The sequence below is a fragment of the Arachis stenosperma genome, chromosome 4, assembly GCF_014773155.1.
Source record: "Arachis stenosperma cultivar V10309 chromosome 4, arast.V10309.gnm1.PFL2, whole genome shotgun sequence".
Lineage (NCBI taxonomy): Eukaryota > Viridiplantae > Streptophyta > Magnoliopsida > Fabales > Fabaceae > Arachis > Arachis stenosperma.
The window spans coordinates 71,755,775-71,827,863 of record NC_080380.1 but is presented as its reverse complement, the minus strand read 5'-3'; the positions used below and the strand labels follow the sequence as shown (position 1 = coordinate 71,827,863).

Genomic DNA, 72,089 nt, shown 5'->3' with positions numbered 1-72,089 from the left:
CAAGCAATACAGAAGAGAATCCAAAAGGAGAGTGCAAGGCCATTGACATAGTCAATATGGCCGAATGCACTAGGGAGGAGGAGGACGAAAATCCTAGTGAGCAAGACCTCCTGGGACATTCCTCAAGCAAGAAGGAGTTTCCTATTAAGGATCCTGAGGAATCTGAGGCTCATCTAGAGACCATAGAGATTCCATTTAATCTCCTTCTGCCATTCATGAGCTCTGAAGAATATTCATCCTCTGAAGAGAATGAAGATGTGACTGGAGAGCAAGTTGCTCAATACTTAGGAGCTATCATGAAGCTGAATGCCAAGCTGTTTGGTAATGAGACTCGGGAAAGTGAACCTCCCTTGCTCATTAGTGAACTAGATACTTGGATTCAGAGAACTCTACCTCAAAAGAAACAAGATCCTGGCAAGTTCTTAATACCTTGCACCATAGGCACCATGAGCTTTGAAAAAGCTCTATGTGATCTGGGGTCAGGGATAAATCTTATGCCACTCTCTGTAATGGAGAAGCTGGGGATCATTGAGGTACAACCTGCCTTGTTCTCATTACAACTGGCAGATAAGTCCATAAGACAAGCTTATGGAATAGTGGAGGACGTGCTAGTAAGGGTTGAAAGCCTTTACATCCCCACTGATTTCATAATCCTAGACACTAGGAAGGAAGATGATGAATGCATCATCCTAGGAAGACCTTTCCTAGCCACAGCAGGAGCTGTGATAGATGTCAACAGAGGTGAGTTAGTCCTTCAATTGAATGGGGACTACCTTGTGTTTCAGGCACATGGCCATCCCTCTGTGACAAAAGAGAGTAAGCATGAAGAGCTTCTCTCAGTTCAGAGTCAAGAAGAGCCCACACAGTCAAACTCTAAGTTTGGTGTTGTGAGGCCACAACCAAAATCTAAGTTTGGTGTTCAAACCCCATATCCAAACTCTAAGTTTGGTGTTGGGACTTCACACTAAATTGACCTGATCACCATGTGGCTCCATGAGAGCCACTGTCAAGCTACTGACATTAAAGAAGCGCTTGTTGGGAGGCAACCCAATTTTATTTATCTAATTTTATTTTATTTTGTTTCTTGTTTATTTTTGTGTTTAATTAGGTACATGATCATGAGGAGTCACGAAAAAAATCAAATAAAAATTAAAAACAGAGTCAAAAACAGAAGAAAAAAATTTTCACCCTGGAGGCAGCGCAGACTGGCGTTCAACGCCAGTAAGGTGCATCTGGCCGGCGTTCAACGCCAGAACAGAGCACCATTCTGGCGCTGAACGCCCAAAACAAGCAACAACCTGGCGTTAAACGCCAGGATGGTGCACAGAGAGGACAAACTGGCGCTGAACGCCAAGAACAAGCATGAAACTGGCGTTCAACGCCAGATACATGCATTACATGGGCGTTGAACGCCCAGAACATGCATCAATGGGCGTTTGAACGCCAGAATGATGCATGAAGGCATTTTACATGCCTATATGGTGAAGGAATGGTATTTGTTTTCACCTCAGGATCTGTGGACCCCACAGGATCCTCACCTCAGGATCTGTGGACCCCACAGGATCCCCACCTACCATATTCCCACCTTACCTCCTAATCCTAATTTTTGTGATGTGAATACCCCATGTCACAATTCCCAATATTCTTCATCAATCACCTTAATTCCTCTTCCCAATTACCCCATTCACCATTCACATCAACCCACTCTTCCCCATAAACCCCACCTACCTTCATAAAATTCAAATTCAATTTCCCACCCATTCCCACCCAAATTGGCCGAACCTATACCCTCCCCTCTCCCTATAAATACCCTTCAATTCTTCTTCATTTTCACACAACACAAACCCCTTCTTCCCCACATAGCCGAACCTACTTCTCCCCCTCTACCATATTTTCTTCTTCTTCTTCTACTCTTCTTTTCTTTTATTGCTCGAGGGCGAGCAAATTTTAAAGTTTGGTGTGGTAAAAGCATAAGCTTTTTTCTGTTTTTCCATTACCAATGGCACCTAAGGCCAGAGTTTCCTCAAGAAAAGGGAAAGGGAAAGCAAAAGCTTCCTCCTCCGAGTCATGGGAGATGGAAAGATTCATTTCCAAGAGCCATCAAGACCACTTCTATGATGTTGTGGCAAAGAAGAAGGTGATCCCCGAGGTCCCTTTCAAGCTCAAAAAGAATGAGTATCCGGAAATCCGACATGAAATCCAAAGAAGAGGTTGGGAAGTCTTAGCCAACCCCATGCAACAAGTCGGAATTTTAATGGTTCAAGAGTTCTATGCCAATGCATGGATCACTAGGAACCATGATCAAAGTATGAACCCGAGTCCAAAGAATTATCTCACAATGGTTCGGGGGAAATACTTAGATTTCAGTCCGGAAAATGTGAGGTTGGCGTTTCACTTACCCATGATGCAAGGTGATGAACGCCCCTACACAAGAAGGGTCAATTTTAATCAAAGGTTGGACCAAGTCCTAATGGACATTTGTGTGGAAGGCGCCCAATGGAGAATAGACTCCAAAGGCAAGCCAGTCCAACTAAGAAGACTGGACCTCAAGCCTGTAGCTAGAGGATGGTTGGAGTTCATCCAAAGATCCATCATCTCTACAAGCAACCGATCTGAAGTTACTGTGGATCGGGCCATCATGATTCATAGCATCATGATTGGAGAGGAAGTAGAAGTTCATGAAGTCATATCCAATGAACTCTACAAAATAGCCGACAAGCCTTCACACATGGCACGGCTAGCCTTCCCCCACCTTATATGCCATCTATGTTACTCAGCTGGAATCATCATAGATGGAGATGTCTCCATTGAAGAAGACAAGCCCATCACCAAGAAAAGGATGGAGCAAACAAGAGAAGTTCCTCACGGCCCTCAAGAAGAACATGAGGAAGTTCATCATCAACAAATGCCTCAAGGAATGCACTTTCCTCCCAACAACTATTGGGAGCAACTCAACACCTCCTTAGAAGATTTGAGCCATAATGTTGAACAACTAAGGGTGGAACATCATGAACACTCCATCATTCTCCAAGAAATAAGAGAAGATCAAAGAGCAATGAGGGAGGAGCAACAAAGACAAGGAAGGGACATAGAAGAGCTTAAGAACATCATTGGTCCTTCAAGAAGAAGACGCCACTAAAGGTGGATTCATTCCTTGTTCTTTATTTCTTTCTGTTTTCGGTTTTTAATTATTGTGTTTATCTATGTTTTGTGTCTTTATTTCATGATCATTAGTATGTAACCATGCCTTAAAGCTATGAATAAATTCCATTAATCCTTCACCTCTCTTAAAAGAAAAATGTTTTAATTTAAAAGAACAAGAAGTACATGAATTTCGAATTTATCCTTGAATTTAATTTAATTATATTGATGTGGTGACAATACTTTTTGTTTTCTGAATGAATGCTTGAACAGTGCATATGTCTTTTGATCTTGTTGTTTATGAATGTTAAAATTGTTGGCTCTTGAAAGAATGATGAACAAAGAGAAATGTTATTGAGGATCTGAAAAATCATGAAATTGATTCTTGAAGCAAGAAAAAGCAGTGAAAAAAAAAAGGAAAAAAATGGCGAAAAAAAATAGAAAAAAAAAGAAGGAGCAGTAGAAAAAGCCAATAGCCCTTAAAACCAAAAGGCAAGGGTAAAAAGGATCCAAGGCTTTGAGCATCAATGGATAGGAGGGCCTAAGGAAATTAAATCCAGGCCTAAGCGGCTAAATCAAGCTGTCCCTAACCATGTGCTTGTGTCATGAAGGTCCAAGTGAAAAGCTTGAGACTAAGTGGTTAAAGTCGTGATCCAAGGCAAAAGAGTGTGCTTAAGAGCTCTGGACACCACTAATTGGGGACTTTAGCAAAGCTAAGTCACAATCTGAAAAGGTTCACCCAGTTATGTGTCTGTGGCATTTATGTATCCGGTGGTAATACTGGAAAACAAAGTGCTTAGGGCCACGGCCAAGACTCATAAGTAGCTGTGTTCAAGAATCAACATGCTTAACTAGGAAAGTCAATAACACTATTCGAAATTCTAAGTTCCTAGAGAAGCCAATCATTCTAAACTTCAAAGGAAAAAGTGAGATGCCAAAACTATTCAGAGCAAAAAGCTACAAGTCCCGCTCATCTAATTATAATTAATATTCATTGATATTTTGGAATTTATAGTATATTCTCTTCTTTTTATCCTATTTGATTTTCAGTTGCTTGGGGACAAGCAACAATTTAAGTTTGGTGTTGTGATGAGCGGATAATTTATACGCTTTTTGGCATTGTTTTTAGGTAGTTTTTAGTAAGTTCAAGCTACTTTTAGGGATGTTTTCCTTAGTTTTTATGTTAAATTCACATTTCTGGACTTTACTATGATTTTGTGTGTTTTTCTGTGATTTCAGGTAAATTCTGACTGAAATTGAGGGATTTGAGCAAAACTCTGAAAAAGGCTGACAAAAGGACTGCTGATGCTGTTGGAATCTGACCTCCCTGCATTCGAAATGGATTTTCTGGAGCTAGAGAACTCCAATTGGCGCGCTCTCAATGGCGTTGGAAAGTAGACATCCAGGGCTTTCCAGCAATATATAATAGTATATACTTTATTCGAAGAATGACGACGTAACTTGGCGTTGAACGCCAAGTACATGCTGCTTTCTGGAGTTAAACGCCAGAAAAACGTCATGATTCGGAGTTGAACGCCCAAAACACGTCATAACTCAAAGTTCAACTCCAAGAGAAGCCTCAGCTCGTGGATAGATCAAGCTCAGCCCAAGCACACACCAAGTGGGCCCCGGAAGTGGATTTATGCATCAATTACTTACTCATGTAAACCCTAGGAGCTAGTTTATTATAAATAGGATGATTTACTAATGTATTAGACATCTTTGGTCTCAGTTTTGTTTTTTTCTTCATCCTAAGAGACTATTGATCATGTTTTAGGGGGCTGGCCATTCGGCCATGCCTGGACCTCTTTCACTTATGTATTTTCAACGGTGGAGTTTCTGCACACCATAGATTAAGGGTGTGGAGCTCTGCTGTACCTCAAGTATTAATGAAGTTCTATTTTCTTTTATTCAAATCTCTCTTATCCTTATTCCAAGATATTCATTCGCACCCAAGAACATGATGAATGTGATGAGTTAGATAACCCTCATTATCATTCTCACTTATGAACGCGCGTGATTGACAACCACTTCCGTTCTACATGCAACAGAGCTTGAATGTGTATCTCTTAGATTCCCCAACAGAATCTTCGTGGTATAAGCTAGATAGATGGCGGCATTTATGAGGATCCGGAAAGTCCAACCTTGTCTGTGGTGTTCCGAGTAGGATCCTGGGAATCCGGAAAGTCTCACCTTGTCTGTGGTATTCCGAGTAGGATTCCGGTAATGAATGATTGTGACGTGCTTCAAACTTGCAAGTGCTGGGCGTTAGTGACAGACGCAAAAGAATTAAGGGATTCTATTCCAGTAGGCGCGGGAACCAACCAGTGATTAGCCGTACTGTGACAGAGTGCGTGAGCATTAGTTTTCACTGCGAGGATGGGATGTAGTCATCAACCATGGGTGATGCCTCCAGATGATTAGCTGTGCGAGTGACAGCCGCATAGGATATTTTCCCGAGAGGATTGAAAGTAGCCACCGCTGATGGTGAACCCCTATACAAAGCTTGCCATGGAAAGGAGTAAGAAGGATTGAGTAGAAGCAATAGGAAAGCAGGCGTCCTTAAGCCATGCAGCATCTTCATATACTTAACTGAAATTCCTACCAATGAATCTACATTAGTATTCTATCCCTTTTCTTATTTCTAATCTTTATTTCTATCTTCGAACCCATAAATAATGTTTAATCCGCCTGACTGAGATCTACAAGGTGACCATAGCTTGCTTCATACCAACAATCTCTGTGGATTCGACCCTTACTCACGTAAGGTTTATTACTTGGACGACCCAGTACACTTGCTGGTTAGTTGAATGGAGTTGTGAAAATAAACAGTGCCATAAGAGTATACAAAAGAACATGTGATCACAATTTCATCCACCAGAAATCAAATGCAAATTACTAACTACTTCTAGATAATTCTTGTGGGTTTGATTGGTTGACAATTGTAGGCTTGCTTGCACGAGTTGGAGTGGACTTTTAAGTGAAATACTTGAACCAATTTGAGGGCTCCAGGTGCAGGGCATTATTTGAAAGGTAAGGCTTCTTATTCTGGCATTACTAACGCCACTTTCTTGAGCGAATTGGTGCTCCCAAGGTCAAGGGTGTTACTAAAGGTAACTCTTTGTTATAAAGTGTTACTAACGCCTTGACAATTGTACAAAATATAGTTCAGGAGGAGTCGCTAGCGTTAGCGGCATTAACGTTTCACTTCCTAACGTTACCAATGCTTCATATAATTGGGGTTGAGAATTTGTTGTCGTGCGTATGCATGCCTCGTGTGTGCGAACGAATTCCCTTTTTGCTCAGTTGTTCTTACGCATGGGCAAGCGTATGCAAAATATCCCTTGTGGCCAGCGTTATTTTGGAGGGCACTTTGCATTTTTTGATGTTGATAACACCCATGCATGCTTTATGTTTCCAACGCCAGCATGCTTCATGAGGTAGGCATTCGTAACACCTTTGTATGCATGCATGCTACTTTATTGTTGGCATTAGTAATGCCTTTGTACATGCATGCTTCATTTGTTTCACGCCAGCGTGCTTTATGAGGTAGGCGTTAGTAATGCCTTTGTATGCATGCATGCTTTTTCATTGTTGGCGTTAGTAACGTCTTTGTACATGCATGCTTATTCATTGTTGGCTTTAGTAATTCCTTTGTACATGCATGCTTCATTTGTTTCATGCCAACACCAACTTGGAAGACACTTTGGTTTGTTGCGTTAATAATGCCCTTGGCATGCTTGCTTCGGGGCCACGTTACTCCAAAGTGTATCCTAAGCTTCAAAGTGTGTCCAAAGCTTTCTCTTTGCTTCTTTTGAGATTGTTTTTGTGCTTCTTGCTTCTTTTTCTATTATTTTCTACAAAATTCATTAACTCAAGCAATCAAAGCAATATTCAATTTAAGCACCAAAGCACTTCCATAATTAAGCATTATAAATTGATTCTTATATGAAAAAGCATAGAAAAATACATCATGATGCGTATGCATCACAACACCAAACTTAAACTTTGCTTGTCCTCAAGAAAATAAAGAATCATGCAATACAATTTGACAATTCAAGGTGAGAAGAATATCAATTTTTAATGTTCATAGTTGGCTAGTTTATTATACATGCAACAATCACAAAAGAATCTCAAATGATTGATGTTTTTATCTTGATCACTTTATGAACTCTTTTCTTATATTCCTTCCTTGAAGTAAGCTTTTTGTCTTTCTCTTTTCTTAGATTAGATTCTTGGGTGCTTTGCACCAATTATTTTTAGCTTCAACTCTAAATGCTTTGTTTTCAAGTATTACCACTTGATACATAAGCACCACAAGCATGTAATTAGAGGATTCTTTAAGCTTTTCATTTGTTTCTTTTCTTTACTCTCTAATCATTGATGCTCAAAGCCTTGAGCTTTGAGGGAGTGCTTTGCACTTGAGCCTAGCTTTGACTCTAAGTGTTTTGTTTTCAAATGTTTTGCTTGATATATAAACACCACAAGTACTCAACTAATGAGTTGTCGTTGGTACTTAGAGCCTTCAGCTTTCTCATTCTTTCCCTTTTTCTTACTTGATCATTAATTGGTTTGCTTTTTCAAAATTTTCAAAGTTTCAAAGATTTCATAAAATGTTTTAGATAAAAATCACAATCAATTAGATTCAGATGTGTTGAGCTAGAATAGTCATGCTAGCCTTCTAATACTCATATGCTCATACTAGCTTCTTCTTACTTTGTTTGTTTATGACCATGATGCTTAATTACTTTGACTAACAAATTTCAAGATGGTAATTATGATGTCACAGCAACATGTTACAATTCAAAATTATATTATGCTTATCTAAAAGGAAGAATAGACATGCATATAAAAAAATAGAAGACAATCATGCATGCAATTGAATGTACAGGAAACAAATAAGAGGAAAAAGAACTTAACCACCTTGTAGATCTTCATCATCATTATTGTTGTCATTTTCCTCATATTCTTGTCCTCAAACACCAAACTTAGAATGATTGCTTGTCCACAAACAAAAAGTAAGAACAGTGGTGATGGAATCGTGAATTAATCATAAATGTCTTCAAAAGTAATGTACTTAATCCATGTATTTTAACAAGCAAAATTAAAGACAACAGTAAAGGCCATTAAAGAAATAGAGATAATATGGTTGCATCAATAAGTGGGTTGTGCATGGTGCCTTGCATGAAAGGTGAGTGGCAACATTAGTGTGACACTTTTATTTTGAGATGGTCCAAGTACCCAGTGAAGATTGAAAATCAATTTGTTGCATGACAACACCAAACTTATCCTATGCAATCACACGCCAAATTAGTTGAAAGTAAAATTAAGTAAAGAGAAATGACTTCAAAGGAAAGTAAGAGAAAATTGATGCTCTCTGATTTGATCTCCTCCTAACAAGCTTTCCTTCATCATTATTAACTTGATTCAACTTTCTTGTTGGGGTAGGGGTTGGATTGCTTTTTGTTGACCTTCTCTTCTTCATGGATATTATCTTTTGTTTCTTGGTCACAATCCCTCTTTCAGTGCTTTCTTTGATTGCCTTCACTTCTTCTTTATTGGACTTAGGTGTTGTGTGATGATTGGAGTGTATCCTTTATCAAGAACATTTTAAATTTATAGTTCAATTATGTCAACCATCATGTAATTCTCTTATTCATTGGAGTATGGACTCCCTTGATTATTTTCCTCTCTTTTTGCATGAATTTGTATTGCTTTTTTTGGGAGTGAATTTGCATGTTCCTTTAACACCTCTTATAGCCGCTCAGGATATATGATCCTAGGCTTGTATACCTTCACAACCTCCTTTCTGATTGAAGTTTCACTTAGTACAGGAGCCTCTTTGTCTTGCTCTTCTAATTCCTCTCTTTGGCTTGTATTCTTTCCTTGGCCTAGGGGAGACATTGGTATGTTTCTCAGTAGGATGTTGGGCCGTTTGTCTCATTTTTTCTTCAAAGTTCCTTCTTGAGATTTCTTGTTATTCTCTAAATGTTTTGGACCATTGAATGAATTGTTCTATTGTTAGCTCGAGAGATGAAGGTTGGTGTATAGTGGAATGGGTGGTGAAATGAATTATGTGCTGAGGCATATTCAAGTGGTAGAGAATTTTGATTTGAATAATTAGGAGGTGTGGTTGGACAATTTTGCATAAATACATCCAGTGATGATGTCTCTTGATGAGAGGGATATGAAACATTGAATTCTCTTTGATTGTGACCTTCCCAACCATAATTTGGGTAGTTGTCAGATTCATTAGAATGTAAATCATTTTGTGGCCTTGGGAAGTATCCCGTTTGGTTTGATTGCTCAAACTCCATCATTCCTTGTTCTTGATATTCCCAACCATAATCAGGATAGTAACAAGAATCATTTTGTGATGGTGGAAAATATCTCATGAAATTTTCTTGATCAAAGGGTGATGTAAACTCTATTCTTCATTGATTACTCTGTAATAAACATAATCACCAAGAGAAATTGAAATTCCTTATGTCACATGTAAGGAATTTCCGGTGAGGCAATAACATAAATAATTAAGTGACAAATGAAAAAAAATAATTAAAAGAAAATAAATGACTAAAATAAAGAAAGAAATATAGTCTAATCTATGTAATCAATCAACCAGTAGATGTTAATCATAATTAATCTCCGAAAATGATGTAAAAAAACTGATATGGATTTTTTTCAAAACTACCAGCAAGTGCACTGGGTCATATCAAGTAATGAACTCATGATGAGAGAGTGTCGATCCCACAAAGATTAATAGATTAAGCAAACAATAATTGATTGACTATTCTAGTTACACGGTCATGTTTGGATGATGAGCAAAATATAAACAGGAATTTTAATGACTTGAAATAAATGAAATCAATAAAATGACTAAAAAAATAAAGAACATAAAAGTAAATTACTGGAAACTTAAATTGCAGGAATGTAAATTATAGGAAAGTAAAAAGAATTAAGAATAAGAAGAACATTAGGATCAAGAGATGTTGCATTCTCAAAATCAATAATTCTCATATCCGTTTCAATCATGCAATCATTAATCTCTTGACAAATAATAAGTGATTAAATTCTAATGTCTTGGTAATTTAATCTTTCTTAACTTGATCAATTGCCAATTACTTGATCTAATTGCTCATCAGAAGAGATGAAGATTGGTCTCTGATTTATAGCCACACAATTTCATGAATCCAAATATGGGTAGATTATATCCGACTAAAAGGTAAAACAATAATTAAAAGCTAAATCTAACTAAAGATGCTCCATTAGTGAAGATGTATCCGTATTGCCTGGCGCTAAATGGCAGCTTTGGTGTTTAGCGTTCAAAGGGGATAGAACGCTTCCTTCCGATGCTGAGTTGCTGGCACTAAATGTCAACTTGGCGTTTAACGCCCTAGTAGGAAGCTTCAATTCTTCTATTTTCTTCCACAAAACTTAGCCAAACTAATCCGAACTTCACCTGAAATAACTAAAACACCAGAACTACTCAATGTAGCATCCAAGGAGGATTTTAACACTAAAATATACTTAAGCTCAATAAATTCTAACTTAAAATAAACAAAAAATAAGGTAATGATGCTCACGCACACCACCCCAACTTCTTTGTGGAACTATATGGTTTTATTGTAATGAAAAGGTAGAAAAACACATTCAATGAAGGTCGGACATCCAGTTCCTTACATAGGAGCTGGTACATTTTCATGAAAACCCAAGAATTCAGATGCAATTGACTAGGGGCAAGGTTACAAGACCGAAGAACATCCATTTCAAAGGCAGTAAAAGGAAGTCGGATACCTAACCTAGTGAAGAAGCAATCATAAGCATAGAAGAAAGGTTACTCAGAATTCTCTAGGGGAGGAAAACATAGTCTCTCTTCCGGACCAGGGGCCTCTAACACATTGTTCCTCTCATCTTCTTTTCTCTCACATATATTATAATGCCTATGAAATTCCTCACAATACTCTCTATCAGTTACAGGGACACAAGAAAGAATGGTGGTGTCTACCTAAACTCGAAAACTAGGGGGGACTTTGGTTAACATATTCGTAAGAATAGGGCAAGACATAAAGGCTACACCAACAAATGCAAAAGTAAAGAAGACGTTATTAAAAGAAGTCGGACCTCATCCAAAACAGGTCGGGTAAATCAACAAAGCCAAAAAAGAAAGCTACTCTTTTAAAAAATTCTCCTACAGAGCAACCAAATGGTGCCTCTCTTATGCAATGTCGTCATTAAAAGCAAAACTATTAGGGGCAACACAATACACAAGGGTAATGGCTACGGTAATACAGAAGAAGATTCTTTCAGAGAAAAGAGAGTTTTTCAGAATCTTTTGATAAGAAACGTTTTTAACATTCCAAGCGTTCCACGTCAAACTCGCAAGAAAATCAAAATAAGCTATTTTCAAACAAAAAGTGAAAAGACATTAGAAGCAAACTCGATAACAACAATAAAGCAATCCTAGGAAAACAGAAATGAGAGTACAAGAAAAGGAGGAAACAAGACCAACCTCAATGAAGACTGGAAAAGAGGGAGGGCACGTCTAAATAGCAAAAACGCGGACGTTCCTCTTCATGCTGGCAAAAGAAAAACTCTCTAAAGTCCAAGATAAATAAATCTTGGAAGGAACAGAAGTGATCAAATTGCACAAGAGAAGTTCTTTGTGAAGAAGAAATGAAGCAATTTTTTCAGAAACAAGGAAAAGGGAGAAGAAGAGCTGAAAAGCCTTTTTATAAGAGACAAAGGGTGAACGGCTCTTTTATTCCTCTTTAAATGTGCATGGATTTAATAAAAAACTATCATGCAATGTTCGCCGATTTTAAAGAAGCAATGTTCGAAAATTTTCAAAATACGTCGAGTACCCGACCTCCAAAAAGGCAGGACACCCGATATTAAAGTAAAAGCCATGAATTGCTTGAGCCCGGCCTATAGAAAGCTCAGGACTCAAGCAGATGCATTGTTCATACCATGGCCCAATAAATAAAAGCTAGGCCTAAAAAAACAAAATGGCCCACCAAGAAGGATGGCCTTCATGACAAGCCCAACTTCTTTAAAGAGGTCGGACATTGACATAAGGTGGCTAAGTTCAACCTGCCTAAGGTAGGTAACTACCTCCGGAAATATTTCCTACTATCTCTATCTTCGTTAAAAGATAGATCTCAACAAACTCCCAAGATAAAAGGAATGATTATCCATTAGAAAAGATGGAACTACTGGAGCAAAGGTGGTTGTTAATTCTACTATAAATACACTGGCATCCCCAGGTATAATTGATGGAAAGACTATCATTGATCTAGAATTTCATCAAAAATAGTTACGTTGCAAGTATAGCTCTAAACCAACAATGGATCCTCAAATTAAATTTTAATATGGCTGTCACAAAGTTAACCCCAATATAAAGTAACCGATGGTCTCGGGTCGTCCTTAAGAGAATGGGTGATGAGCGGATATTTTATACGCTTTTTGGGGGTAATTTCATGTAGATTTTAGCATGTTTTAATTAGTTTTTAGTAGAATATTATTAGTTTTAGGCAAAAATCATATCTCTGGACTTTACTATGAGTTTGTGTGTTTTTCTGTGATTTCAGGTATTTTCTGACTGAAATTGAGGGAGCCGAGCAAAAATCTGAGTTAGGCCGAAAAAGGACTGCTGATGTTGTTGGATTCTGACCTCCATGCACTCGAAATGGATTTTCTGGAGCTACAGGAGTCCAATTAGCGCGCTCTCAACGGCGTTGGAAAGTACACATCCAGGGCTTTCCAGCAATATATAATAGTTCATACTTTGCGCGAAGATAAACGACGTAACTTGGCGTTGAACGCCAAGTACATGCTGCTGTCTGGAGTTAAACGCCAGAAACACGTCATGATCCGGAGTTGAACGCCCAAAACACGTTATAACTTGGAGTTCAACTCCAAGAAAAGCCTCAGCTCGTGGATAACTTTAGTCTCAGCCCCATCACACACCAAGTGGGCCCCAGAAGTGGATTTATGCACCAATTATCTTAGTTTACTTATTTTCTGTAAACCTAGGTTACTAGTTTACTATTTAAACAACTTTTAGAGACTTATTTGGTACCTCATGACATTTTTAGATCTAAACTTTATACACTTTGACGGCATGAGTCTCTAAACTCCATTGTTGGGGGTGAGGAGCTCTACAGCGTCTCGATGAATTAATGCAATTGTTTCTATTTCACTCAAACATGTGTATAGTCCGATCTAAGATGTTTATTCGCGCTTAATTATGAAGGAGGTGATGATCCGTGACACTCATCACCTCCCTCAATCCATGAACGTGTGCCTGACAAACACCTCCGTTCTACATCAGACTGAATGAGCTTCTCTTAGATTCCTTAATCAGAATCTCCGCGGTATAAGCTAGAATTGATGGCGGCCACTCTTGAGAATCCGGAAGGTCTAAACCTTGTCTGTGGTATTCTGAGAAGGATTTAAGGATTGAATGGCTGTGACGCACTTCAAACTCGCGATTGCTGGGCGTGATGACAAACGCAAAAGGATCAATGGATCCTATTCCAACATGATCGAGAACTAACAGCTGATTAGCCGTGCTGTGACAGAGCACCTGGACCATTTTCACTGAGAGGATGGGAGGTAGCCACTAACAATGGTGACACCCTACATACAGCTTGCCATAGACGTGCTTTACAAACAATTGAGTTGAATATTACATTGCAGAAATTCAGAGGACAAAGGATCTCCAAAATCCCAACATATTTCCCATTACTGCACAACAAGTAACGATTTTATTCTCTTTTATTTTCCCAATCTAATAATTCCAACTGATAATTTTAATTAATATCCTGACTAAGAATAATAAAATAAACATAGCTTGCTTCAAACCAATAATCTCCGTGGGATCGACCCTTACTCACGTAAGGTATTACTTGGACGACCCAGTGCACTTGCTGGTTAGTTGTGCGAAGCTGTGTTAAATAGTCCATTAATATTGGCCACACAATTTCGTGCACCAAGTTTTTGGCGCCGTTGCCGGGGATTATTCGAGTTTGAACAACTAAAGGTTTATTTTATTTCTTAGATTAGGAATAATTTATTTTTATTGTTATAGAGTCATTAAAATCTGATAGGATAGTTTCTTTTCAAAAATTTATTTTCAAAAATATTATTTTTCTTAATTAATTGTTAATTTTTCGTGAGTCTAGTGTCTTGTTCTAAGTTTGGTGTCAATTGCATGCTTTTCCTTGTCTCTTAATTTTTTTCGAATTGCATGTTCTTGTTTGTCCTTGATCTTCAAATTGTTCTTGTCAATTTTTCTTGTTTGATCTTTAATTTTTCTTGTTCTGTATCTTTTCTTGTTTTTCTTGTGCTTTTTCAAAACATTAGTTTTCAAAAATTTATTTTATCCATAAAAATAATACATCTTTAAAATACGTTACATTTTTAACTTAGTTGGTTATAGCGTTGGCTTATATTCTTGGCAATTGGGCACCTTTTTTTTAAAATCCTTTTTCAAAACTAATTTTTCTTGAATTAATCTTGTACCAAACTTTAAGTTTGGTGTTTTCTTGTTGATCCTTCTTTAATTTTTTGAAAATTTATCTTGGTTTTCTAAAAATTTTAAGTTTGGTGTTCTTTCTTTTGTTCTTGGTGTTCTTGTGAATCTTCAAGGTGTTCTTGAGTCTTTCTTGTGTTTTGATCTTAAAATTTTTATGTTTGGTGTTCCTTGGTGTTTTCCCTCCAAAATTTTCGAAAATAAGGAGCATTAGATCTAAAAATTTTAAGTCTTGTGCCTTTTATGTGTTTTTCTCTTTCATCATAAAATTCAAAATTCAAAAAAAAAATATCTTTTCTAACTAATTTTAAAACTACATTTTCGAAATTTTTATATAAAATTCAGATTTCAATTTCAAAATTTTTCGAAAAAATTTTCACAAAATATTTTCAAATTTTTATATATTCCGTTTTTATTTATTCCACTTCTATAAAATAAATAATATCAACATACATATCATCTCCCTTGTTCCATCATGCAATTAAGTGGAAATGAACAGTCCAAGAGGACTTTGGGGTCATATGCTAACCCCACTACTGCTTCATATGGGAGTAGTATCTGTATACCCTCCATTGGAGTTAGTAGCTTTGAGTTGAATCCTCAGCTCATTATCATGGTGCAGCAAAACTGCCAGTATTCCGGTCTTCCACATGAAGAACCTACAGAGTTTCTGGCACAATTTTTACAAATTGCTGACACAGTACATGATAAGGAAGTAGATCAGGATGTCTACAGATTATTACTGTTTCCATTTGTTGTAAAAGATCAAGCTAAGAGGTGGTTAAATAACCAACCTAAGAACAGCATAAAAACATGGAAACAGCTGTTAGAAAAATTCCTAAATCACTATTTCCCTCCAAAACGGATGACACAGCTAAGGCTAAGCATCCAAGGCTTCAAACAAGGAGATAATGAATCCCTTTATGATGCTTGGGAGAGATACAGAGAGATGCTAAGAAAATGCCCCTCTGAAATGTTTTCAGAGTGGGTGCAATTAGACATCTTCTACTATGGGCTTACAGAAAAAGCTCAGATTTCTCTAGACCACTCAGCTGGTGGATCTATACATATGAGAAAAACAATTGAAGAAGCTCAAGAGCTTATTGATACAGTTGCCAGAAATTAGCATCTGTACCTAAGCAGTGAATCTTCCATGAAAGAAGAAGCTAAAACAGTAACTGCAGAACTCAGTCCTGTAGATCAGGCTAATGAATTCAATCAGCAGCTGGACTTTCTAACCCAGCAACTAGCCGAATTCAAGGAAATACTACAGGAAACAAGAATGGCTAACAGGAATATGGAAGTACAGTTAAAGCAAACAGAAAAGCAACTGTCAAAACAAATAGCAGAAGAATGCCAAGCAGTTCAATTAAGAAGTGGAAAAACATTAAACACTTCACTTCAAAACAGCAGGAAGCCAAGAAATGAACAAATGGCTACTCAAAATCCCTCTGAGGATAATCAGAGCCCAGAGAGGAATAATGCTGGCGCTGAACACCCAGCCCATGCTCATTCCTGGCGTTCAACGCCAGAAACAAGCATGAATCCGGCGTTGAACGCCCAAAGGGAGCATGGTTCTGGCGTTCAGACGCCAGTAACAAATAAGGAGGTGGCGTCTAACGCCACTCCAGCTTCCACCCCTGGCATTCAAATGCCAGTGGGGGATCAGTCACATACAAGTGCTGATAACAACCCTTCTAAAAAGGCTTCCCAACCCACTTCTGTAGGTAATAAACCTGCAGCAACTAAGGTTGAGGAATACAAAGCCAAAATGCCTTATCCTCAAAAACTCCGTCAAGCGGAACAGGATAAGCAATTTGCCTGCTTTGCAGACTATCTCAGGACTCTTGAAATAAAGATTCCGTTTGCAGAAGCACTTGAGCAAATACCCTCTTATGCCAAGTTCATGAAAGAGATCTTAAGTCATAAGAAGGATTGGAGGGAAACTGAAAAAGTTTACCTTACTGAAGAATGCAGTGCAGTCATTCTGAAAAGCTTACCTGAGAAGCTTAAAGATCCTGGGAGCTTTATGATACCATGCACATTAGAGGGTACTTGTACCAAGCAAGCTTTATGTGATATTGGGGCAAGTATCAACCTAATACCTGCATCTACTATCAAAAAGCTTGGTTTAACTGAAGAAATCAAACCAACCAGGATATGTCTTCAACTTGCTGATGGCTCCATTAAATACCCATCAGGCGTAATTGAAGACATGATTGTCAAGGTTGGGCCATTCGCCTTTCCTACTGACTTTGTGGTGCTGGAAATGGAGAAGCACAAGAGTGCAACTCTCATTCTAGGAAGACCTTTCCTAGCAACTGGCCGAACCCTCATTGACGTCCAAAAAGGGGAAGTAACCCTGAGAGTCAATAAGGAGGAGTTCAAGTTGAATGTTGTTAAAGCCATGCAACATCCAGACACCCCAAATGACTGCATGAGTGTTGACATTATTGACTCCCTAGTAAGAGAGGTCAATATGGCTGAGAGTCTCGAATCAGAGCTAGAGGACATCTTTAAAGATGTTCAGCCTGATCTGGAGGAATCAGAGAGAATAGTAGAACCTCTGAAAATCCCTCAGGAAGAGGAGAAACCTCCTAAACCCGAGCTCAAACCATTATCACCATCCCTGAAATATGCATTTCTGGGAGAAGGTGATACCTTTCCTGTAATCATAAGCTCTACCTTAGAGCCACAGGAAGAGGAAGCACTAATTCAAGTGCTAAGGACACACAAGACAGCTCTTGGGTGGTCCATCAGTGATCTCAAAGGCATTAGCCCAGCCAGATGCATGCACAAGATCTTACTGGAGGGTGACGCCAAGCCAGTGGTTCAACCACAAAGGCGGCTGAATCCAGCCATGAAGGAGGTGGTGTAGAAAGAGGTCACTAAGTTACTAGAGGCTGGGATTATTTATCCTATTTCTGATAGCCCCTGGGTAAGCCCTGTCCAAGTCGTCCCTAAGAAAGGTGGCATGACAGTGGTTCATAATGAAAAAAATGAACTGGTTCCTACGAGAACAGTTACAGGGTGGCGTATGTGTATTGATTACAGAAGGCTCAATACAGCCACCAGAAAGAATCACTTTCCTTTACCATTCATAGACCAGATGCTAGAAAGACTAGCAGGTCATGAATACTACTGCTTCCTGGATGGATATTCAGGTTATAATCAAATTGTAGTAGATCCCCAGGATCAAGAGAAAACGGCATTCACATGTCCATCTGGAGTATTTGCATACAGAAGGATGTCATTTGGCCTGTGCAATGCACCTGCAACCTTTCAGAGGTGCATATTCTCAATTTTCTCTGATATGGTGGAAAATTTTCTGGAAGTCTTCATGGATGACTTTTCAGTGTTTGGAGACTCATTCAGCTCCTGCCTTAACCATCTAGCACTTGTTCTAAAGAGATGCCAAGAGACTAACCTGGTTTTAAACTAGGAGAAGTGTCACTTTATGGTGACTGAAGGAATTGTCCTTGGGCACAAAATCTCGAACAAGGGAATAGAGGTGGATCAAGCTAAGGTAGAGGTAATTGAAAAATTACCACCAACAACCAATGTTAAGGCAATCAGAAGCTTTCTGGGGCATGCAGGATTCTATAGGAGGTTTATAAAGGATTTCTCAAAAATCACCAAACCTCTAAGTAATCTGCTAGCTGCTGACACACCATTTATCTTTGATAAGGAGTGTCTGCAGGCATTTAAGACTCTAAAAGCTAAGCTGGTCACAGCACCAGTCATCTCTGCACCAAACTGGACATTACCATTTGAATTGATGTGTGACGCCAGTGATCATGCCATTGGTGCAGTATTGGGACAGAGGCATGACAAGCTCATGCACGTCATTTACTATGCTAGCCGTGTTTTAAATGACGCACATAAAAACTACACAACCACAGAAAAAGAATTACTTGCAGTGGTTTACGCCATTGACAAGTTTAGATCCTATTTAGTAGGATCAAAAGTGATTGTGTACACTGATCATGCTGCTCTTAAATATCTACTCACAAAGCAGGATTCAAAACCCAGACTTATAAGATGGGTGTTGCTTCTGCAAGAGTTTGATATAGAAATAAGAGACAGAAAAGGGACAGAGAATCAGGTAGCAGACCAACCTGTCCTGAATAGAACCAGTAGAAGGGGCGTCCCTCCCTCTTACTGAAATCTCTGAAAACTTTCCAGATGAGCAACTTTTTGCCATCCAGGAAGTGCCATGGTTTGCAGACATTGCAAACTACAAGGCAGCAAGATTCATACCCAAAGAATACAGTAGACAGCAATCAAAGAAGCTGATCACGGATGCAAAGTATTATCTTTGGGATGAGCCGTATCTCTTTAAGAGATGTGCAGACGGAGTAATCCGTAGATGTGTGCCTAAAGAAGAAGCGCAGAAGATCCTTTGGCATTGCCATGGATCACAGTATGGAGGACATTTTGGAAGTGAGCGAACAGCCACAAGAGTCCTCCAAAGTGGCTTCTACTAGCCTACTCTCTATAAAGATTCCCGATTGTTTGTGCTTAATTGTGACAGTTGCCAAAGATCTGGCAATCTACCTCACAGTTATGCCATGCCTCAACAAGGGATCTTGGAGATTGAGTTGTTTGATGTATGGGGCATTGACTTCATGGGACCTTTCCCACCATCATACTCAAACACTTATATTCTAGTGGCAGTGGATTATGTATCCAAATGGGTGGAGGCTATTGCAACACCCACTAATGACACAAAAACAGTGTTAAAATTCCTCCAGAAACACATCTTCAGCAGATTTGGTACCCCTAGAGTCTTAATCAGTGATGGGGGCACTCATTTCTGCAATAAACAGCTTTACTCTGCTTTGGTTCGTTATGGAGTTAACCACAGGGTAGCTACTCCATATCACCCACAGACTAATGGGCAAGCTGAAGTCTCAAATAGAGAACTCAAAAGAATCCTGGAACGGACTGTAATTAACCGTAGAAGGGATTGGGCAAGGAGCTTGGATGATGCTCTGTGGGCATACAGAACAGCATTCAAGACCCCTATAGGGACCTCTCCATACCAGCTTGTGTATGGAAAGGCATGTCACTTGCCAGTGGAACTGGAACACAAGGCCTACTGGGCAACCAGATTCCTGAACCTTGATGCCAAGTTAGCTGGAGAAAAACGTTTACTTCAGCTAAATGAGCTAGAGGAATTTAGACTCAATGCTTTCGAGAATGCAAAAATTTACAAAGAGAAAGCGAAAAGATGGCATGATAAGAAATTGTCATCCAGAGTCTTTGAGCCTGGGCAGAAAGTTCTGCTATTTAATTCTAGGCTCAAATTATTCCCTGGGAAATTAAAATCCCGGTGGAGAGGTCCATATGTAATTACAAGTGTATCACCATATGGATACGTAGAGCTTCAGGATAATGACTCTAACAAAAAGTTCATTGTTAATGGACAGAGAATTAAACATTATCTTGAAAGTAACTTCGAGCAAGAATGCTCAAAACTGAGACTTGATTAGAGCTCAGTGGTAGTCCAGCTAAAGACAATAAAGAAGCGCTTGCTGGGAGGCAACCCAGCCATTTACAAAGTTTATTTACTAATTAAATAAATTTCCTTTTTTTACAGGTATGTGTCCAAGTATCTTCAAAGGGTAAAAATAGCAATTGATTGAATTTACAGAGTTACAGGGAAATTTGGAAGCCCACTAGCGTGAAAAAGCCAGTAAGAAATATTTTGGGCGTTGAACGCCCAAAAGAAGCACCCAATGGGCGTTCAACGCCAGTAAGGGTAGCCATCTGGGCGTTAAACGCCAGAAAGGAGCATCTTCTGGGTGTTGAACGCCAGAAAGAAGCACCTTCTGGGCGTTTAACGCCAGATTGTTATCATCCTGGGCGTTCAGAAAAACGCCCAGTGACAAAGGACTTCCTGGCGTTCAACGCCAGAAAGAAGCATCAGCTGGGCGTTGAACGCCCAGGAGAAGCAGCATTTGGGCGTTAAACGCCCAAAACATGCAGCGTTTGGGCGTTTAACGCCAGGATGGTGGGGAGGAGGTAAAATTCGTTTTTCTTTACAATTTTTCTAAATTTTTATGTTTCAATTCATGATTTCTTGCATAAACATGTTTCAAAATGTCATCCTTCAAAATCAAATTAGTTTTCTAAGAACCCTAATTTCTAAAATCCCTTTTTCAAAAATATCAAATATGTCTTAATCCATAAAGACAAATTGTTTTCCAATCCAATCCAACTCTTCTAAGTTTTTCAAAACTCAATTATCTTTTTTTTTAAATCTTTTTCAAAATCAAAAATTCAGATTTATCTTTCTAAATATTATTCATATATTTCTCTTTTTAAACTATATCTTTTTCTTATCATATCTATCTTTTATTAATCATATCTTCTATCTTATCTTTTTCTTATTTTCGAAATTCCCCACCCCCTCCCTATATATTGCATTCGGCGCCCCTCTCATCATCACCTTTCCACACTTGCTCTCCTCCTATCCTTCTCCTTTCTTCTCTTTTGCTTGAGGACAAGCAAAGCTCTAAGTTTGGTGTGTTTATCCGTGATCACAAAAACATACTCATTAAGATCATGGCTCCTAAAGGAAAACAACCCACCCCAAGAGGCAAGAAAGAGAATACTCCAAAGCCACTTTGGAATCAAGGGAAGTTCTTAACTAAAGAACATTCAGACCATTACTACAAAATAATGAATCACAGATCAGTGATCCCGGAAGTCAAATTTGATCTGAGGGAAGATGAATATCCGGAGATCCAAGAGCAAATTCGAAACAGGAACTGGGAAATTCTAGCCATTCCTGAAACGAAAGTGGGAAGGAACATGGTTCAGGAGTTCTATGCTAATCTATGGCAGACAGACAGGCAAAGAATAATTGGAGCTGCTCTCTATGACCATCGGACCTTAGTCAGAGGAAAGATTGTTCATACCCATCCTGACAAGATCAGGGAGATATTTAAGCTTCCTCAACTGAAAGATGACCCAGACTCCTTTAATAGGAGAATGATGAGGGTAAATAAAGGTCTGGACAAGATTCTAGAGGATATATGCATCCCTGAAGCCAGGTGGACCACCAGCACGACTGGCATCCCAAATCAACTCAAAAGAGAAGATCTAAAACCAGTAGCCAGAGGCTGGCTGGATTTCATTGGGCGTTCTATATTGCCCACCAGCAACCGTTCTGAAGTTACTATTAAAAGAGCAGTGATGAGTTACTGCATCATGTTGGGAAGAGAAGTAGAAGTCCATCAACTGATCTCGTGTAAAGATTGGCCTATCCAAGCTTAATTTCTATGCTCTGCAAAGATGCCGGAGTGAAGATGGGAATAACAGAGTATATCTCAGTTGAGAGGCCAATCACTAGAATATCAATGGACAGATAATAGCTGCAGGATGATCCAATCAAGAGGAGAGCACAGGAAGTCCTCCCAGAACTCCCTCAATTCGAATATTGGGAACATCTTGAGGCTTCTATTTCCAAATTGCAAGAAGCTATGGACCAAATAAAGGAAGAACAGAATAATCAAAGTAGCATGCTTTGTAAACTGCTTAAGGAACAGGAAGAGCAATGGCGTGATCTGAGGGAGCTGAAGCACCAGAAATTAATCCTTGAAAAGCACCCCACAGATTAGAGGAACATCTACTTCTCAAAACACAGGTTGTTGAGTTCCAATTTTTAGCTTTAACTATGTGATAGTGTTTTTATAGAGATTTACCTTAGGAGATCTATATAGTAGTAGTAGTAGTAGCAGTAGTAGTAATTAGTATATCTATTCTGGTTTTATTCCCAATTAAGTTATAATTTATTTTTCTCATCATCATCAGGCATGAATAAAATAGTAGAGAATTAGAATAAAGAAGTAATTTCTCTTTTTCAAGTTCTTAATAATAAAATTATAATTAACTATATGTGGTGGCAATACTTTTTGTTCTCTGAATGAATGCTTGAACAGTGCATAATTTTTATCTTGAATTTTATGAATATTGGCTCCTGAAAGAATGAGGAACACGAAAAATACTATTGATGATCTGAAAAATCATGAATTTGATTCTTGAAGCAAGAAAAAGCAGTGAAAAAAAAACTTTTTAGCTTTACAAGAAATCATTGGATTAAGAAAAGGATCCAAGGCTTTGAGCATCAGTGGATAGGAGGGCCCAAGGAAATAAAATCCAGGCCTAAGCGACTAAATCAAGCTGTCCCTAACCATGTGCTTATGGCATGCAGGTCCAAGTGAAAAGCTTGAGACTGAGTGGTTAAAGTCGTGATCCAAAGCAAAAGAGTGTGCTTAAGAGCTCTGGACACCTCTAACTGGGGACTTTAGCAAAGCTGAGTCACAATCTGAAAAGGTTCACCCAGTCATGTGTCTGTGGCATTTATGTATCCGGTGGTAATACTGGAAAACAAAGTGCTTAGGGCCACGGCCAAGACTCATAGAGTAGCTGTGTTCAAGAATCAACATACTACACTAGGAGAATCAATAATACTATCTGAATTCTGAGTTCCTATGGATGCCAATCATTTTGAATTTCAAAGGATAAATGGAGATGCCAAAACTGTTCAGAAACAAAAAGCTACCAGCCCCGCTCATCTAAATTAGAAACTGAGCTTCACTTAAAACTCTGAGATATTACTGCTTCTTGATTTCTTTTTATCCGCTTTTATTCATCTAGTTGCTTGGGGACAAGCAACAGTTTAAGTTTAGTGTTGTGATGAGCGGATATTTTATACGCTTTTTGGGGGTAATTTCATGTAGATTTTAGCATGTTTTAATTAGTTTTTAGTAGAATATTATTAGTTTTAGGCAAAAATCATATTTCTGGACTTTACTATGAGTTTGTGTGTTTTTCTGTGATTTCAGGTATTTTCTGACTGAAATTGAGGGAGCTGAGCAAAAATCTGAGTTAGGCCGAAAAAGGACTGCTGATGCTGTTGGATTCTGACCTCCCTGCACTCGAAATAGATTTTCTGGAGCTACATGAGCCCAATTAGCGCGCTCTCAACGGCGTTGGAAAGTAGACATCCAGGGCTTTCCAGCAATATATAATAGTCCATACTTTGCGCGAAGATAGACGACGTAACTTCGCGTTGAACGCCAAGTACATGCTGCTGTCTGGAGTTAAATGCCAGAAACACGTCATGATCCGGAGTTGAACGCCCAAAATACGTTATAACTTGGAGTTCAACTCCAAGAAAAGCCTCAGCTCGTGGATAGCTTTAGTCTAAGCCCCAGCACATACCAAGTGGGCCCCAGAAGTGGATTTATACACCAATTATCTTAGTTTACTCATTTTCTGTAAACCTAGGTTACTAGTTTACTATTTAAACAACTTTTAGAGACTTATTCGGTACCTCATGACATTTTTAGATCTAAACTTTATACACTTTGATGGCATGAGTCTCTAAACTCCTTTGTTGGGGGTGAGGAGCTCTGCAGCGTTTCGATGAATTAATGCAATTGTTTCTATTTCACTCAAACATGTGTATAGTCCGATCTAAGATGTTTATTCGTGCTTAATTATGAAGAAGGTGATGATCCGTGACACTCATCACCTCCCTCAATCCATGAACGTGTGCCTGACAAACACCTCCGTTCTACATCAGACTGAATGAGCTTCTCTTAGATTCCTTAATCAGAATCTCCGCGGTATAAGCTAGAATTGATGGCGGCCACTCTTGAGAATCCGGAAGGTCTAAACCTTGTCTGTGGTATTCCGAGTAGGATTCAAGGATTGAATGGCTGTGACGTGCTTCAAACTCGCGATTGCTGGGCGTGATGACAAACGCAAAAGGATCAATGGATCCTATTCCAACATGATCGAGAACCAACAGCTGATTAGCCGTGCTGTGACAGAGCACCTGGACCGTTTTCACTGAGAGGATGGGAGGTAGCCACTGACAATGGTGACACCCTACATACAGCTTGCCGTAGATGTGCTTTACAAACAATTGAGTTGAATATTACATTGCAGAAATTCAGAGGACAAAGCATCTCCAAAATCCCAACATATTTCCCATTACTGCACAACAAGTAACGATTTTATTCTCTTTTATTTTTTCAATCTAATAATTCCAACTGATAATTTTAATTAATATCCTGACTAAGAATAATAAAATAAACATAGCTTGCTTCAAACCAATAATCTCCGTGGGATCGACCCTTACTCACGTAAGGTATTACTTGGACGACCCAGTGCACTTGCTGGTTAGTTGTGCGAAGCTGTGTTAAATAGTCCATTAATATTAGCCACACAATTTCGTGCACCAATGGGCAAACATGTGCATCAATATTGGTTAGAATTCAGGGGTTTAGAGTCATAAACAAGAAATTAAACTACTAAAATTAACATGCAAGGAATCTCAAAGTGCAAGAAGCTAAATCGAAGCAACTAAAGCCAAGCATAAACAATTTTAATCTAATAAGAGAACATCTAAATCTACTTCTATTCTAGAGCTAATTAAACAATTAACTAACTATAACAAGAATCAAGCAATTGGAATTTTTAGGTTTTAAATATGAATAATGAAAGGAACTCTTAGCTAGGCACAGGAATTGGGGTCACTATCCTTGTCTAATAACCATATCTTGACAATTATAAGGAACCTAGCTCATTAAGTCTACCTCTATGCTTAAAGTACGTATAATGTCTACTTCAAAGCTTGAAGTACATCAAATGGCTTGATCAATCTCAACTCATTAGTCCCAATCCAACTACTAATTGGCTTAGTAGTAGATTGGCGTCAATGGGTATCAATTTGACCACTAGGGTTCTCAAATCAACAAATCAATTAGACCCAATCCCTTAGCCTAGGCCAAAAGTAAAGAAAACTACTCTATAATCAAAGGAAATATTTCATCAAACACATGGTATGCATTAACAAAAGACATATTCAAATTGCAAATTAATTGGAAATTACAAGTACACACTCAAATAGCACTATCAATCATAGAAAACATCAATGCAGTAACAGAAATTCAAAATCCACGTAGTTCATAAAAAGAGAAGAAAAGGGAAAATAACAAGAGAATTCAAATTCAACACAAGATTTAAACAAAATTATAACTAGAGAACTCAAATTAAGTAATTGAAACTAAAATTAACAAAACCTAATTCAGAATTTCAACAAAAGAGAATCAAAACAAACTAGATCTAGAGAGAAGTAAGAGTTTCTCTCCAATGAAAACAAGAACAAAAAACTAGCTGAAATTGTGTGTAAAGTGTGTATGATTGATCCCCGCTTTCTTTCATCAGTTCTTGGGTCTTTTCCATGCAGAATCAAGTTGGATTTGGGCTTGGAACCTCTCAGAAATTGCCAGCCACGAGTTCATTAATGATGTCACGTGCCGAGCGTCACGCGTATGCGGCATCTGAGTTTTGCAAGCGACGCGTACGCATCAGGCACACGTACGCGTTGGTCGGATTTTTGCCCAGCCACGCGAATACGTCAGCTTTTACGCGCAAGTCCTAGCAATATGCTTCCACGCGTGTGCGTCAGTCACGTGTGCGCGTCGTGTCTAATTCTCCAAAACTCCATTCTTCATGTTCCTTCCACTTATGCATGCTTCCTTTCCATCTTCCAGGCCATTCTTGCCCTATAGATCCTGAATCAACTTAACAAACACATCACGGCATCGAATGGTAATAAAAAAGGATTAAAATATAGCATTTTTAAGGTCAAAGAAGCATGTTTTCAACCATGACCCAAAATTAGGAAGGAAACACAAAACCATGCAATTTATATGAATAAGTGCAGAAAATATTGATAAGACCCTCCAAATTCTACACAAGATAAACCACAAAATTGGGGTTTATCAAACCTCCCCACACTTAAACTAAGCATGTCCTCATGCTAAAAATAAAAAGACCAAAGAACATAGGAGAATGAGGTTTATGAAATGCGATTTACCTACATGGATGCAACTAATGCAAATGCTTCTATCTACTTGGTCAAAAGTGAATCAACTTCCAAAACATATATGAATACATAGGGCCAAGGTGATATGATAATTCATGAACTCTACCAATTCAAACATCAAAATGACATGTAAGCAAATTGCATGAAGAAAGCTTGTGAAGGCCGGGAACAAAGAGTTGAGTATCGAACCCTCCCCAGAAGTGTATCTGCTCTATTCGCTCAAGTGTATTGGGTCGATCACTCAATTCCCCTCTAATCATGCTTTCTAAGATTTGTTTTTCATCTAACAATCAATAATTATTCGGTGCATGCGTACATTCATCATGAGGGCTTATCTTTAGGTTGTAATGGGGCTAGAGTAAGGGAAAGGATGCATATATGGCCAAGTGAGCTCGAAATTTGAATCCTTGATTAACCTAATCTCTCACCTAACACACACACAACCTATACTATTCTAATACACAACCTAACTACCCATTCATTCACTTTTCACACACTCATGCATTCTCTTTTAATACACACCCCATATGCATTGGTTATTATTGGCTTCGCCTTGGGGCATTTTGTCCCCTTTTTATTGCTTTCTTTTTCTATATATTTTGTTTCTTTTATTTTTCTATTTCTTTTTCTACATATATATTTTTTTTCTTTTGATGAAACATATACAACAGTGCCAATGCATAATGGTGTAACCATTCAATACCTGAGAGTGTACCTAATTTCCAACATTTTCAATAAAAACTACAAACACACACTTTTACCTCTACCAATGTTCCCAAGCTCCCCCCCCCCCCCCCCGCGCTTAAATGACACACACCCTCACTCGCCTAAGCTAATCAAAGGACATCCATTGTTTTTCACTTAGGGGTATTGATGTGCTAAATTAAAGAACAAAAGGGGTTTAACGTAGGCTCAAAATTGGCTAATGACAAGAGGATTCTTGCGTGGTCTAGAATTTCACAAAAATAATCGTGTTATAAGTATAGCTTCTAAACCAACAAAAATCCTTTCGTACAAAAAAACTTGTTTGTCACTAAAGCAAACCCAATAAAATTTATAACTGAAGTATTGAAACCTCGGGTCGTCTCTCAAGGAATTGCAGGGAGGTGTATTTATTATTGGTTATGAGTTTTCTGGGAAATTTGGAGTCTGGGCAATGGGCACAAAAATAATTATAAATTAAAGTAATGAAAATTAACAAGAGGTTTTATGTAATTAAATTAAAAAGCCTTGACTGGGAGAATGATTAATTGGAAGTTCTATCCTTGTTGGAATTTTCTCAAGTGTAGTATCAAAAGGTTGTTATTTTTACTTAGTTAACCCTTACTAAATAAAGGAAAGTCAAGTAATTGAGCTAACTCTTATTCACAAATCCTAGTCCTCTCCCTTGGGAAGGTCTAGCGTTAGTAAATAGAGAATTAGCCAACAACTTCCAAATTAACTGTCCACTTGTGCATTCCAACTCAAGTGTCTCCTCTTAATCAATTCATCAATTAAAGCTAAGAATGTAAAAAGCTAAATTAAAATCATAAATCTGAAATACCTCAAATTGCATTAAATAGAAATTAAAATCTAACATGAAGAGTTCATAAGCCAATGGCTAAAAAGAGAACCAACAAGAAAAATAGAATAAACTAGTAAGCTAGAACAAATAAAAGTATAAGAGAAGTTAAATTAAAGGAACATTGAACTTGGAATGGAGAAGCAATCCTAAAATTAAGAGAAATCCTAAATCCTAAATCCTAAATCCTAAGAGAGAAGAGAGAGCCTATCTCTCTTAGAACTACATCTAAAACCTAAAAATGTGAATTATCAACCTATCCTCATGAATGAATAGATTCCCCCACTTTATAGCCTCTAATCTGTGTTTTTTGGGTCGAGAACTGGGTCAAAAACAGCCCAGAAATCGCTAGGGGTGAAATCCGCCACGCTAGTTTTTCGTCACTGTGACGTGTGCGCGTGAATCACGCATGCGCGTCACCTAGCTGTATGGCCACTATGTCAAATTATATATCATTTCGAAGTCCCGGATGTTAGCTTTCTAACGCAACTGGAACCGCCTCATTTTAATTTCTAAGCCATTCCTGCCCTGTAATCTCTGAAAATACTTAACACACATATTAAGGCATCAAATGGTAATAAGAGATGATTAAAATACACAAATTAAAGACTCTAGGAAGTAAGTTTTCAATTATAGAACAAATTCTGGGAAGGAATTGTAAAACCATGCAAATAGTATGAACAAGTGTATGAAAGATTGATAAAATCCACTCAATTGAGCACAAGATAAACCATAAAATAGTGGTTTATCAGCTAACAATGGTAGATATTAGGGTTCTTAGGCTAATTTTAATCTTAGATCTAAGTTTTGTTTCTTGTTTTCATCTAGTTTTCTTTATGAATTCTTGTTCTTTTACCTTTGTTCTTCTTAGTTCTCTGATAAACCACTATTTTATGGTTTATATTGTGTTTAATTGTGTGGTTTTATCATGATCCTTACCCACTTATTCATTAATTTAGCATGCATTTATATTTCCTTCCTGAAATTATTACATGATTGAAAACTGCTTCATAGAAACTTTTAATTATGCATTTTAATTCTCCTTTATTCCATTCGATGCTGTAATCTATGTGTTAAGTGTTTCAGGCTTTATAGGGTATGAATGAGTTGGAGATTGGAAAGGAAGCTAGCAAAAATGGAAGGAACACGAGAAATTGAGGAGATGACCAGCGAGAAGTGACGCAGACGCATGGCTCACGCGTTCGCGCGAAAGAGGAGAAATCGCAATGATGCGGCCGCATGGTTCACGCGACCGCGCGGATTGGAAAAGCACAAGTGACGCGGAAGCGTGGACGACACGAACGCGTGGCAGGAAAAAACGCAAATGACACGTCCGCATGGATGACGCGATCGCGTGACGTGCGCGATCTGCATAATCTGCAGAATTCGCTGGGGGCCATTTTAGACCTTATTTTGACCCAGGTTTCGGCTTAGAACAACAGAATAGAGCCAGAAAACATACAAAAACCAGAACAATAATTCATTCTACACAGTTTTAGTTTTAGATCTAGTTTTTACTCCTCCTCTAGGTTTTCTCTCTATACATTGATAGTTCTTAGGATTTTATTTTTCTACCACTTTTTGGCATTGGGATACTGAGAAGAGTTATTACCTCATCAAGACTTCATCATTCTAGTTCATTTTCTTTACTTGGCTTTACTCTTCCATGTCCTTTGCTTTGCTTAATTTTTCCATTGGAATATTTTTAGGATTATTTAATACAAGGATTACTTTTATTTTGAATTGATTATTTTGATTTTTATTTACAATGTCTTTCTTCAATTCCCTTTCATATGTTATGAATTTTACATTCACAATGAGCGAGTAGTTCCCTAACTTGATGGAGAGTTGATTGAAAGGAACCCTTGAGTTGGAAGGCTTAAAAGAAAGATTGTAATTGGGTTTATTGTTGGATTGCCCTCTAGTCACTAACACCAATCCCTTTTAATTAAGTGGGTTGCAACTTGTGAACGGACGTAGCATTCCAACTTGTTTGACTTTCCCTTACCAAGTAAGAGATAACTAAACGGGATAACCTTTAATTATCAATTAATCTAGAAAGTAATTCAACAATAATGGGGCTTCCAACTAATCAACTCCCAGTCAAGGCTTTTATTTACATTATTCAAATTCTCTAATTTAATTTCCTGTTTACTCAACTCAAACCTTTTTGAAAACATCTAATTAATAAAATAGCACACTTTTCTGCAACTCGTTGGGAGATGACCTGGGATTCATACTCCCAGTATTTTAATTTCAAATTTCTGTGACACCTTTCTAAATTGATAAGTGAATTTCTGGCGAGTTAAGAACTATACTTGCAACGTATATATTTTAATAATTTTTAATTCGCCAATTTCTGCTCGCATCATTCTCTTGTTAATTTTCCTTTTTATTCCTCTTTCATGTTTGAGTACTTTTGTTGGATTTGGTTTTCTTTAATGCAATTGATGTTTTATATTTCTTTTATTGTTGAATTGAGTTGTTGATTTTACTTTTCTTGCTCTAGGAAGTTGTAGATTTTACCATTTCTTGTCATTTACCATGCTTTCCTTTTATGCCTTCCAAGTGTTTGACAAAATACTTGGTTGGATGTTAGAGTAGCTTTTTGAGCATTCTTGGCTTGGAAAGAAGAATTGGGCAATCTTGAGTCATTAATACCCCATTTAGTTTGGTGATCTAGAATTGTTTGTTAATATTGTTTCCATTGACTCTAATCTCTTGCTAATTCAATTAGTAAGTTGATTAAGACTTTTGGATTGAGATTAACTAGTCTTATTTGACTTTCTCTCGTGTGAAGATAACATTATACCTTCTTCCATTGTTAGAGATGACGAAATAGGATAAATTCTTGTTAATTATTGTTATGATTAGTGACTAGGATAGAAAGCCTATATTCTCAATCCTTGCCATGAATGTCTCTTTTTATCACTTGCTTTCTTTAGTTGCTTGATTTACTTTTCTTGTCATTTAATTTCTTGCCCCTTTTATCAAATCAAATCCTCCTTATTCCTTCAAAGCCAATAATTGATCACTTTATTGCAATTCCTTATGAGACGACCCGAGGTTTGAATATGTTGGTTAATTTTCATTGCGGTTTGTACTTTTGACAACCAACAAACTAAAACTTTGATTGAGCATAGCTTGTCGGTTAGGAACTATACTTGCAACGAAGTTATTTTCCCTAACCGAGAAGAAATTTTTAGCCGACGGTTATGCTCTTTCAGTGCTCTGGAGGAACGAGGAAAGGTTCAGAGTGGTAATTCCTTTCAACCAATTGGGGAACATGAGCTCACAAAAGCGATTCGTGAACCTTGTGGAGTCCTTCGTAGGGTTGCCCTTCTCTTGCTCATCAATATGAATGATTATTTTCACTCTCTTGGAGGGAGGCTTAACTTTTGGTGCAGGGCGCGCCTTGGTAGTTGTTCTTCGAGGTGCTCTTTTTGTAGACAGCTTTTTTGAAGCCTTTTCCTTGTTCGTTCTGATGGCCATTCTGAAAAAGGAAGGAAAAGAGAAAACATTAAAACTCAAAGAAACAACGCTTAAATAATAACATGAAAGTGAGAAATAATGCCACAAAGGAATAAAGCATCTTGAAGACATGACAGCTGCAACATGTAAGCAAGACAACAATGTAATCATAGGGGCATATCACTAGCATGAGATGTAATAGTGAGAGAAGTATGCAAGTAAAAGCATGAGAAGAATGGGCTCAAGCATCAATAACAACACTAAGTAACACATGCAAGAAAGATAAATAGCACAAGAAAATCATTCACCTAGTCTAACTCCAAGACAATGAAGCATGCAAATGAAATAAAGTGGAGTTACAGAGAGTGGAATCACCAATCTTGCAATATGGTACAAAGAAGCAAGTCATGGGTAATGAGCATATGAATGGTAAAGATTAAGCACAATAGGCTCAATGCACAATAAGAAAGCAAGTATAATGAGAAAGAAGTACTAAATTGAAAGCATAATGTCAAAATGAACTAAAATACCATATGTGCTTTTCATTAAACACTTGGTGTGCAACTTCTAAACAATAAGAAAATTGAAGAAATTCAAAGATGTAACACCCCAAAATGAAATACCAATAAACAAAACAACACTACATAACACACATAAGCCAAATGATATCAAAATATCCAACCAATGCAAGTGGTACATTGAAGTTCAACACCCATGAAAAAATGTAAAAAGAAAGAGAAGAAACAAAAATAGAGTGTAACACAACAAAATCAAAATGTAACTAAGAAGAAAGAAAATTGAGTAATGGCATACAATTAAAAAGAAGGGAATATTAAAAAGAGAAAGAGAAAGAAAAGAAATAAAACCTTGAAAGGAAGAAGAAGGTAGAGTTGAGTGTAGGTGAGAAGAGGAGAAGAGAGAGAAGAAAAAGAGAGGAAAGAAAATGTGGGACCACCGGAGGTGGTAAGAAGGAAGAAGAAGAGAGGAAGAAGGAATAGAAGGAATGAGTTGAAAAAAGAAAGAAAACAGGGGCGCTGCACGTAAGTTGCGTTTGTGATATGACGCGTGTGCGTCGCCCACGCTTACGCGTGGATGTTAAAAATAGGCGATGATGCGTGCGCGTCGCCCACGCATACGTGTGGGGAGAAATTGTGCTCCATGCACAAAATTCACACAAATCCGGCCCAACTCTCTAGTTTTTGTACCAGAGGTTCCAAAATCGGCAATTGACGCGTATGTGTGGGTGAGCCAAAAATCCAGTGACGTGTAGGTGTCATATGACGCGCACGCGTGGAGTGCGATTGTGCTCTACGCACAAAGGCAGCACCACTCCAGCGTAACTCTATGATTTTTGTACCAGGAGTTGCGACTTCATCAAACAAGGCGTGCGCATCGCCCACGCATACGCGTGGGTATGCGAAATGGACAGACGACGCGTGCGCATCGCCTACGCTTGCGTGTGGGAAGGACTGCGCTCCCAACACCATTCTTGCACAATTCCAGTGTAACTCTCTTGTTTTTGTATCAAGAGTTGTGGAGATGCATCGACGCATACGTGTCGCCCATGCTTGCGCGTGGGGCAACCTTTTTTTTTATTTTCCATAGGCATGAGGAAGGGCAATTATAACACAATCTTGGCAGTAATTCAAGCTAAATAGTTCAAAAACACTCAAAACTTCATGCAATACTCAAAATTAAGTATTTTCTTCAACATTACCAATTCAACCAAACCAAGATCAATGAAATCCTCATGAGCATCTCAACAAAATCAAACAAAATCAAGCATACTTAGACAAACTCACAAAATCAAGCAATCACAAAATCCAACAAAGACTCTAAAAACTATATGCAAGAAACTATGTAAAATGGAAGATCATACCATGGTGGGATGTCTCCCACCTAGCACTTTTCTTTAACGTCCTTAAGTTGGACGGTCATGAGCTTAAACTTCTCCTCCTCCAGGTGCATCTTCAAGTAAGAACACCTCCACTTCCCTTGGGGACTTGTAGCCATGATACTTCTTTACCCTGTGGCTATTCACTTTGAATGTTGCACCACTTTGAGGGTGGAATAGCTCGACCACACCATAGGGCTTCACCTCCTTTACTCTAAAGAGACCATCCCACCATGAACGGAACTTTCCGGGCATAAATCTGAGCCTTGAGTTGTATAGAAGAACTTCGCCACCCTCTTGAAAATCTTTCTTGCAGATATGGTGATCATGGAATGCCTTAGTCTTCTTTATGTAGATCCGTGCATTCTCATATGCCTCCATCCTAAGACATTCAAGTTCCTCTAGTTGCGATTTTCTGGTTATACCTGCCTTGGTAAAATCCATGTTGCACTACTTAACCGCCCAATAGGCCTTATGTTCAATTTCAACCGGGAGGTGGCATGCTTTCCCATAGACAATCCGAAAGGGATTCATCCCTAACGGAGTCTTATAGGTCGTCCTATATGCCCACAATGCATCATCCAACCCAGAGCTCCAGTCTTTCCTTTGTGGATTCACCACTTTTTTCAAAATTCGCTTTATCTCCCGATTGGACACCCCCGCTTACCCATTAGTTTGGGGGTAGTAAGCAGTTGCAACCTTGTGTAGTACCCCATATCGCTTGAGTAGTGCTTTTATCTTCCTGTTGCAAAAGTGAGATCCTTGGTCGCTCACGATTGTTTGTGGCGACCCATAGCGGCAAACAATATTATTTTTAATGAAAGAAACAACAGTATTAGCATCATCAAGGCGGGTAGGTATCGCTTCCACCCACTTTGTTACGTAATCAACCGCTAACAAAATGTGAAGATAACCATTTGAGTTAGAAAATGACCCCATAAAGTCTATGCCCCATACATCAAAGATTTCACAAAATAACATTGGTTGTCGAGGCATTTCATCCTTTTGGAATGCATTTCCAGACTTTTGACATTGGTTACATGACACACAAAATTGGTTAGCATCCTTGAATAATGTTGGCCACCAGAATCTGCAATCCAAAACTTTTTTAGCCATTCGTTGTGGGCCAAAGTGGCCGCCACACTTGGATTAATGACAAGATTCAAGAATAGGTTGGAACTCGGATTCTGGGACACATCTACGAATTATTTGGTCTACTCCCCATTTCCACAAGTGAGGGTCATCCCAAATGTAATATTTGGAATCACTCCTCAACTTATCTCTTTGATGTTTTGAAAATTTGAGAGGGAATATATTGGCAACCAAGTAGTTCGCCATAGGTGCAAACCAAGGAAAACTATCCGAAATAGCATGCAAACCATCCAAAGGAAATGAGTCGTCAATCGGAAATGGGTCATATTTAAGATTTTCAAGGTGGCTTAGATGATCCGTAACCAAGATTTGTGACCCACTTCGATCCCTAATCTCAATGTCAAACTCTTGCAAGAGCAAGATCCAACGTATGAGCCTAGGTTTTGACTCATTCTTTATCAACAAATATTTTAAAGCTACATGATCCGTATACACCACTATTTTGGAGCCTAGCAAATAAGATCTAAATCTATCCAATGCATGAACAATTGCTAGGAGCTCTTTTTCCGTAGTGGTATAATTGGATTGTGCCGCATCCAATGTCTAGGAGGAATAAGCAATAATGTAAGGGAGCTTACCATCGCGTTGTGCAAGCGCGGCACCTACGGCATGACTTGACGCGTCGCACATGATCTCGAATGGCTGCGTCCAGTCAGGGCCCCTCATAACTAGTGCCGTGGTAAGAGCTCTCCTCAACTCCTCAAATGCTTCCTCACAAGCACTATCAAACTCAAAGTTTACGTCCTTTTGTAGCAGGCGCGATAACAGCAATGCAATCTTGCTAAAATTCTTGATGAAGTGCCTATATAATCCTACATGCCCCAAAAAGGAACGGACCTCCCTTACAGTAGAGGGCTGAGGTAAACTAGTAATGACATTAACCTTGGCCGGGTCCACAGAAATACCTTTATCAGAAACTATGTGTCCTAACACTATGCCTTGTCTCACCATGAAGTGACATTTTTCGAAATTGAGGACAAGGTTAGTATCAACACAACTCTCTAAGACTGTAGCCAAGTTCTCTAAATAACTATCAAAAGAAGTCCCATATACACTGAAATCATCCATAAAGACTTTGATGAGCGGATAATTTATACGCTTTTTGGCATTGTTTTTAGGTAGTTTTTAGTAAGTTTAAGCTACTTTTAGGGATGTTTTCATTAGTTTTTATGTTAAATTCACATTTCTGGACTTTACTATGAGTTTGTGTGTTTTTCTGTAATTTCAGGTAATTTCTGGCTGAAATTGAAGGACTTGAGCAAAACTCTGAAAAAGGCTGACAAAAGGACTGCTGATGCTGTTTGAATCTGACCTCCCTGCACTTGAAATGGATTTTCTGGCGCTACAGAACTCCAATTGGCGCGCTCTCAACGGTGTTGGAAAGTAGACATCCAGAGCTTTCCAGCAATATATAATAGTCCATACTTTATTCGGAAATTGACGATGTAACTTGGCGTTGAACGCCAAGTACATGCTGCTGTCTGGAGTTAAACGCCAGAAAAACGTCATGATCCGGAGTTGAACGCCCAAAACACGTCATAACTCGGATTCAACTCCAAGAGAAGCCTCAGCTCGTGGATTGATCAAGCTCAGCCCAAGCATACACCAAGTGGGCCCCGGAAGTGGATTTATGCATCAATTACTTACTCATGTAAACCCTAGGAGCTAGTTTATTATAAATAGAACTTTTTACTATCATATTATCATCCTGGATTGTATTTTGAATCTTGTGATCACGTTTTGGGGGCTGGCCATTCGGCCATGCCTAAACCTTTCACTTATGTATTTTCAACGGTGGAGTTTCTGCACACCATAGATTAAGGGTGTGGAGCTCTGCTGTACCTCAAGTTTCAATACAATTACTATTACTTTTTATTCAATTCTCTTTTATTCTTATTCCAAGATATACGTTGCACAACACTTTGATGAATGTGATGATCCGTGACACTCATCATCATTCTCACCTATGAATGCACGTGATTGACAACCACTTCCGTTCTACCTTAGGCCGGGCGCATATCTCTTAGATTCTCCAACAGAATCTTCGTGGTATAAGCTAGATAGATGGCGGCATTCATGAGGATCCGGAAAGTCTAACCTTGTCTGTGGTATTCCGAGTAGGATCTTGGGAATCCGAAAAGTCTAACCTTGTCTGTGGTATTCCGAGTAGGATTCCGGTATTGAATGACTGTGACGAGCTTCAAACTCCTGAAGGCTGGGCGTGATGACAAACGCAAAAGGATCAATGGATTCTATTCCAACCTGATTGAGAACCGACAGATGATTAGCCGTGCTGTGATAGAGCATTTGGACCATTTTCACTGAGAGGATGGGATGTAGCTATCAACCAAGGGTGATGCCTCCAGACGATTAGCCGTGCAGTGACAGCGCATAGGACCATTTTCCCGAGAGGATTGAAAGTAGCCATTGATGATGGTGATGCCCTACATACAGCTTGCCATGGAAAGGAGTAAGAAGGATTGAAGGAAGAGTGAGTAGTGAAGTAGAGTTTCAAGAGGAACACAGCATCTCCATACACCTATCTGAAATTCCCACTATTAATTTACATAAGTATTTCTATCCCTTTTTATTAATTATATTTGATTTTCTAAATTCCATAATTTTAATTTGCCTAACTAAGATTTACAAGGTGACCATAGCTTGCTTCATACCAACAATCTTTGTGGGATCGACCCTTACTCACGTAAGGTATTACTTGGATGACCCAGTACACTTGCTGGTTAAGTTGAACGGAGTTGTGATCACACGTGCCAATTTCAAATTCCATAAAAGTACAAGGAGTACAACTTTAAGAATCACAATTTCGTCCACCAAGTTTTTGGCGCCGTTGCCGGGGATTGTTTCAAGTATGGACAACTGACGGTTCATCTTGTTGCCCAGATTAGGTAATCTTCTTTTCAAAAATCTTTTTCAAAATTTTTCTTTTCTTTTTCGGTTTTATAAACTTTATTTTCGAAAAAAATTAATAAAAATCCAAAAAATTAGAAAATCATAAAAATAAAAAATATTTTGTGTTTCTTGTATGAGTCTTGAGTCAATTTTTAAGTTTGGTGTCAATTGCATGCTTTAAAAATTTTTCTTGCATTTTTCGAAAATCCCATGCATTCATAGTGTTCTTCATGATCTTCAAGTTGTTCTTGATAAGTCCCCTTGTTTGATCTTGATGTTTTCTTGTTTTGAGTTGTTTGTTGTTTTTCATATGCATTTTTTGTTTGTTAGAGTCCATGCATTAAAGATTTCTAAGTTTGGTGTCTTGCATGTTTTCTTTGCATCAAAAATTTTTTCAAAATTATGTTCTTGGTGTTCATCATGATCTTCAAAGTGTTCTTGGTGTTCATCTTGACATTCATAGCATTCTTGCATGCATTCATTGTTTTGATCTAAAAATTTCATGCATTGAGTATTTTTGTTGTTTTTCTCTCTCATAATTAAAAAATTCAAAAATAAAAAAAATATCTTTTCCTTATTTCCCTCCAAATTTTCAAAATTTTGGGTTGACTTGGTCAAAAAAATTTTTAAAATTAGTTGTTTCTTACAAGTCAAGTCAAAATTTCAATTTTAAAAATCTTATCTTTTTAAAATCTTTTTCAAAAAATCATATCTTTTTCATTTTTTCTATTTTTCGAAAATTTCAAAATTACTTTTCAAATTATTTTCAAAAATCTTTTTCTTATCTTTTATATCTAATTTTCGAAAATTAGCTAACAATTAATGTGATTGGTTCAAAATTTGAAGTTTGTTACTTTCTTGTTAAGAAAGGTTCAATCTTTAAATTCTAGAATCTTATCTTGTAGTTTCTTGTTAGTTAAGTCATTTTAAAAATTGAATCTATTTCAAAATATCTTATCTAACTTCTTATCTTCTTATCTTTTTAAAATCTATTTTAAAATCTATTTTTAAAATCTTTTGTTTGTTTCTTATCTTTTTCAAAACCACCTAACTACTTTTCCTTCTCTAATTTTCGAAAATACCTCTTTCTTTTTCAAAAATTATTTTTAATTAATTAATTGTTTCAAATTTTAATTTCAATTATATTTTATCTTTAATTTTTGAAAATTACTAAACCCTTTTTCAAAATTATTTTCGAAATTTCTCTTTTCTTTTCTTCTTCTATTTAATTATTTAATTACTAACACTTCTCTTCACCTATCTTCATCTAAATATCCGAATTCTTCTTCACTCTTCCCTCCCTCTCTTTTTCTACTAACACAAAGGAATCTCTATACTGTGACATAGAGGATTCCTCTTCTTTTCTTGTTTTCTTCTCTTTCATATGAGCAGGAACAGGGAAAAAGGCACTCTTGTTGAAGTTGATCCTGAACCTGAAAGGACTCTGAAGAGAAAATTAAGAGAAGCTAAGTTACAATAATCCAGAAACAACCTTTCAGAAATTTTCGAACAAGAGAAGGAGATGGCAGCCGAAAATAATAATAATGCAAGGAGAATGCTTGGTGACTTCACAAAGCCAACGTCCATGTTTGATGGAAGAAGCATCTCCATTCCTGCCATTGGAGCCAACAACTTTGAGCTGAAACCTCAGCTAGTTGCCTTAATACAACAAAACTGCAAGTTTTATGGACTTCCATCTGAAGATCCTTATCAGTTTTTAACTGAGTTCTTGCAGATCTGTGAGACTGTAAAGACGAATAGAGTTGATCCTGAAGTCTACAGACTCATGCTTTTCCCTTTTGCTGTAAGAGACAGAGCTAGAATATGGTTGGATTCACAACCTAAGGATAGCCTGGACTCCTGGGATAAGCTGGTCATTGCCTTCTTGGATAAATTCTTTCCTCCTCAAAAGCTGAGCAAGCTGAGAGTGGATGTTCAAACCTTCAAACAAAAAGATGGTGAATCCCTCTATGAAGCTTGGAAAAGATACAAGCAGCTGACCAAAAGATGTCCATCTGACATGTTTTCAGAATGGACCATATTAGATATATTCTATTATGGTCTCTCTGAATTTTCGAAAATATCATTGGACCATTATGCAGGTGGATCCATTCACCTAAAGAAAACGCCTGAAGAGGCTCAAGAACTCATTGATATGGTTGCAAACAACCAATTCATGTACACTTCTGAGAGGAATTCCGTGAATAATGGGATACCTCAGAAGAAAGGAGTTCTTGAAATTGATGCTCTGAATGCCATATTGGCTCAGAATAAAGTGTTGACTCAACAGGTCAACATGATCTCTCAAAATCTGAATGGATGGCAATATGCATCCAACAGTACTAGAGAGGCAGCTTCTGAAGAAGCTTATGATCCTGAGAACCCTGCCATGGCAGAGGTTAATTACATGGGTGAACCTTATGGAAACACCTATAACTCATCATGGAGAAATCATCCAAATTTCTCATGGAAGAATCAACGAAAGCCTCAACAAGGCTTTAACAATGGTGGACGCAACAGGCTGAACAATAGCAAGCCATATCCATCATCTTCTCAGCAACAGACAGAGAATTCTGAACAAAACACCTCTAATTTAGCCAATGTAGTCTCTGATCTGTCAAAGGCCACTTTCAGTTTCATGAGTGAAACAAGATCCTCCATTAGAAATCTGGAGGCACAAGTGGGCCAGCTGAGTAAGAAAGTCATTGAAACTCCTCCCAGTATTCTCCCAAGCAATATAGAAGAAAATCCAAAAGGAGAGTGCAAGGCCATTGATATAATCAATGTGGCCGAATGCACAAGGGAGGAGGAGGACGAAAATCCTAGTGAGAAAGACCTCCTGGGACGTTCCTCAAGCAAGAAGGAGTTTCCTATTAAGGATCCAAAGGAATCTGAGGCTCATATAGAGACCATAGAGATTCCATTAAATCTCCTTCTGCCATTCATGAGCTCTGAAGACTATTCTTCCTCAGAAGAGGATGAAGATGTAACTGGAGAGCAAGTTGCTCAATATTTAGGAGCTATCATGAAGCTGAATGCCAAGTTATTTGGTAATGAGACTTGGGAAAGTGAACCTCCCTTGCTCATTAATGAACTGGATACTTGGATTCAGAAAATTCTACCTCAAAAGAAACAAGATCCTGGCAAGTTCTTAATACCTTGTACCATAGGCACCATGATCTTTGAAAAAGCTCTGTGTGATCTGGGGTCAGGGATAAATCTTATGCCACTCTTTGTAATGGAGAAGCTGGGGATCATTGAGGTACAACCTGCCTTGTTCTCATTACAATTGGCAGACAAGTCATTGAGACAAGCTTATGGAATAGTAGAGGACGTGTTAGTAAAGGTTGAAGGCCTTTACATCCCTGCTGATTTCATAATCTTAGACACTAGGAAGGAAAAGGATGATTGCATCATCCTTGGAAGACCTTTCCTAGCCACAGCAGGAGCTGTGATAGATGTCAACAGAGGTGAATTAGTCCTTCAACTGAATAGGGACTACCTTGTGTTTAAGGCACATGGCCATCCCTCTATGACAAAAGAGAGTAAGCATGAAGAGCTTCTCTCAGTTCAGAGTCAAAAAGAGCCCCCACAGTCAAACTTTAAGTTTGGTGTTGGAAGGCCACAACCAAACTCTAAGTTTGGTGTTAAGATCCCATATCCAAACTCTAAGTTTGGTGTTGGCACTATACAACATTGACCTGATCACCTTGTGGCTCCATGAGAGCCACTGTCAAGCTATTGACATTAAAGAAGCGCTTGTTGGGAGGCAACCCAATTTTATTTATCTAATTTTTATTTTATTCTATTTTATTGTTATTTTGTGTTTTATTAGGTACATGATCATGAGGAGTCACGAAAAAATCATAAAAATTAAAAACAGAATCAAAAACAGCAGAAGAAAAAAAATCACACCCTGGAGGAAGCACAGGCTGGCGTTCAACGCCAGTAAGATGCATCTGGCCGGCGTTCAACGCCAGAACAGAGCATCATTCTGGCGCTGAACACCAGAAACAAGCAACATTCTGGCGCTGAACGCCAGGAATGTGCCTAGAGAGGAAAAACTGGCGCTGAACGCCAGTAACAAGCATGAAACTGGCGTTCAACGCCAGAAACATGCTCTACATGGGCGTTGAACGCCCAGAATGTGCACCACATGGCGTTTAAACGCCAGAATGGTGTACAAAGGCAATTTACATGCCTATTTGGTGCAGGGATGGAATTCCTTGACACCTCAGGACCTGTGGACCCCACAGGATCACCTCAGGATCTGTGGACCCCACAGGATCCCCACCTACCATATTCCCACCTTACCTCCTAATCCTATTTTACTCTTCCCCATGTCACACTTCCCAACAACTTCAATCTCTGAATCTCTCTTCCCAATTACTCCCTTCACCATTCACATCCAACCACTCTTCCCCATAAACACCACCTACCTTCAAAAATTCAAAACCAATTTCCCACCCATTCCCACCCTAAATGGCCGAATACACACTACCCCCTCTCCCTATAAATACCCTTCCATTCTACTTCATTTTCACACAACACAACCCCTTCTTCTTCACCTAGGCCGAACCTACATCTCTTCCACCTACCATATTCTCTTCTTCTTCTTCTTCTTCTTCTTCTTCTTCTTCTCTTCTTTCTTCTCTTGCTCGAGGACGAGCAATATTTTAAGTTTGGTGTGGTAAAATCATAAGCTTTTTGTTTTTCTATTACCATCAATGGCACCTAAGGCCGGAGTATCCTCTAGAAAAGGAAAAGGGAAGACAAAAGCTTCCACCTCCGAGTCATGGGAGATGGAAAGATTCATCTCTAAGAGCCATCAAGACCACTTCTATGATGTTGTGGCAAAGAAGAAGGTGATCCCTGAGGTCCCTTTCAAGCTCAAGAAAATTGAGTATCCAGAGATCCGACATGAAATCCGAAGAAGAGGTTGGGAAGTCCTAACCAACCCCATGCAACAAGTCGGAATCTTAATGGTTCAAGAGTTCCATACCAATGCATGGATCACTAGGAACCATGATCAAAGTATGAACCCAAGTCCAAAGAATTATCTCACAATGGTTCGGGGGAAATACTTGGATTTTAGTCTGCAAAATGTGAGGTTGGCATTCCACTTGCCCATGATGCAAGGAGATGAACGCCCCTACACTAGAAGGGTCAACTTTAATCAAAGGTTGGACCAAGTCCTTATGGACATTTGTGTGGAAGGAGCTCAATGGAAGAGAGACTCCAAAGGCAAGCCAGTCCAACTAAGAAGACTGGACCTCAAGCCTATAGCTAGAGGATGGTTGGAGTTCATTCAACGCTCCATCATTCCTACTAGCAACCGATCTGAAGTTACTGTGGATCGGGCCATCATGATTCATGGCATCATGATTGGAGAGGAAGTAGAAGTTCATGAGGTCATCTCCAATGAAATCTACAAAATAGCCGACAAGCCCTCACCTATGGCACGGCTAGCTTTTCCTCACCTTATTTTCCATCTATGTTACTCAGCTGGAGTTATCATAGAAGGAGACATCTCCATTGAAGAGGACAAGCCCATCACCAAGAAGAGGATGGAGCAAGCAAGAGAGACCCTTCACGATTCTCAAGAGATGCATGAGGAAGCTCATCATCAAGAAATCCCTGAGATGCCTCAAGGGATGCACTTTCCTCCCAACAACTATTGGGAACAACTCAACACTTCCTTAGAAGGTTTGAGCCACAATGTTGAACAATTAAGGGTGGAACATCATGAGCACTCCATTATTCTCCAAGAAATAAGAGAAGATCAAAGAGCAATGAGGGAGGAGCAACAAAGGCAAGGAAGGGACATAGAAGAGCTTAAGAACATCATTGGTCCTTCAAGAAGAAGACGCCACTAAAGGTGGATTCATTCCTTGTTCTTTATTTCTTTCTGTTTTCAGTTTTTAATGTTGTGTTTATCTATGTTTTGTGTCTTTACTTCATGATCATTAGTATGTAACCATGCCTTAAAGCTATGAATAAAATCCATTAATCCTTCACCTCTCTTAAATGAAAAATGTTTTAATTCAAAAAAACAAGAAGTACATGAATTTCGAATTTATCCTTGAATTTAGTTTAATTATATTGATGTGGTGACAATACTTTTGTTTTCTGAATGAATGACTGAACAGTGCATATGTCTTTTGATCTTGTTGTTTATGAATGTTAAAATTGTTGGCTCTTGAAAGAATGATGAACAAAGAGAAATGTTATTGATGATCTGAAAAATCATGAAATTGATTCTTGAAGCAAGAAAAAGCAGTGAAAAAGAAAGCTTGCGAAAAAAAAAAATTTTTTGGCGAAAAAAAAATAGAAAGAAAAAGAAAAAGCAAGCAGAAAAAGCCAATGGCCCTTAAAAACAAAAGGCAAGGGTAAAAAGGATCCAAGGCTTTGAGCATCAATGGATAGGAGAGCCCAAGGAAATAAAATCCAGGCCTAAGCGGCTAAATCAAGCTGTCCCTAACCATGTGCTTGTGTCATGAAGGTCCAAGTGAAAAGCTTGAGACTGAGTGGTTAAAGTCGTGATCCAAAGCAAAAAGAGTGTGCTTAAGAGCTCTGGACACCTCTAACTGGGGACTTTAGCAAAGCTGAGTCACAATCTGAAAAGGTTCACCTAGTTATGTGTCTGTGGCATTTATGTATCCGGTGGTAATACTGGAAAACAAAGTGCTTAGGGCCACAGCCAAGACTCATAAGTAGCTGTGTTCAAGAATCAACATGCTTAACTAGGAAAGTCAATAACACTATCCGAAATTCTAAGTTCCTAGAGAAGCCAATCATTCTAAGCTTCAAAGGAAAAAGTAAGATGCCAAAACTGTTCAGAAGCAAAAAGCTACAAGTCCCGCTCATCTAATTATAATTAATATTCATTGATATTCTGGAATTTATAGTATATTCTCTTCTTTTTATCCTATTTGATTTTCAGTTGCTTGGGGACAAGCAACAATTTAAGTTTGGTGTTGTGATGAGCGGATAATTTATACGCTTTTTGGCATTGTTTTTAGGTAGTGTTTAGTAAGTTTAAGCTACTTTTAGGGATGTTTTCATTAGTTTTTATGTTAAATTCACATTTCTGGACTTTACTATGAGTTTGTGTGTTTTTCTGTGATTTCAGGTAATTTCTGGCTGAAATTGAGGGACTTGAGCAAAACTCTGAAAAAGGCTGACAAAAGGACTGCTGATGCTGTTGGAATCTGACCTCCCTGCACTCGAAATGGATTTTCTGGAGCTACAGAACTCCAATTGGCACGCTCTCAATGGCGTTGGAAAGTAGACATCCAGAGCTTTCCAGCAATATATAACAGTCCATACTTTATTCGGAAATTGACGATGTAACTTGGCGTTGAACGCCAAGTACATGCTGCTGTCTGGAGTTAAACGCCAGAAAAACGTCATGATCCGGAGTTGAACGCCCAAAACACGTCATAACTCGGAGTTCAACTCCAAGAGAAGCCTCAGCTCGTGGATCGATCAAGCTCAGCCCAAGCATACACCAAGTGGGCCCCGGAAGTGGATTTATGCATCAATTACTTACTCATGTAAACCCTAGGAGCTAGTTTATTATAAATAGAACTTTTTACTATCATATTATCATCCTAGATTGTATTTTGAATCATGTGATCACGTTTTGGGGGCTGGCCATTCGGCCATGCCTAAACCTTTCACTTATGTATTTTCAACGGTGGAGTTTCTGCACACCATAGATTAAGGGTGTGGAGCTCTACTGTACCTCAAGTTTCAATACAATTACTATTACTCTTTATTCAATTCTCTTTTATTCTTATTCCAAGATATACGTTGCACAACACTTTGATGAATGTGATGATCCGTGACACTCATCATCATTCTCACTTATGAACGCGCGTGATTGACAACCACTTCCGTTCTACCTTAGGCCGGGCGCATATCTCTTAGATTCCCCAACAGAATCTTCGTGGTATAAGCTAGATAGATGGCGGCATTCATGAGGATCCGGAAAGTCTAACCTTGTCTGTGGTATTCCGAGTAGGATCCTGGGAATCCAGAAAGTCTAACCTTGTCTGTGGTATTCCGAGTAGGATTCTGGTATTGAATGACTGTGACGAGCTTCAAACTCCTGAAGGCTGGGCGTGATGACAAACGCAAAAGGATCAATGGATTCTATTCCAACCTGATTGAGAACCGACAGATGATTAGCCGTGCTGTGACAGAGCATTTGGACCATTTTCACTGAGAGGATGGGATGTAGCTATCAACCAAGGGTGATGCCTCCAGACGATTAGCCGTGCAGTGACAGCACATAGGACCATTTTCCCGAGAGGATTGAAAGTAGCCATTGATGATGGTGATGCCCTACATACAGCTTGCCATGGAAAGGAGTAAGAAGGATTGAAGGAAGAGTGAGTAGTGAAGTAGAGTTTCAAGAGGAACACAGCATCTCCATACACCTATCTGAAATTCCCACTATTAATTTACATAAGTATTTCTATCCCTTTTTATTAATTATATTTGATTTTCTAAATTCCATAATTTTAATCTGCCTAACTGAGATTTACAAGGTGACCATAGCTTGCTTCATACCAACAATCTCTGTGGGATCGACCCTTACTCACGTAAGGTATTACTTGGATGACCCAGTACACTTGCTGGTTAAGTTGAACGGAGTTGTGATCACACGTGCCAATTTTAAATTCCATAAAAGTACAAGGAGTACAACTTTAAGAATCACAATTTCGTCCACCAGACTTCCAGACAACTCTCCATAAGATCAGAAAAGACATTGGTCATGCACCGCTGAAAAGTGGCGGGTGCATTGCATAACCCAAATGGCATCTTTTTGTAAGCAAAGGTGACAAAGGGACAAGTAAAGGTGGTCTTTTCCTAATCTTCAGGAGAAATATGTATCTAAAAGTAGCCAGTAAAATCATCAAGAAAGCAGTAATGAGATTTACCTACAAGTCGATCCAACATCTGGTCAATGAATGACAAGGGATAATGGTCTTTCCTTGTTGCGGCATTCAGCTTCCTATAATGAATGCATACCCGCCAAGCATTTTGCACCCTTGTTGTGACCACTTCACCATCATCTTTCTTAATAACAGTGATTTTTGATTTCTTTGGAACAACTTGAACTGGGCTTACCCACTCATTGTCGGAAATCGGATAAATAATAGCCGCATCAAGTAACCTTGTGACTTCCTTTTTCACCACATCAAGAATAGTGGGGTGGAGCCTTCTTTGGGGTTGTCTAGCCGGCCGAGCTCCCTCTTGGAGGAAGATGTGATGCATACACATACGGGAGTCAATCCCCATAATGTCGGCCAAACTCCAACCGATTGCTTTCTTGTGCTTCCTTAGGACCTCTAGGAGCTTCTGTTCTTCTTGGCTAGAGAGCTCACTAGAAATGATTACCGAAAACCTTTGGTTGTCCTCAAGGAATACATACTTCAAGTGAGAAGGTAGAGGCTTTAATTCACTTTTCGCTTCAAGTTGAGGTTCTTTTTCACCAAGATCATGAAGCTCATCCTCATCAACTTTCTCTTGTTCATCCTCATGTTTATCCTTCCCTTCAACAATAGGATAGTATAACTTGTTGTGATCTTCTCTTTGTATCTCTGTTACTACCTCATCAATCACATCACATCGGAGAACGGAGTGCTCTTCAGGTGGATGTCTCATGGCCTCTTATAAGTTAAACTTAATGGTCTTGTCATCTACCTCAAAAGAGTATGTGCTGGTAAAGGCATCCAATTTAAATTTAGAGGTCTTCAAGAAAGGTCTACCAAGAAAAACGGAGGAAGAACTTCCATTATCCGTCGGTGGCATTTCAAGGATATAGAAATCAACCGAAAATACTAAATCCTTGATTGTCACAAGCACATCTTCTGCTATCCCTACTACGGTGATCACACTCTTATCGGCTAAAAAAAATTTGGCGGCCGACCTTCTCAATGGAGCTAAATTCAACCTTGCAAATATAGAGAGTGGCATGATACTTACACAAGCCCCTAAGTCACACATGCAATCATAAAATGCAACTCCACCAATCCAACAAGACACTAAACATGGTCCGAGGTCACTACACTTTTTCGGAATAGACTTCATCAATGAAGAAATGGAACTACCCAATGACAATGTTTCCAACTCACCAATCCTATCTTTGTGTGTGCACAAGTCCTTTAAAAACTTATCATACTTCGAAATTTGTTGAATGGCATCAAGAAGTGGAATGGTTACCTCAACCTTCTTAAATACTTCAAGCATGTTGGTGTAATGTGCGTTGCTAGAGGATAAACCACATACTCTAGGAGGTCTTTCAAGTTGGAGGATTTAGGGTAGGTCTTCCAAGCTTCTGCCGCCGTCTTGTTCTTGGAAAGGGAACCACGACTAGAAGCGGTGAGCAATCTCTTATCCGCCGCGCAAAGACCTCCAGTGAAATAGCTAATGAGCAAGTGAGTGTCGAATCCATGATGTGGACAAGATTCCAATAGTCTCTTGAATCGAGTCCAATACTCATATAAGGTCTCTTGGTCCTTTTGCATTAACAAAAGACATATTCAAATTACAAATTAATTGGAAATTACAAGTACCCACTAACAATTATTGATGGAAAACAACTCAAATAGCATTATCAATCATAGAAAACATCAATGCACTAATAGAAATTTAAAATCCACATAGTTCATAAAATGAGAAGAACAGGGGAAATAACAAGAGAATTCAAATTCAACACAAGATCTAAACAAAATTATAACTAGAGAACTAAAATTAAGTGATTGAAACCAATATTAACAAGACCCAATTCAGAATTTCAACAAAGGAGAATCAAAACAAACTAGATCTAAAGAGAAGTAAGAGTTTCTCTCCGTAGAAAACAAAAACCAAAAACTAGCTAAAATTGTGTGTAAAGTGTGTATGATTGATGCCCCTTTCCTCCATTAGTTCCTGGGTCTTTTCCATGAAGAATCAAGTTGGATTTGGGTCTAGAGACTCTCAGAAATCGCCAGTCATGAGTTCATTAATGATGTCACGTGCTGAGCGTAACGCGTGTGCGTCGGCCACGCGTGCGCGTCATCTGAGTTTTGCAAGCCATGCGTATGCGTCAGGCACGCGTACACGTCGGTCAGATTTTTTCCCTGCCACGCGAATGCGTCAGCTTTTGCGCGCCAGTCCTAGCAATATGCTTCCACGCGTGCGCGTCGGTCTCGCCTGCGTGTTGGTCACGCATGCGCGTCGCAACCAATTCTCCAAAGCTCCATTCTTCATGTTTCTTCCACTTATGCATGCTTCCTTTCCATCTTCTAGGCCATCCTTGCCTTATAGATCCTGAATCCACTTAACAAACACATCACGACATCGAATGGTAGTAGAAGAGGATTAAAATATAGCATTTTTAAGGTCAAAGAAGCATGTTTTCAACCATGAAACAAAATTAGGAAGAAAACACAAAATCATGCAATTTATACGAATAAGTGCGGAAAATATTGATAAAACCCTCCAAATTCTACACAAGATAAACCACAAAATTGAAGTTATCAATAATATACGTTCTAATATACTAAAAACCTATATAAAGCCCTTCCTAACTTAAGCATCAGAGTCTCTTGTAGGTAGCACCCTCACCTCCTCACAGAAAACTCAGACAGGCGACACATCGGCACTAAAGAAATCGGATACTGCCATACTAAAGGATCTAGACCTTACGTTTAGTTTCAGATCAACGTTTCAAGTGACTCTTGAAATAAGTAGTAATTGAAAAATTAATTTATTTTAAACAATTTGTTTATATACATAAAATTTTTGATAAACTACTTTATATATATATATATATATATATATATATATATATATATATATATATATATATATATAAACAAATGAGTACTAATTAAGAGGGACATGTTTATATATTATCTTTGTTTACCTGTTTCCTATAATGTTCTCTCTGCTGAGTACTGACTGATGTTTCGATTTGTGTGTAACTAGTGAATGACCCGTGCGATGCACGGAAAATGTTTAGTACTGGAATTAACAAAATATATTATTTATGCATAATATAATGTAATCATAATCAAACAAAATTATACTTAAATATCCTAATGTCTATCTTTAATCGAATTAAATTAACATATACAAATTTTTCAGCATAAATGAAAAACTGAAAATCATTTTTGCATATTTGTTACTAATGTAAAAAAGTTTCTTCATGTCATGTTATATAACAAAAACACAATTTTATATATTTGTTGAACAATCAACAAAAAATATGTTTAATAATGGATAGAGTTACCTAATAACCTCCTATTAAACTTGAACCACTTAATAAAAAAAATCAAGACTTCAACTTAAAAATGTCATCCACAATTTACTAATCAATAATACTAAATGATACACATAGAGATTTCTCTACACATAAAAAATTTAATGCTCCGAGTCATAGATTATGAAAAATCTCCCTATACACAACATTCAAAGTAGAACTATCACTTAGTGAGCCATTGTTCTTTATTAAAACTCTCAAGCCCTTTTTAGACTTGACCCTAGACAAAGCAACATATAATTGACCATGCGTAAAAATAGGTTTAGGTAAGTATAACCCCACTATGCTTAGAGTTTGACCTTGAGATTTATTGATAGTCATTGCAAGGGAGACTATAAGAGGAAATTGTCTACGTTGGAACCTGAATGGAAGTGTTTCATTGTTAGGCACCATATTCATCCGTGGAATCAGAACTATTTCGCCACACTTGTCACCTATTAAGATATTGCATTCAATGACATGATTACCTAATCTTCGAACCTGTAATCGAGTACCATTACAAAGTCCATTGCTTTGGTCTATATTCCTCAATAGCATAACAGGTACACCAACTTTGAATTTCAACTGGTGGCTAGGCAAGCCTGAACAATTTACAAACAACGTATTTTAAAGATTACTTATAATAGTTTTAGACAATTTATTAAAGATTGCAACCATAATTATATGACAACAATGTATTCAACTTGTTCTATTTATTTCAATATCGCAAGAAAAACTGTAAAATGTCACTGACCATACTAAAAATAAACACAAAAGTATGGTATTCCATTTTATTAGTGATTAAATTTAAAATAAACCATCAATACTCGTGTCAATAATGACTTAATATGTATATATAGACTACTTCTTAATGGATTGAAGTTGAGAAGCCTCTTAAATTATTCTTTTGGGTACCAGATGGTGCACAATTTTAATTTTTATAAATTGTTATAAACCAATTTAATAATATGATAATAAAAATTTTTTAAAGCCAAAATTATAGATAAAAAAATGAAAATACAATATATAGGCAAATAAAAATTAGCACACAACTCTTTCAAGAACATTTTGTCAAATTACATGAGTAAGTTTTTCAAGAACTTATTAGTCCTAAAATATTTTAGAAACATAAATGATTATTTTTTTTCTGCATTTTGCTGCTGCAGTTGAGGAACATTAACATTAACATTCCCGACTTGAAAAAATAAAAGAGGGGAGGAGCAAATGCCAAAATACAATGAAAGCAATGAGTTATAATTAAGTAAGAGTAATGGATATGATGTATGGCGGTGAAATTCAAAATTTGAAAATCAATAAAGAATTTGATAAACAGTTACGAAAAGAAGAAAAATTAATTAAAATAAGGGAGACAATACAACAAATTATTAATGGTTAAAGAGAATAAGAGGAGGATTTGTTAGGAAGTATTTAAGACATTAAAGTTAATATCACATTTTATATTACCTAATAATGATGCATAAGAAATGAAGGAAGAGAGACCACAGATGATATATTTTTTATAGAAAGCACCACAGTCAACCCACTTTTAAGCTCTCTCCTTTAAGACACGTTGGATTTTCACTACCTGACAACCCTCTCTTAATAGTTTAGTATTAGATGGAAAAAGACTAAAGTCATCACCTTGATTGTAAGAATTTTTTGAGGTCTTTGAACTCATGAATATATGAATTCTAGTTTTTAAAAGTTATTAGTTTGTGGTGTCATTTTCTGTTTGTCCTTCTTTTTTTTTTGAAACTTGAAAAAGTTATTAATTTAAAAATTATTAAATTTATATATTTACAATTATATATATTTAATTTTTAAAAATTTAATTATATATTTAATTAAATTAGTTTAATCGTAATTTGACTTTGATTAAATTATTGAACTAGTAATTCAACCGGTTTAATGATCAACAACCTTAATTTTGATCAAAGGAACTAGAAGTAGTCAATAATTCACTTGAAATAATGGATCCATACGAACTTAGGAAGGCCGGTAAGGAAGGATTTGATAATACGGCAGAAGAAATAATACTTGCATCAGATGTATAAGTTATTCTCGTTGATTTACCTAAATCAAATTAAGGCTAATTTTTTTGAATATGCAGATTTTGTGTGTGTTGTGCATGGGTATGGAGATGGGTGGTGCTAGACATGAATGTGGGATATTTTTTTCTGAATCATAAAGTGAAGAAATCGGACGGTGCGATTTCTTTGTTAAAAAAATTTTGAACACAAATCGGATGGTCCGATTTGTGTGGGAGGAAAAATCGGAGGATCTGATTTGTACTTTTAAATTTTTTTTTATTTTAAAAACAAAAATCGGATGGTCCGATTTTAATATTAATTTTTTTTAATTGTTTAAAATACAAATCGGACGGTCCGATTTGTGTAGTGCAATTTTTTTTTAATTTTTTAAACACAAATCGGACGGTCCGATTTGCTCTTGACACCACAATTATGTAAAGTACCTATACACTCCATAACTGTATCCTACACCATTTCTCCTTCCATATCTAAATTAAAAAATGTCAAATTAATTGTCAAGCATTTAGAAAATGTTTAAGCACGTTTGTCTTTATTCCAAATCTATACATAATATTAAGCAAATAAATAACAAAGTATTTATATTATAATTTAATTATTAAATAAAATATTTTACTAAACAAAACTATTTAACTATTATATAAATAGAGAAAATAATAAATGACAGTGAAGCAACATGCATGGGTATATACACAGGATGGCCGAAAATGACAAGACTTGGATGATACCATAAAAGATCAAAACCCATGGCACTGTTGTGGACTTGTGGGTATTGGTAATGGTACTAGTGTGTAGTATCCATTTTACATACACAGGATCCAACTGAATCTTCCCTTGATTCCTGGATAGATTCACTGGTTTATACCCAGCAATAATGTGGGGTCAATGGATGCCCAACTCACACTCCTCTCCTATGCTTGTTTTGTTTGATTTCTTCGGCTTCCACAATAATTGCCATTTGATCCATTTGCTATATTAATAAGTTAATACAATATTAATTTCATATTGGTCGTTGATTAGTAGATATATGCACGAATTTAATTTTAATAAATCAAAATAATGTTTATATCTAAATAGTTATACAAGGTTAGTCAAGTTAATTTCTTGTTAGGTTTCTTAAGGATTCATTTGACTCATACTTAAAAAGCTAATTTGATTCTTATTTTAATTATTTTGACTTATTAACACTTATATATCGGCTGTTTAGTGGTTTTCAATTTAATAGTAAAATCTAGATGATCAAGGAAAGAAATTAAAACCAACAACTTGACTTTAGTAGTGTCCAGGTTCATTGTTTGTACTTTGTATTACCAATCGATACTGTGGCGTGCGTCATCACTCATAAGATAGGCAACGGCAAACCCACACTATATCCTTTTATTTATTTTGCAAAATGCTTGATTAACAACTTTTTTTCAGAAAAAAAAAATAATATTTTAAGACTTTTAAAAAATAAAATTTTATTGAAGATCAAAGTGTTCCACTTAAAATTTTTTAAGGGTCAATTTAAATATTTATTCAAATAAAAAAAAGGAAGTTTAGAGTTTAGGGATATATGCTGCAAATTAACATGGACAAGTTGAAAGAACAACGAACATTAAACAGCTAATAATCAGTTAATATAAATTTAGGTGTTTAACTGTTTTTTATTTTCATGATCAGTGTAAAATTTTAAAATTTTTAATGCGTAATTATTTTATTATTATAAATATTTAGTTTTTATTGTATGTACAAGACCGATTACTAACATCTCCCTTTTTTTTCTAATAATTGTTGAAAATAATTGCTTACGGTGTTGTAAAATAAATAAATAAATAAATAAAATAAATATAAAATAAAATAAATATAAATAAATTATTCTAATATTAATATTCACCATAAATAATACTTTATTACAATAAAAATAATTCATATATATATATATATATATATATATATATATATATATTATACTAATATATGTAGTAGCGTATATATATAAAGAGAAAGAAGAATATTTTATAATATTAGCAGTGTAGATATAAAGAGAGATAGAAAATTGTTATTGTTAATTGTTATGTATTGCTTCAAGCGTGGCTTTTCTTATTTATACATATAATAAATATTATTTTCAAATTTTATTTATTTGAATTTGTCTTAAAAAGTGATTCCTTCAATATTGAGAAAGTTAGCCTCCCAAGTAATAAGTGGTCATCCATATTATTATCTTTATTACAAGACTCCCCCTTTCACGACCATTTAGGATTATACCTCATTAAAACTTTACTAAAAAAATCCAATGGGAAAAAAAATTAGTGAAAGAAAAAGAGTACAAAATCTTTTGTGATGAGGACTGCCTCATTAAAAACCTTGTCAAGAAAAATACAATTGGAAAAAAACCTGACCAAGAAAAAAAGAGTACAGTCTCCCACTGTTATCGACATTATTTAATATCTCGAAATTGGCGCATCCCAGATTATCGCTTGAGTGGATCTGTTGGACATCAATTGTTCCTTGGTTTTAAAGTTCATGAGTGAAGAAGAATTATGGAGAAATATGCTTTGTTCTATCACCTTTGATGTATCCACCCTTAAGTTGAGCAATGCATGCTAATTATCTTCAAACAGAACAGTTGGAGTTATTTTCTGATCAATCAGTCCATATGATGACAGAATATATTGGATCAAACTTCTGAGCCAAAAAAATTCGCGACTTATTTCATGTATCGCTAGTATTTCAGCATGATTAAAGGATGTTGCTGTTATCGTCTATTTCGTGGACCTCCATGATATAGCTGTATCACCATATGTGAATGAGTATCCTGTTTGAGATCTTCCTTTGTATGGATCAGACAAGTATCCTGCATCTACATATCCAACTAATTGTGACTTGGATTCATATGGATAAATCAATCTCATATCAACTGTTCCATGAAGATATCAAAAGATTTGTTTGATTCCATTCCAATGTATTCTGGTTGGAGAAGAACTATACTTTGCTAGTAAATTCACGACAAATGATATATTGGGTCATGTATTAGATACATTAGTGCCCTAATAGAACTGAGATATGGTACTTCAGAACCAAGGATATCTTTATTTTCTTCATTAGGATGAAATTGATCTTTTTCCACATCCAAAGACTTTATGATCATTGGGGTACTTAATGGATGTGACTTGTCCATATAAAATCTCTTCAAGATATTTTCTGTGTTTGTTGTTCAAAGAATAAATATCTCATTTTTTGTATGCTCGATCTGCAGGCCGAGATAAAATTTAGTCTTTCCAAGATCTTTCATCTTAAACTTTTCTTTTAGAGCTTTTATAATTGTTGAAATCTCTTCAGGGGTTCCAATGATATTTAAATCATCAACGTACACAGTAATTATAATGAATCCAGATACAAATTTCTTTATGAAAACACATGGGCTGATAACATCATTCTTGAATCCATTTTTGGGCAAATACTCAGTAAGATGATTATACCACATTCGTCTAAATTGCTTTAGACCATATAAAGATCTTTACAATTTGAGTATAACCCCTGCGAATATTCATTCGATTGTTTAGATATCTTTAGTCCTTCAGGGACTTTCATATAGATATCACGATCTAATGATCTGTATAAGTAGGCTATTACTATATCCATTAAATACATATGTAGTTTATGGTATGTGGATAAACTGACCAAATAACGTAATATTATTGCATCCACTCTAGGAGAATATGTTTTTTCATAATTTATACCGGGACTTTGTAAAAATCCTTGTGGCACAAGTCAAGCTTTATAGCATTGACAAACCCCAATTTGAGGGTTTGTCTTGTATTGAATTTAGAGCATTTTGATAACCTTTTGTCACATTTAGCCTATAAATTAGCATGGTTTTGTTATCTCTCCCATATTTGTGCCTAAGTGTAAAAACATGCTTTTTAAGTCATATTTTGATGAATTCTATTTCCTCTTTGATTCTATAAGATGCCTTGATATGTTTGTTAGTAATCTCAGGATGAAATAGGCTAGGCATGGATCAAAGGAAGCAAGGAAGGAAGCATACAAGTGGAGAGAAGCATAAAAAGTCAAAGAAGCAAAGTCAGCCATGCACGCGCACGCGCACAAGGCGCTCGTGCGCACATTGCGAGACAGGGCAAGGATGCGCACGCGTACCATGCGCGCACGCGCCGATGATGGCACATGACCTCATTAAGGCAACACGTGCCTGGCGATTTTGGGAAGGTTTCAGCAACCAACTTTGGCGCCAAAATGCATATAAGAGCCAAGGATTGAAGGGGATTGATATACATTCATGAAATTCACACATTCACATCCATAGACTAATTCTAGATCATTAGATAGATAGTTTTAGCTAGAAGTAGTTTCTAGAGAGAGAAGCTCTCACTTCTCTCTATAATTAGGATTAGGTTTAGGTTAATCTCTCCTCTTAGATCTAGGTTTAATTCATGCTTTGATTTACTTTTCCCTTATCAATTCTTACTCTTCTCTTCTCTCTCTCTCTAGTTATGTACTTTAATTCTTGCAATTCTTCATTTTGTTGTGGATCTAGTGTTATTCTTTTGTTTTCTTTCAATAATGCAATTTGAGGTAATTCATGATAATTGTGAGTTCCTTGATTGTTGTTGTTAATTCTTTGTATTCAATTGTTGTTAGAATTCTTTCTTGTTGTGATTTACTATACTTTCCTTTTGTGCCTTCCAAGTGTTTGATGAAATGCTTGGAAGAATGTTAGACTAGAATTTTATGTTCTTGGCTTGAGAAGGTAACTTAGGATTTCTTGAGTCACTAGTGTCCAATTGATTGCTAGTTGATAGCCATTAACTCTAGCCTTCATTAATCCAATTAGTGGAAAGCTAGGACTTATGGACTAGGATTGATATAACTCACTTGACTTTCCTTTGTTAATTGATTTAAGGATGACTAAGTGGGATTAATCCTTGCAACTACCATACTTGTGGCTAGTGATAATGATGAAGACCCTTGACAACCAAATCTTGCCAAGACCATTTTGTTAATAAAGTTTTCTTACCATTTACTATTCATGTTTCTCATCTAAAACCCCAAAATAACTCACAACCAATAACAAGACACTTTATTGTAAATCCTAGGGAGAACGACCCGAGGTTTAAATACTTCGGTTTATAGATTTTAGGGGTTTGTACTTGTGACAAACAAATTTTTGTACGAAAGGATTAGCGATTGGTTTAGAGACTATACTTTACAACGAGATTTTATTTGAGAAATTCTAAACCGTCAAAAATCCAATCGTCAAAATGGCGCCGTTGCCGGGGATTTGCAATGGTGTTATGTTATTGGTTATTGTACATATGTGAATATTGTAAATAGCTTGTCTTTTGCTTGTTTACTAGATTTTGTTAGTTTTATTTTGTTTTTCCATAATGAATTCTCACTTTGGCTATGAGTTTGGCTCTAATTGTGTTGTAGGAAATGTGGACTTTAATGGCAACATGTACCATGGATGGAACCATCAAAGATGGGAGGAGCCTCAAGGAATTGATCACTCCTATTGGCAACAACCTCCGGATACTTATAGGTATAATTCCCATCCTAATGCATGTCAATTTAACGGCTATGATGACTCTTTTTGTGACACTCAACAATCACCATCATATGCCTATGAATCTCATCCTCAACATGAACCTCAACCATTCTCACAAGCCCTTCCATACCAAGCACCTTCCTATGATCCATATCCATCATATGACCAATCATCCATACCATATTTTTATGACCATTATGAGCAAGAACCCTTAGAACAACCACGACCCTATCAAGATTACTACCAAGAACCACCTCACTACACACAATCTCCACAACCTTACCGAGAAAAACCACCTTCCTATTATGAACCCTCTCTCCAAAATGATGAACCCTCCTACCTACCACAAGCCCCAATAGACGATTCTCTCACTTTGTTACTTCAAGGACAAGAGGCCGTGAAGCGGGATACACTTGAGTTTGTGACCAATTTGACCAAGGTGGTGCACACTTTGGCCCACCAATGCTTGAATACTCAAGGTACTTCCGTGACCACATGTGAAAAACCTAAAGAAGAACAAAGCATGAAGGAGAAATTGGAAAATTCGGTGGAAAAGGAGGAATCAAATTTTGTATTGGAACAATTGGAGGAGCCTATGATCATTGAAGAAAAGGAAGAGGTGGTTGAAGATTTAGGAGATGTTGAAAGTCCATGGGAATGTAGCATCATGAAGAACTCTTCCAAGAAGCTTGATATTGATGTTGAGGAGGGTGCGCAACCTCCAAGGCATATCATCGTTGGAGACTTGGAAGAGGCTTATGATGAGCGGATATTTTATACGCTTTTTGGGGGTAATTTCATGTAGATTTTAGTATGTTTTAATTAGTTTTTAATAGAATTTTATTAGTTTTTAAGTAAAAATCATATTTCTGGACTTTACTATGAGTGTGTGTATTTTTCTGTAATTTTAGGTATTTTCTGGCTGAAATTGAGGGAGCTGAGCAAAAATCTGACTTAGGGTGAAAAAGGACTGCTGATGCTGTTGGATCCTGACCTCCCTGCACTCGAAATGGATTTTCTGGAGCTACAGGAGTCCAATTGGCGCGCTCTCAACGGCGTTGGAAAGTAGACATCCAGGGCTTTCCAGCAATATATAATAGTCCATACTTTGCACAAGGATAGACGACGTAACTTGGCGTTGAACGCCAAGTTCATGCTGCTGTCTGGAGTTAAACGCCAGAAAAACGTCATGATCCGGAGTTGAACGCCCAAAACACGTCATAACCTGGAGTTTAACGCCAAGAAAGGCCTCTACTCGTGGATAGCTTTAATCTCAGCCCCAGCACACACCAAGTGGGCCCCAGAAGTGGATTTCTGCACCAATTATCTTAGTTTATTCATTCTCTGTAAACCTAGGTTACTAGTTTACTATTTAAACAACTTTTACAGACATTTCTTGTACCTCATGACATTTTCAGATCTGAATTACATACTTTGTGACGGCATGAGTCTCTAAACTCCATTGTTGGGGGTGAGGAGCTCTGCAGCGTCTCGATGATTTAATACAATTCCTTTGTTTTCCATTCAAACACGCTTGCTCTTATCTAAGATGTTTATTCGCGCTTAATTGTTAAGAAGGTGATGATCCGTGACACTCATCACCTTCCTCAACCCATGAACGTGTGCCTGACAACCACCTCCGTTCTACATCAGACTGAATGAATATCTCTTAGATTTCCCAACAGAATCTTCGTGGTATAAGCTAGATAGATGGCGGCATTCATGAGAATCCGGAAAGTCTAAACCTTGTCTGTGGTATTCCGAGTAGGATTCCGGGATTGAATGACTGTGACGTGCTTCAAACTCCTGAGGGCTGGGCGTTAGTGACAGACGCAAAAGAATCAATGGATTCTATTCCAACCTGATTGAGAACCGACAGATGATTAGCCGTGCTGTGACAGAGCATAGGAACGTTTTCACTGAGAGGATGGGAAGTAGCCACTGACAACGGTGACACCCTACACAGAGCTTGCCATGGAAAGAACTTGCGTGTGAGAAGAGGATTTCAAGGACGAGTTGAAGTTCAAAGGACAAAGCATCTCCAAAACTCCAACATATTTCCCATTACTGCACAACAAGTAACGCTGTTATTCTCTATTATTTTAACTTACAACTTTAAGTAGTTTGTAGTTTGGCTTTTTACAAGTAAAATCCAATTAATCCTATTGACCTCCTGACTAAGATTAATAAAATAAACATTGATTGCTTCAAGCCAATAATCTCCGTGGGATCGACCCTTACTCACGTAAGGTATTACTTGGACGACCCAGTGCACTTGCTGGTTAGTTGAACGAAGTTGATCTTGGACCAAGTTCTATTATCATATTCTATAAAGAGATACAATTTCGTCCACCAAGTTTTTGGCGCCGTTGCCGGGGATTATTGAGTTTGGACAATTGAAGGCTTATTTTATTTCTTAGATTAGGAATAATTTATTTTTGTTGTTATAGAGTCATTAAATTTTGATAGGATAGTTTCTTTTTAAAAAAAAAAAAAATTTCATTTCAAAATTTATTATTTTTCTTTTAATTAATTGCTAATTTTCGTGAGTTTAGTGTCTTGTTCTAAGTTTGGTGTCAATTGCATATCTCATATTTTTCTTTAAAATTTTTGACTTGTGTTCTTTGTTCTTCATTAATCTTCAAGTTGTTCTTGCTTATTTTTCTTGTTTGATCTTGAGTTTTTCTTGCTTTGTGTCTTCTCTTGTTTCACTTGTGTTCTTTTTAAAGCACTAATTGGAATATCTAGAACAAGTGTTATATTTATTCCCAATTGGCTAAAGCATTAGCTTATATTCTTGAAGAGGGAGCACCAGTACTTTTGAAAATCTTTTTCAAAAATAATTTTTCTTGATTTAATCTTGTGCCAAACTTTAAGTTTGGTGTTTTCTTGTTAATCTTTCATAATTTTCGAAAATTTCATCAAAGTTTTCTAAAAATTTTAAGTTTGGTGTTCTTCCTTGTGTTCTTGGTGTTCTTGTGAATCTTCAAGGTGTTCTTGAGTTTTTCTTGTGTCTTGATCTTAAAATTTTTAAGTTTGGTGTTCCTTGGTGTTTTCCCTCCAAAAATTTTCGAAAATAAGGAGCATTAGATCTAAAAATTTTAAGTCTTGTGTCTTTTGTGTGTTTTTCTCTTTCATCATAAAATTTAAAATTCAAAAAAAAATTTTTTATTTTTCTAACTAATTTTGAACTATTTTTTTTTGAAAATCTTTCATAAAAATTCAATTTTCAATTTCAAAAAAAAAAAAAATTTCACTTTCTTTTATTTATTTCGTTTTTATTTTATTTTATAAAAATTAATTTTTATAAAATAAATAATATCAACATATAAATTATCCCTTGTGATCTAGTATGGAAGCAATTGGGAATGAACAGTCCAAGAGGACTTTGGGGTCATATGCTAACCCCACTACTGCTTCATATGGGAGTAGTATCTGTATATCCTCCATTGGAGTTAGTAGCTTTGAGCTGAATCCTCAGTTCATTATCATGGTGCAGCAAAACTGCCAGTATTCTGGTCTTCCACATGATGAACCTACAGAGTTTCTGGCACAATTTCTACAAATTGCTGATACAGTACATGATAAGGAAGTAGATCAGGATGTCTACAGATTATTACTGTTTCCATTTGCTGTAAAAGATCAAGCTAAGAGGTGGTTAAATAACCAGCCTAAGAACAGCATAAAAACATGGAAACAGCTGTCAGAAAAATTCCTGAATCACTATTTTCCTCCCAAACGGATGACACAGCTAAGGCTAAACATCCAAGGCTTCAAACAAGGAGATCATGAATCCCTTTATGATGCTTGGGAGAGATACAGAGAGATGCTAAGAAAATGCCCCTCTGAAATGTTTTCAGAATGGGTGCAATTAGACATCTTCTACTATGGGCTTACAGAAAAAGCTCAGATTTCCCTAGACCACTCAGCTGGTGGATCTATACACATGAGAAAAACAATTGAAGAAGCTCAAGAGCTTATTGATACAGTTGCCAGAAATCAGCATCTGTACCTAAGCAGTGAATCCTCTATGAAAGAAGAAGCTAAAACAGTAACTGCAGAACTCAGTCCAGTGGATCAGGCTAATGAATTCAATCAGCAATTAGATTTTCTAACTCAGCAACTAGCCGAATTCAAGGAAATATTACAGGAAACAAGAATGGCTAACAGGAACATGGAAGTGCAATTAAAGCAGACAGAAAAGCAACTGTCAAAATAAATAACAGAAGAATGCCAAGCAGTTCAATTAAGAAGTGGGAAAACATTAAATACCTCACTTCAAAGCAACAGGAAACCAAGAAATGAACAAGAGGATACTAAAAATCTCTCTGAGGACAATCAGAGCCCAGAGAGGAATAATGCTGGCGCTAAACGCCCAGCCCATGCTCATTCCTGGCGTTCAACGCCAGAAACAAGCATGGATCTGGCGTTGAACGCCCAAAAGGGACATGGTTCTGGCATTCAAACGCCAGTAACAAACAACGAGATGGCGTCTAACGCCACTCCAGCTTCCACTCCTAGCATTCAAATGCCAGTGGGTGATTAGTCACATACAAGTGCTGAACTTTCTAAAAAGGCTTCCCAACCCACTTCTGTAGGTAATAAACCTGCAGCAACTAAGGTTGAGGAATACAAAGCCAAAATGCCTTATCCTCAAAAACTCCGCCAAGCGGAACAGGATAAGCAATTTGCCCGCTTTGCAGACTATCTCAGGACTCTTGAAATAAAGATTCCGTTTGCAGAAGCACTTGAGCAAATACCTTCTTATGCTAAGTTCATGAAAGAAATCTTAAGTCATAAGAAGGATTGGAGGGAAACTGAGAAAGTCTACCTCACTGAAGAATGCAGTGCAGTCATTCTGAAAAGCTTACCTGAGAAGCTTAAAGATCCTGGGAGCTTTATGATACCATGCACATTAGAGGGTAATTGTACCAAGCAAGCTTTATGTGATCTTGGGGCAAGTATCAACTTAATACCTGCATCTACTATCAGAAAGCTTGGTTTAACTGAAGAAATTAAACCAACCAGGATATGTCTTCAACTTGCTGATGGCTCCATTAAGTACCCATCAGGCGTGATTGAGGACATGATTGTCAAGGTTGGGCCATTCGCCTTTCCTACTGACTTTGTGGTGCTGGAAATGGAGGAGCACAAGAGTGCAACTCTCATTCTAGGAAGACCTTTCCTAGCAACTGGCCGAACCCTCATTGATGTCCAAAAAGGGGAAGTGACCTTGAGAGTCAATGAGGAGGAGTTCAAGTTGAATGTTGTCAAAGCAATGCAACATCCAGACACCCAAAATGACTGCATGAGTGTTGACATTATTGATTCTCTGGTAAGAGAGGTCAATATGGCTGAGAGTTTGGAATCAGAGCTAGAGGACATATTTAAAGATGTTCAGCCTGATTTGGAGGAGTCAGAGAAGATAATAGAACCTCTGAAAATCCCTCAAGAAGAGGAGAAACCTCCAAAACCCGAACTCAAACCATTACCACCATCCCTGAAATATGCATTTCTGGGAGAAGGTGATACCTTTCCTGTAATTATAAGCTCTACCTTAGAGCCACAGGAAGAGGAAGCACTAATTCAAGTGCTAAGGACACACAAGACAGCTCTTGGATGGTCCATCAGTGATCTTAAGGGCATTAGCCCAGCCTGATGCATGCATAAAATCCTATTGGAAGGTGACGCCAAGCCTGTGGTCCAACCACAAAGGCGGCTGAACCCAGCCATGAAGGAAGTGGTGCAGAAGGAGGTCACTAAATTACTAGAGGCTGGGATTATTTATCCTATTTCTGACAGCCCCTGGGTGAGCCCTGTCCAAGTTGTCCCTAAGAAAGGTGGCATGACAGTGGTTCATAATGAAAAAAATGAACTGGTTCCTACAAGAACAGTTACAGGGTGGCGTATGTGCATTGATTATAGAAGGCTCAATACAGCCACCAGAAAGGATCATTTTCCTTTACCATTCATAGACCAGATGCTAGAAAGACTAGCAGGTCATGAATACAACTGCTTCCTGGATGGATATTCAGGTTATAATCAAATTGCAGTAGATCCCCAGGATCAGGAGAAAACGGCGTTCACATGCCCATCTGGAGTATTTGCATACAGAAGGATGCCATTTGGCCTGTGTAATGCACCTGCAACCTTTCAGAGGTGCATGCTCTCCATTTTCTCTGATATGGTGGAAAAATTTCTGGAAGTCTTCATGGATGACTTTTCAGTATTTGGAGACTCATTCAGCTCCTGCCTTAACCATTTAGCACTTGTTCTGAAAAGATGCCAAGAGACTAACCTGGTTTTAAACTGGGAAAAATGTCACTTTATGGTGACTGAAGGTATTGTCCTTGGGCACAAAATTTCGAACAAGGGAATAGAGGTGGATCAAGCTAAGGTAGAAGTAATTGAAAAATTACCACCACCTGCCAATGTTAAGGCAATCAGAAGCTTTCTGGGGCATGCAGGATTCTATAGGAGGTTTATAAAGGATTTTTCAAAAATTGCCAAACCTCTGAGCAACCTGCTAGCTGCTGACACGCCATTTATCTTTGATAAAGAGTGTCTGCAGGCATTTGAGACTCTGAAAGCTAAATTGGTTACAGCACCAATCATCTCTGCACCAGACTGGACTTTACCATTTGAGTTGATGTGTGATGCCAGTGACCATGCCATTGGTGCAGTGTTGGGACAAAGGCATGACAAGCTTCTGCACGTCATTTATTATGCTAGCCGTGTTCTAAATGACGCACAGAAGAACTACACAACCACAGAAAAAGAGCTACTTGCAGTGGTTTACGCCATTGACAAATTCAGATCCTATTTAGTAGGATCAAAAGTGATTGTGTACACTGATCATGCTGCTCTTAAATATCTACTCACAAAGCAGGATTCAAAACCCAGACTCATCAGATGGGTGTTGCTTCTGCAAGAGTTTGATATAGAAATAAGAGACAGAAAAGGGACAGAGAATCAAGTGGCAGATCACCTGTCCCGAATAGAACCAGTGGAAGGGGCGTCCCTCCCTCTCACTGAGATCTCTGAAACCTTTCCGGATGAGCAACTGTTTGCCATCCAGGAAGTGCCATGGTTTTCAGACATTGCAAACTACAAGGCAGTGAGATTCATACCCAAAGAGTACAGTAGGGTGCAATCAAAGAAATTAATCACAGATGCAAAGTACTATCTTTGGGATGAACCATATCTCTTCAAGAGATGTGCAGACGGAGTAATCCGTAGATGTGTGCCTAAAGAAGAAGCACAGAAGATCCTTTGGCACTGCCATGGATCACAGTATGGAGGACATTTTGGAAGTGAGCGAACAGCCACAAGGGTCCTCCAAAGTGGCTTCTACTGGCCCACTCTCTATAAAGATTCCCGAGCATTTGTGCTTAATTGTGACAGTTGCCAAAGATCAGGCAACTTACCTCACAGTTATGCCATGCCTCAACAAGGAATCTTGGAGATTGAGTTGTTTGATGTATGGGACATTGACTTCATGGGACCTTTCCCACCATCATACTCAAACACTTATATTCTGGTGGCAGTGGATTATGTATCCAAATGGGTGGAGGCTATTGCAACACCCACAAATGACACTAAAACAGTGTTAAAATTCCTCCAGAAACACATCTTCAGCAGATTTGGTATCCCTAGAGTGTTAATTAGTGATGGGGGCACTCATTTCTGCAATAAACAGCTTTATGCTGCTCTGGTTCGTTATGGAGTTAGTCACCGGGTAGCTACTCCATATCACCCACAGACTAATGGGCAAGCTGAAGTCTCAAATAGAGAACTCAAAAGAATCCTGGAACGGACTGTACTTAACCGTAGAAAGGATTGGGCAAGAAGCTTGGATGATGCTCTGTGGGCATACAGAACAGCATTTAAGACCCCTATAGGGACCTCTCCATACCAGCTTGTGTATGGAAAGGCGTGTCACTTGCCAGTGGAACTGGAACACAAGGCCTACTGGGCAACCAGATTCCTGAACCTTGATGCCAAGTTAGCTGGAGAAAGATGATTGCTTCAGTTAAATGAGCTAGAGGAATTTAGACTCAATGCTTTCGAGAATGCAAAAATTTACAAAGAGAAAGCAAAAAGATGGCATGATAAGAAATTGTCATCCAGAGTCTTTGAGCCAGGGCAGAAAGTTCTGCTATTTAATTCCAGGCTCAAAATATTCCCCGGGAAATTAAAATCCCGGTGGAGAGGTCCATATGTGATTACAAGCGTATCACCATATGGATACGTAGAGCTTCAGGATAATGAATCCAACAAAAAGTTCATTGTTAATGGACAGAGAATTAAACATTATCTTGAAAGTAACTTCGAGCAAGAATGCTCGAACTGAGACTTGATTAGAACTCAGTGATAGTCCAGCTAATGACATTAAAGAAGCGCTTGCTGGGAGGCAACCCAGCCATTTACAAAGTATATTTACTAATTATATAAATTTTCTTTTTTTACAGGTATAGGTCCAAATCTCTTCAAGGTAAAATAGCAATTGGTTGAAGTCACAGAGTTACAGGGAAATTTGGAAGCTCACTGGCGTGAAAAAGCCAGTAAGAAATACTTTGGGCGTTAAACGCCCAAAAGAAGCTCCCACTGGGCGTTTAACGCCAGTAAGGGTAGCCATCTGGGCGTTAAACGCCAGAAAGGAGCATCTTCTGGGCGTTAAACGCCAGAAAGATGCACCTTCTGGGCGTTTAACGCCAGTCTGCTAGTATCCTGGGCGTTCAGAAAAACGCCCAGTGACGAAGGACTTTCTGGCGTTCAACGCCAGAAAGAAGCACCAAATGGGCGTTGAACACCCAGGAGAAGCAACATGTGGGCGTTGAATGCCCAAAACATGCACCATGTGGGCGTTCAACGCCAGGATGATGGGAGGAGGTAAAATTCATTTTTCTTTACAAATTTTCTAAATTTTTAAGTTTCAATTCATGATTTCTTGCATAAACATGTTTCAAAATGTCATCCTTCAAAATCAAATTGGTTTTCTAAGAATCCTAATTTCTAAAATCCCTTTTTCAAAAATATCAAATGTATCTTAATTCCTAAACACAAATCTTTTTCCAATCCAATTCTTTTTCAAATATTTTTAATTTCTTCTCATATCTTTTTCAACTCATCTTATCTTTATGTGAAAATGCCTTTCCTTCTACTCCTCTCCTTTCCTTTCTTTTGCTTGAGGACAAGCAAACCTCTAAGTTTGGTGTGATTTGCCATGATCACTGAGCTAAAACTCATTAAGATCATGGCACCTAAGAGAACAGGAAGAGCAAGGATGTGAACTTAAGGGAGCTGAAGCGTCAGAAATTTATTCTTGAAGGCACCCCACAGACTAGAGGAACATCCACTTCCCAAAATACAGGTTGTTAAGTTCTAATTCCAGCTTTAACTCTGTGATAGTATTATTATAGGATTTTACCTTAGGAGATATTTAGTTTGTCTATTTTGATTTTATTTCCAATTAAAGCTATAATTTATTTTTCTCATCATCATCAGGCATGAATAAAGTAGTAGAATTTTTTAGAATAAAGAAGTAATCTATATTTATGAGTTCTTAGTAATAAAGACTATAATTAATTATATGTGGTGGCAATACTTTTTGTTCTCTGAATGAATGCTTGAACAGTGCATAAATTGTACTTTGAATTTGATGAATATTGGCTCCTGAAAGGATGAGGAACACGAAAAATATTATTGATGATCTGAAAAATCATGAAATTGATTCTTGAAGCAAGAAAAAGTAGTTCAAAAAAAAAAAAAAAAAACAAGCCATGAGCACTAGCCAAGAGTAAAAAAGGGATCCAAGGCTTTGAGCATCAATGGATAGGAGGGCCCAAGGAAATAAAATCCAGGCCTAAGCGGCTAAACCAAGCTGTCCCTAACCATATGCTTGTGGCATGCAGGTCCAAGTTACAAGCTTGAGACTGAGTGGTTAAAGTCGTGATCCAAAGCAAAAGAGTGTGCTTAAGAGCTCTGGACACCACTAACTGGGGACTTTAGCAAAGCTAAGTCACAATCTGAAAAGGTTCACCCAGTTATGTGTCTGTGGCATTTATGTATCTGGTGGTAATACTGGAAAACAAAGTGCTTAGGGCCACAGCCAAGACTCATAAAATAACTGTGTTCAAGAATCAACATACTACACTAGGAGAGTCAATAATACTATCTGAATTCTGAGTTCCTAAGGATGCCAATTATTCTGAAAATTTAAAGATACAGGGGGATGCCAAAACTGTTCAGAAACAAAAGCTACAAGCCCCGCTCATCTAATAAGAATATGAGCTTCATTTAAAACTCTAAATATTATTACTTCTTAATTTCTGCTAAATCCTATTTATTTATCTAGTTGCTTGAGGACAAGCAACAGTTTAAGTTTGGTGTTGTGATGAGCGGATATTTTATACGCTTTTTGGGGGTAATTTCATGTAGATTTTAGTATGTTTTAATTAGTTTTTAATAGAATTTTATTAGTTTTTAAGTAAAAATCATATTTCTGGACTTTACTATGAGTGTGTGTATTTTTCTGTAATTTCAGGTATTTTCTGGCTGAAATTGAGGGAGCTGAGCAAAAATCTGACTTAGGCTGAAAAAGGACTGCTGATGCTGTTGGATCCTGACCTCCCTGCACTCGAAATGGATTTTCTGCACCAAGTTCATGCTGCTGTCTGGAGTTAAACGCCAGAAAAACGTCATGATCCGGAGTTGAACGCCCAAAACACGTCATAACCTGGAGTTTAACGCCAAGAAAGGCCTCTACTCGTGGATAGCTTCAATCTCAGCCCCAGCACACACCAAGTGGGCCCCAGAAGTGGATTTCTGCACCAATTATCTTAGTTTATTCATTCTCTGTAAACCTAGGTTACTAGTTTACTATTTAAACAACTTTTACAGACATTTCTTGTACCTCATGACATTTTCAGATCTGAATTACATACTTTGTGATGGCATGAGTCTCTAAACTCCATTGTTGGGGGTGAGGAGCTCTGCAGCGTCTCGATGATTTAATACAATTCCTTTGTTTTCCATTCAAACACGCTTGCTCTTATCTAAGATGTTTATTCGCGCTTAATTGTTAAGAAGGTGATGATCCGTGACACTCATCACCTTCCTCAACCCATGAACGTGTGCCTGACAACCACCTCCGTTCTACATCAGACTGAATGAATATCTCTTAGATTCCCCAACAGAATCTTCGTGGTATAAGCTAGATAGATGGCGGCATTCATGAGAATCTGGAAGGTCTAAACCTTGTCTGTGGTATTCCGAGTAGGATTCCGGGATTGAATGACTGTGACGTGCTTCAAACTCCTGAGGGCTGGGCGTTAGTGACAGACGCAAAAGAATCAATGGATTCTATTCCAACCTGATTGAGAACCGACAGATGATTAGCCGTGCTGTGACAGAGCATAGGAACGTTTTCACTGAGAGGATGGGAAGTAGCCACTGACAACGGTGACACCCTACACAGAGCTTGCCATGGAAAGAACTTGCGTGTGAGAAGAGGATTTCAAGGACGAGTTGAAGTTCAAAGGACAAAGCATCTCCAAAACTCCAACATATTTCCCATTACTGCACAACAAGTAACGCTGTTATTCTCTATTATTTTAACTTACAACTTTAAGTAGTTTGTAGTTTGGCTTTTTACAAGTAAAATCCAATTAATCCTATTGACCTCCTGACTAAGATTAATAAAATAAACATTGATTGCTTCAAGCCAATAATCTCCGTGGGATCGACCCTTACTCACGTAAGGTATTACTTGGACGACCCAGTGCACTTGCTGGTTAGTTGAACGAAGTTGATCTTGGACCAGGTTCTATTATCATATTCTATAAAGAGATACAATTTCGTCCACCAGCTTATCAAGAGATGGATTCAATCATGGATGAATTCCTCTCTACAATGGAATCCTCACCCGTTGGACGTAGAGTTGAAATTATAGAAGAGTGTGCACAACCTCCTGAGAAAGACGGAAATGGCATGGTGTATATTGAAATTGAAGAATATGAAGAGGTTGATCAAGAGATGAACTCATTCATCAACGAATTTCTATCCAAAATTGAATCGCCTCTCATTAGACAAGATGAAGTTCTTGAAGATAACACCAAGCCACGTAACAAAGAGGATGAGGTTGAAATTGAAGAAAATTTTGAAGAGGTGGAAACAATTAAAGAAGAGCACAAGGAAGTGGACCTTGCATTGTCTAAGTGTGGGGAAGCCTCTCTTCCCAAATTGCCATCCAATACAACATTTAAGTGGGTAAAATCTCTATCCTTAAGCTTTAATTTCTCACTTGAATATGGTTTGATTGAAAATGATGGTCAACTTAGAACTCTTTGTGGAATTAAAAGGAAGAATGAGTTGTGTAGTGGTTGGAAAGTAGGTGTTAAGCTCATCAAGGTCAAGGCCTCAAGGTATAGGGATGATGTTGGGACAAGGATCACTTTGTATGGATCTAGAAGGAAGCATTGGTGGAATAAAGAGAATTCTTTGTGTTAATCACCTTTATGCCAACCGCTCATCCGACAAAATCATGGAACTCAACTAACGGATGGATGCGAAAATAAGATATGGGATCCCGGTTCGCTATGTGAAGACCAACTAGAGGAACTCATATCTTGGGTAGAACTTCGCCCAAGCCTAATGAAGATGGTTGGAAATTCTGTCAACCAATTGAGGAGCAAAGATCCTTGGAGATTCAAGGATGAGTACAAGCATAAGCCACCATGACAAGGAGCTTCTCAAAATGTCCAACTTAAGGACTTAAACTAAAAGTGCTAGGTGGGAGACACCCCACCATGGTAAACTCTTTCCACTCTTCTAAATTTACTTAATAAGTGATTTGAGTTACCATTGTAGGTAGATGTTTCATACAAATTTGTTTGTACAACTTAATTGTTAGCTTAGTCACATGCATGTTGTGTCTAGTAGTAGATGAATAATATCAAAAATTGCATTTCTTGTGAATTGTATGATAGTTGAGTGAATAAGAGTTGTGAACACTAAGGGGAGCACCCAGCAATTTGTTTTCTGAAAAAAAAAGGGAGGTTTTGGGCGCGAGTGCACCATGTACGCGCACGCGCCCCTGTGTGGATGCACCACGAGCCACACTCCTGAGAGTTGGGCCTCCTTTGGGCAAACATTATGCCTCAAGCCCAACACAATACACGCGGACGCGCACAACGTGCGTGCGCGCCGTCTTTAAGAACATGGACATTCGCGCGGACGCGCACTTGCCGCGCCCGCGCCGATTTGCTGCTGCAACAATTGAGCCAATCCACAGAGAGTTGAGCCAGTTCTGGGCCAACCTTAAGCCCCTGGCCCAACTTGCTTCGCGCGGACGCGCACTAGCCGCGTGCGCGCCATCCTGTCATAAACCATCAACCTACGCGGACGCGCACTTGCCGCGCGCGCGCCATTGTGTGCTGCCACCAAACTGAGCCAAGGACCCGAGAGTTAGGCGTACCTCAAGCCCACTCTAAGCCTCAGGCACAATCTATTGTACGCGTGCGCGCGCTGTACGCGCACGCGCCTTTACCTCTTCTGCCATCCCACGCTAGAGCTTACTGCACGCTCACGCGTGGATCTCCATTTCTCTCAATGCGCGCGGACGCGTACATGCCGTGTGCGCGCAGATCTGATGGCGAGACTCCTAGGCCATTCTCCAGAGAGTTAGGCCTGAGTTGGGCCAACTCTAAGCCCCTAGCCCAACTCCATGCACGCATGCGCGCACTGTACGCGCACGCATCCCTTCCTATATTGCCCATCCACGCTCAAGCGCGCTGTACGCGCGCGCAGATCCCAAGTTTCCTCAATGGGTGCGGACGCGCAAGGTGCGCGCCCGCGCCAATTCAAAAAAATGGGAACCCTAATAAGCGAGGAACATTGCGCCGCAGTGCACTTCCCCTCCCCATCCCCCCTTCTTCTTCCTCCTCTCAACCCCCATAACCACCACCTCAACCTTTCCGGCCAACGCACACACTCTCTCAACCACCACCACGTCCCTCTCTCTCGCTCCTCCACTCACTCCCTTTCTCTTTCCACTCCGGCTCTCTCCACTACACTCACTCCCTTTGTCCGCGGCCACCACCACCGCCGTCCACCGCGGCCGCCATTGCTCCTCACTCTCTGATGAGCGGATAATTTGTACGCTTTTTGGCATTGTTTTTAGTATGTTTTTAGTATCTTTTAGTTAGTTTTTACTATATTTTTATTAGTTTTTAGTTAAAATTCACTTTTCTGGACTTTACTATGAGTTTGTGTGTTTTTCTGTGATTTCAGGTATTTTCTGGCTGAAATTGAGGGATCTGAGCAAAAATCTGATCCAGAGACTCAAAAGGACTGCAGATGCTGTTGGATTCTGACCTCCCTGCACTCGAAGTGGATTTTCTGGAGCTACAGAAGCCCAATTGGCGCGCTCTCAACGGCGTTGGAAAGTAGACATCCTGGGCTTTCCAGCAATATATGATAGTCCATACTTTGCCCAAGATTTGATGGCCCAAATCGGCGTTCAAAGTCACCTACAGAAATTCCAGCGTTAAACGCCGGAACTGGCACCTAATTGGGAGTTAAACGCCCAAACTGGCACTAAAGCTGGCGTTTAACTCCAAG

The 72,089-nt window shown here is 38.1% G+C and overlaps 2 protein-coding genes across 2 annotated transcripts; both read right to left on the bottom strand.

The window, feature by feature from the left end:
• Nucleotides 1–33,559: 33,559 nt before the first annotated feature.
• LOC130975080 (uncharacterized) lies at nt 33,560–33,955 on the bottom strand. Its single transcript, XM_057899911.1, has one exon. It carries the CDS (start codon nt 33,953–33,955, stop codon nt 33,560–33,562), a length of 396 nt encoding a protein of 131 aa, XP_057755894.1.
• A 219-nt stretch (nt 33,956–34,174) lies between these two features.
• LOC130975079 (uncharacterized) lies at nt 34,175–34,627 on the bottom strand. The gene has a single exon (XM_057899910.1). It carries the CDS (start codon nt 34,625–34,627, stop codon nt 34,175–34,177), a length of 453 nt encoding a protein of 150 aa, XP_057755893.1.
• Nucleotides 34,628–72,089: the final 37,462 nt, after the last annotated feature.

Coding starts and splice junctions, on each gene's coding strand:
- LOC130975080 (XM_057899911.1), bottom strand. CDS start 33,955: ATGGATTTTACCAAGGCAGGTATAACCAGAAAATCGCAACTAGAGGAA.
- LOC130975079 (XM_057899910.1), bottom strand. CDS start 34,627: ATGGCTAAAAAAGTTTTGGATTGCAGATTCTGGTGGCCAACATTATTC.